The sequence below is a fragment of the Misgurnus anguillicaudatus genome, chromosome 21 (genome assembly GCF_027580225.2).
Source record: "Misgurnus anguillicaudatus chromosome 21, ASM2758022v2, whole genome shotgun sequence".
Classification (NCBI taxonomy): domain Eukaryota; kingdom Metazoa; phylum Chordata; class Actinopteri; order Cypriniformes; family Cobitidae; genus Misgurnus; species Misgurnus anguillicaudatus.
In genome coordinates, this window is record NC_073357.2 from 43136582 (window position 1) to 43208670 (window position 72089).

The following is a 72089-nucleotide window of genomic DNA, read 5'->3' on the forward strand; positions in this document are numbered from 1 at the left end:
GTCCACATATAACTCAAGCTTGAAGTAAAGTTGTGCCTATAATTTATTTTTTATAACACATTTTATCCTCTATCTGACCCTTTAAATGAATCAGGCCATTTTTATTGCTGCTGTGCCTTTAAGACTTTTAAGTAAATGTTTTTTTGCATGTGAAATGTGACAAGCTGTGGGTCTGCTGTCAAGTTTAATATAGTTTTGCATCATAAAGTTGCATCATGACAGGTTCACAAAACAATGTGCAACACAAACATTGAAGGCCAGGCTGAAATGATCCGAGACCCTGTTAAAAATAAACTTTAGCTTCTAACATTTGGATTCTATAGGAGCAGCTAATGATACAGCCAGGAACAGACAGACATGTGTTACTCTTATCACTGTCATTAGTGTACAGAATAAAACTCTTGTATTTGAGATGAGCAAACATATGATCATTGAATAAACTCATTAATGTTGGCAGGCATGTGTGCATATTTAATAGAAAATGGTATTTCTATTGAATATTTTATTGTGTGAAAGCTTAAAAATGAATGTGTTTTTACAGTAAATTAAACTCAAGATTAGAAGTGTAATTGTCACTTAATGAGCCTGTCTAAAACAATTAAAACAGTAAAATATATTTTTTATTATTTACCTTACAATTTATATTTTAACTTGTACATAAGACATTATATAGCCTTGCAAGCGCATTGTCTAAAGCGCACGGCACATGGTCTAAATGGGCGTGTCCGAAGCCACTTTTGCTAATTTAACGACGGGAAAAATGGTTTGTGCACCGAGCGCACAGTCGAAAAGGGTTATTCATATTTTCTAATGAGTAATGGGTGTGTTTTGGGTGTAATGTGCAATAAACCAACGAGAGTCTTATCTCGCATCCCCTTTAAAAGCCAGTTGCACTGTCTAATCCCTATTTAGATGACGGACTTTGTAAACTGAAAAACTAAGCGGAGGAAGAAGACCCCAGTTTAAGAATAATGTAAAAAATTTGTTGTTTTAATTTTTATTGAAATTTAATTTTTTTGGATTAAAACCTTTAAAAGCCCTTTTCTTTTAGTCATAGAAGTACAAATAGCAGGCTTTTAATTGCTGTAAATGTATTGATATCCTACATAATCATTGTAATCTCATAAAATAATTTGCAAATATACAAGAAAAGGTTTGTACTCTAAAAATACAGAAAAAAGATAAAGAATTTACAAACGTGCAGAGAGCCGTTTCAGCACTCAGACAGCGCCATGGGATTTTTTAAAAGCATTACTTAAAATGTTTCTCATCTCACCATATCCACAGGTTCAGAGTCATCATATACAATAAATCCATAAGGGAGCATTTAAAAACATTTAAAAATAGATGCATTTGTTAAAAGCAAAGCATTTATTTACTTACCAGGCTACAGGTGAACCTGCTCTTTACGCCTTCTAACGTCTCATAATTAGTCCTCATTTATGTCCAAGAGACTCAGTAATAATCTTTTACATTCAATCCTTTAATCTTTCATATTTAAAAGCGTTTTGTGCTGCTGCGCATTCATGTATGTGATAAGTAAACCCGCGTTGTCGTCCCGTTTAGGCGCATATTACTAATGCGCTCTTTAAATAACAAAAAACATATTGCGCCATTGACTTTAGACTAGGTTTTTGTTGGTCAATGGCGTAGTCTATTTTAGTTGCCTCAAAATAGCAACGTGCCAACAATGCGCCTGAACACACATCGTTTTCAGACCAGAACGCTCATGGGCGCAAAAGTGGGCGCAAATGCATTTGCTATTTAAACAACGTGGCGCTAAATGTGAAAAAGCTAATTGTGTAGGGTTGAAAGCCCTAGAACTTCCAACTTCATGCCGGTGGACTTTGAGATGCAAAAACTCAAAAACTTTTCACCACATTTCTCAACAATGCTGTGCCACACCTGATACCTCCATTTATAAAATGCCACTATACCATCACTAGTAAAAAACTTAGGAGGTAAAGGACATTGTGTTCCGAGACCTCTTCAAATGAAGTGAACTGCATTGGAGCATTTGCACAGCTGTTTCCTCTCACCGACTTTGACTTATATTCTCCTGGAGATTGACTCCATAAAGTATTAATGAAGTGTGTCAAGCAGGCCTGGGGAGGGTAGTGAGTCTGTGGCTTTCATACAGTGCATGCAGCGAAAAAAATACATCCAGGGCATTCTGCATTACACCTTTATCATTACCCTCTGTGCCTCCGCTTTACCCAACTGGAACAACAAACTTGCAAATATCAGAATCAGAAACTATTTCTCCTATTTCCCATCTATTCAGTCTCCACACCTGCCCCCATGGTGTTGACTCACCCTGAGAGACAGGACCATGTGAACTCTTTAAACAGTAATGAGCTAATAACAGAGGATGAATAGAATGGCTGCAGGCAGAGAAAGAACCACATGGTTTGGCGAGACTAAAATGACAACGGTGCAAATAGCACAGGAAGAGGTCAAGAAACTAGGAGACTCTCTTTATTTCTTTTTCTGTCTGTCTTTATCTCTCTGTCATTCTCTCTCTCTCTCTCTCTCTCTCTCTCTCTCTCTCTCTCTCTCTCTCTCTCTCTCTCTCTCTCTCTCTCTCTCTCTCTCTCTCTTTCCATGGCTTTGCACATGGATTGAGCAGGTATATTATAATGTGTGTTTTATGCCTGCCTCTGCTCTCATAACCACCCATCCATCTATAGAACTTTAAGAGGACTTAAAGAAATCTTGAAGTGCCCTTTCTGAGAGTTGTTTTGCGGAGTCACAATATATATGTAAATTCATAACATTGTTTTTTATATAGGAAGTATTATCTGACCTATACAGAATGCTAACACGCCATATATATTTAAAACACAAAAAATTGTTGTTTTCATAGTTGTAACAAATATGCTCCATTCCAGTTTATATACTTTTTTATAACAAATATTCATTTTCTCATTTCAAATATATAATTTTACTGTATGTGTTCATACATGGCCATACTGTAAATTATATTTGAGTCTGACTAATGATAGTTGCTGGACCCTTTATAAGACTTTGAAGACTTCATCATTTATGGACACTTTATGCCTTTTCTCGGAACAATTTTGGGACGGATTTAAATCCGATCGCTCAAACCACTTCAGGAATTGGTCCGGGATGCATTTCAGACGAAACTGGACAAGTGTAAATACGTCTGGTTGATGAAACCACATATGTCAGTGCATAACTACTCCAAAACGTAAGCACGTCACCTGGACAAAGAGGCAAACAAACAAATATGACTCACTTATTCCTTTATGGAGGGGTGACAGTGGGTAAAAAAGCTTCCTAGAACCAATAAAAGAGTCTAATGATAAACTCGAGTGATAGTAAACAAAGAAATAAAACAGAGAGAGAGAGAGAGAATTTTGTGAATTCTTTTCCCTTTCATAGACCTGTACATTAAATCATCACGTCGTCACTCTCCTGCTGCTCTACTGCGCGCTCCAGTTCATGCCGAGCAAGAAGAAGCGCATCCATGCCCAACATACAGTAAACATACAGTAAGTGCTGCCTTTTGTTGCATAAAAGTCGTCTTAAGTTTTTTATGACAGGGTGATGAATAGTGTATTTGCATTTTGCATGGGAGTAAAAGATTAGAGGCATTTATGTGGCCAAATGTAAATTAAACACTTTTAACAAATCAGATAGTTATCCGATCAGAGAAAACACATAAGGTGACCAGGTGTAAAAAGGCCCTTAAGGGGATCGCACACCGGCAGCGCCGTTCTAAAAAAATCGAACACATTGCTTTCTATGAGTATACGCACACCTGCGGCGCCAGGTGGCGCCTGTCCGCGCCGCCCAGCTGTGACTCAGGAAGTTGTTCAAATCCCTGTTGTGCCACACAGCGCCACTCACATAGTTTATACATCATTAAATAACAACATTAAATAACATCATATTTGTCCCAAATCATTAAGGATTAACATTGGCTGCTAACGTATATTTTGCATTTTGATGTAGACCCTATCTGACAAAGCTTGCGCTAATTAATGCGCACTTCCGGTTTACAATACCTCCGAGTTGTCCTAGATGCGACTTGTTGCAGCGTGGCGGCCGGTGTGCGACCCCCTTAAGTCACCCTCATGTTGTTCTAAACCTGTATGAGTCTCTTTCTTCTGTTACACCAAAGAAAAGATTTTGATAAATTATAGAAAACACAGTTTACTGTACCCATTGACTTTCAAGTCAGTGGGTACCATAAACTGACAAAATGTATCAAAATGTCTTCTTTTGTGTTCAACGTCAGAAAGAAATTCATAAAAAAACGATTAATACTTTCCTTTCTTCTATACTGCATATCTCTATCTTTTGCACTCAAGAAATATTCCTCTGAGTCACATTGACTTGCACTCAGACTTAAGATTGAAATCTGAATCACGACTGATCGAAACAGTTCTGCTGTTTGCCTACCATGTTACATACAGTAGTTATCCTTGCACAAACAAATTGAGGCCGTTTTACAAATTGAGGCCGTTTTACAAATTGAGGCCATTTACCTTCTCTTATTTTAGCATTTGCCTACACCATTATGTTGTTTAGCAATGTCCGCAATCATTTCTGATACTCAGTGAGAAGTGAGATGATGATGAGGAAATTACATTTTCAAATCACTTTCCTTTGTAAACCTAAGGCCATCCACTCCAAGCTAAATACTTTTCTTAGTTTACACCCAGATTTCTCAGAATTTTGTTAACAAAAATACATAGATCTTAAACAGCAATAAGAACTTGACAGCTAACCATCTATGCAAATTACACACAGATCTTGGAAACCAATCAGGTGCCAAATGACCTCGTATGACCTGCTGTCAAATTAAAGGGTAAAGCAGAAAAGAAAAGAAGCACAGTTTGTGAAATGATGACCCATTTGACAGGAGATATTAGGATGACCTGATTTAAAGACCTTTTGGCTCAGATCCCATTTCTTTTCATTTATAAAACAGGTGGTGAATGTTCAATGACATTAATCCTGCATGATATTCCTGTCGGTGGGATCTTTGAAGCCAGGAAACCGACACTGAAACTGAAGATATCTTGATGTTTCTTGTGAAAGTCAAAATGTCAAAAAGGAAAGAAAGGGGAGGGGATCAGTTTACAATATAAGAGACTTTAAATAACATCTTAGATATAGGTTCCAGTGGTACTGTCCATGTGTGTACTGTACTATCCACTGAATCCCCTTTTAAATGGCAGTTGACCCAGAATTGTAGTTTCAAACCAGACCTGATGTCACCTTATAAAGAAATTTAACCCTTTCTCCTCCTCTCAGGAGCCCTGAACAGAGCCCTACACTTAAAGTTAGCTAAAAGTTCTTCACAGTCCTTTACTGTATTATTATTATCTGTTTCCCAGTGCAGTTTCATGTGAATTTGGATGCCAACTAACTTAATATAATAAAAATATATTATGGAAGGGTTTTCTTGTGCTTAGTAACAATATGTGTTTGTCGATACTGTCAATGTGTGTTTTTAATTGTTTAGAAGCCTCTAATTAATTTTATGCTGTTGACATGGTACAATTAATTAAACTGTGATTAATTCTTTGAGTTGGCGGATTTCAAAGACTTCCGAAACATCAGGTTCAAAAGAAATCAAAAGAAAACTTTCTCAGAAGAGAGATATTAGAAAATAAAGATCTGTTATGTTATCTAAAAAGCACTACAAACATAAAATAAAATCCTTTGATCTTCTTTTAATTTTTTATCTTCCTGTGTTTGCTTTATGTATGCCATGTACCAAAAAACAAACAAATAAAGCTGTACTCTGAGATCAGAAGATTAAAATCAAATGTGCAGTGTATTAGGAGGATTCAGCATCCTTATTTGTTTAAACAAGCATTTTCTCTTTAAATCTTTTCTTTAATTTAGTGAACGTCACTATGCCAGAACATCTGAGCAACATGTACTGACAGCAACACAGGAGCTGTTCCCTAAAATAAAACTATTTCCATGTAAATCATACAGAGACTAAACAGGCAAAATGGGACTTCTAATTTATGCCAGAGTCCAAAGCTCTGTTAAACTGGTTCATAGCTATATGTTAAAATGTTATTATATAATATACAATATTATTTAACATATTTTTAATTATTCTTCAGGCAGTTTCATCAATTTAATTATGAATAGTCATAATTAATATAATGCTTCATAATACTTAAAAAAACTTTTCCTTTCTGTTATTGAAAGAATAAGAAATATATAAAATTGTCTGCCCAGTCTCACAAAGTTTCGTGATATAGTCACGTATTTTTTTTTATTCATCGTTTTTTCGTAATCGTTTAACGAATTCCTGTTTTCGTGTGATTATCACGTATTGGTTACTAAACTGCTTTTTCCTTTTTTTAAACCATTGTCCACAAAAAACAGGAATTCGATATACAATCACGAAAAAACTCGAAAATTCGTGATAATAGCACGAAAAAAATAAAAAATAGGTGACTATATAACGAAATTTCGTGAGACTGGGTTGAAAATTGTAGACATGTCGTTATATTAGCACTGCCTACTGCTGTGACTTCATACGAGTGAGAGCATTGTTGGAATGCTATCCATCCTCATACATAAATTTTTTCTCAGTCCGCCACAAAATTAAAATTGACCACCACAAATAGATGTTTGCACATCGCGTTTATCACTAACTCTTTTTCACATGACAGTTTCTGTACAAACATGCTCCGCTGAGCCTCATTTAAGTTGCATTTAAGAATATGCAAACGTGTGCGTCACAAATGAGCCGCCACAAACTGCAAGTCTGGAAAAAAACTGGTATGGCGTTCCTGATTCTCAACCCCTAAAAGGGTTTGGGAACTTACAGCAAAGCACAGATGACAACAGGTTTACTCAAGAGCGCGCAAGCTAGCACTAAGGTAAAGCTAATCTTTTACAATGAGGCTGGTAGTGAGACCAATCAGTAATCTACAGTGTTTTCGCATTATGTTCTGGTATCAGCTCGAGTCGCTTGGAACACAAACCGAGGTGGTACTAAAAAAAGTATTGGGTAATACGTACTGCACCCAGTGGAAAAGCCCCCAAAAGTAAGCTGACCCGACCCAAACCGTGGGGTACTATGTAATGGAAAAGCACCATTTGGCTTGACATTACTGCAAATAGAGGCAAAAGTTGGAGCAGGCAGAAGTTAGACCTTGTCCCTATGTTCCCATGTGTTGCATTACCAGTTTGGTATTCCTGCAATGTGGCATCCCTTGACATTTACAGAAAAATACATTTTGGCTATACCATTGAACCACATCACAAGTAAAAGACAAGTACACCGTAAAAATGAGGAAGGAAAGAAAATGGAGAACAAGATGGGGATGATAAGAGCATGTGCGTGTGTGTGTGTGTGTGTGTGTGTGTGTGTGTGTGTGTGTGTGTGTGTGTGTGTGTGTATGTAGGGGTATAAATGTGCTTGATTGTAAAATACAAGTAAAATTTATTTACTTTTAGGTGGGTTTTTTTTAAGTACAACACAAAGAGAGTGAGACTGGGGCAAGCCAGCACCTTTAGTTTTATTTTAGTTGCTGTGCTGAAAAATACTCATCTTAAAAGGGGGTATTTAGTAAATTGAACAAAGGCATTTTGGCCACACATGAATTAATCTGATGCAAATGAATGGTTCACAAAGACCAATACAAATGGTCTGCATGCAGTTTTTTATTGCAGAAGGGCAACAACAGATTAGGAACTGTTAGAAAACCTTCATGATATGCCAATCAACTTTTGCATAAGATTTGAAAAATCTCAATGTTATTATTTTCAGTGCCATCCTACAAGTAGTGGATCTAACAACAAATCCACATAAGAAAGAACAGAGCAAGCTGCTCTTTCCCAAGAAAGAGTGTTTCAGCATGTGCAGCCGGCTGTTAGAGATGCTACACAACTGTGTGGTTGCCAACATTTTTTCTTCATAGGGGTCTGCTGGAGAATAACATCAGCCCAGGGTTTCTAAGTGGCTAAACAAACTGATCAGGAATGCCAGCTCTATTATCAGAAAGAGCCTGGACTGGCGGGAGGCAGAGGCTGACAGAAAAATGATGGAGCTAACAGACAAAGAGCATTTCTGGACATCCACAAAGAGGTTTAACACCTTTACCTACAATCCTATTCCACCCTGGTGCTCTAAACAGGTTGTCTGGAATCTCAATTTTCTGTAACAAATAAATACTTTGGATAATGTGTAATCCTTATTATATATTTTCTGTGAGGAAAGCAGGGAGCCGGTGGCACCTTATAAAACAGTAACACCATCTTTTTTGCATTGGTTGAGTTTGTGTGTGCGTGTCCTGTTTTTTATGTTAGGGACCAAAACGTACACAAATTATATATAGAAATATCAACAAATTATGATTTTCTGTGGACATTTTTAGTGCTCAGCATACAATTTATACATAATGATGCTTTTTGAAAATTTAAAAGAAGTTTTCTGTTTTATATATACTGTACTGTAGGTCCCCCCCGACCCATCAAGGCATGGACTACACTAGACCTTTCTTTCAGAACTAGCGTTTACTTCTCCCCACATGCATCAATGAGCCTTGGCCCTCCATGAGCCAGTCGCCGGTTCACCACTTTTTCTTCCCTGGACGACTTTTGATAGGTACTGGCCACTTGAGTCTGGGAACACTTCAAAAGAGTTGCAGTTTTTAGATACTCTGACCCTGTTGTCTAGCCATTACAATTTAGCCAAGTTACTAAGATCCTTATGCTTGCTCATTTTTCCTGCTTCTAATACATCAACTTAACTTTTAAGGATGATAATTAACACAGTACAGGTGAGGTGGTTAGGAGGAGGATGGGAAACATGAGTGAGAGTACTCCCCCTAGGTGCGTCCCTTGCCGTAACTCAAACTACAGCAAATTGGTGGGAGGGGGGCAGACAACAGAAGACAAGGAAGAAAATCACTGAAACCAGGGAGGTAATAACGATGGAAGGAGGCTGGCGTAGGAGGAACATGATTGTGGGCTAGAGACCAGTCATGATGCAGCCCCAGGATGGAGTTGTAGGAGGTAAGAGCCATGGTGGAGTTTTGGTGGTTGACAAACCTGGGACACCCAATGGCAACATAAACACTGGAGGAGGAGACCAGGGCAGAGCCAGACAGACAGATGGAGTGATGAGGCACAGCCGGAACAGTGGAGTGGAGCTGGAGGGTCGAGGGGGCCTGGTGGAGCTAATGGGAAGATGGTCCAAAGTTGAGACGAGGGAGCCAGGAGCCAAGGTGGAGCTGAGGTCAAAGGGCCGAGGTGGAGTTAGGGTCCCGGAGGCTGGAGGTGGAACACGCTGAGGCTGAGCTGAGTTGTATACAGATACCAGCAGACTCATGGCTGAAAGACTGGATGATGATGAAGAGAGCTGGGAGGAACCAGCGGAGATAAAGGAAAGCTGGGCGTTGTCCTCCACATTGAACGAAGATCCACAGGATCCTGGCACCCACTCCACGTAAGCGGCGAAGCTCCCTCGAGGAGCCTCCCAGGACAGCTGCACTCGTCCCGCGAGGTTAAGGCCAACACGCTGGAAAGTACAAAGGCAACTGCTTGGGAAGGTGGTAAGAGGAACTTAAGAAGGTCAAACAGGTGTTCCTTGAGGGAGTGATCTCCCTGCTTCAGGCACATCAGCTGTACAGCAAAGAGGTCCATAATGGGGAAAATAGGGAAAAAAAGATAATTACATTTAACAGAGGATTCAGACAAAAAGTCATGTGAAAGGGTGATGATTGGTTGATTACTCTGTCAGTATGATAATGCACGGCCATCATGTCTGCAAATTAATCTGAATGGGCCAAATTAATAGAACTGAACGAAGTAATTATAGAGTTAACAACTCATCTACTCACACAATTACCATTTTTGGTCACAACTGAATAAAATGTTTAAATTACTTGAAATTACCGTGAATGACATGATGATCAGTGACTAAGTCAGTTTTAATGGACCACTGAGCTGGGTTACATTAAAGGCACTGTACCTGACCAATGTTCAAAAGGTGTCATAAGGTTTATAAATTATCACTTTCCATTAAATAGACAAACAACAGTTAGTAATGGTAACTAATAAACATAAAATACATTTTTTAGTTGTTTTAAGAGTGAGATATAGTATTTGAATTGTATTATATAGTATTCATATTGTTAGTTTGTGGATTTAGGCTAATTAAGTTCATGCCTCCAGTGTGGTGAGAAATGGTTGAGCGACAGAGAAATAGTTGCCTGTCAGTCTGCACTGTCTTATGTCTCAGCTTCAGCATCTACCATGAAACATTCAGGTCAGCGACAAGTTAAATGCAGCACCCACAGTGACAGTAAAAATGGCATGAGAGTGATGTTTGGGTGGTGCAGGATGAAGATTCGTAGAGAGACATTTTCATATTGAGAATGTGTTAGCTATGTCCAAACTAATGAAAAATAAGGTCCAGTCTTATGGGAAATAATCTAATTTATGTGATGAGTAGCTGAGAAACACAAATTGATTAGTACCTTTTTCCAATAAGGAGAGAAATGTTGGTTCACACCTAATAATATTCTAGTCAATACTGAATCTCTGGAGTGAAAAGATCATAGGGAAATCATTGAATACTTAAATATATGCTATATCAAATTGAGGACATTATGTAACGCCTGTTTTTGATTGAATTTTTTGGGGAATTATGAAACCTCTGATCTTGTTTTGAAGCGTATTTCTTATATCTGGTTGTTTTATTGCATTAATAAAGCAGAGTGTTGCACTCTAAGCATCTATAAAACAAATACATTAATAAATGATCATCTAAATAAAACGAGTATATACAAAAAGATAAACAAATAAAACTGACAAACAATAATTATGACAGCATAAAACTTTTTCTCAAGATCATTCATGATGTTTTATTTTTAATAAATCAGGTAAGAGGGTAGTATTACAAGAGCGTCCTTGTTTCATGTAACTTTTTAAATCTTGCATTACTGTTTAGCTACTTGGCATGAACATTTTACTCACTAAAAAGAACCCATAACCACATCACTGTGTTTATGCAACAATGTTCGTTAATCCAAATCAATTCAATCTGATTGACGATTACAAAAGGAAGGTTTGTATGTACCTTAAAGTTGCAATCTAATTCCAATCCGAACAAAACGTTTGCAGAAGTGCACAGCCAAGGTTGTCCAATCCTTATAACAAACCCAGTCTAATGGCCAAGCCCTGACCATGCACGTTCCAAATACTAACAGCTAATGGAAAAATCCTTACATTTTTAACCCACAGAAAAAACAAACCAAGGAAAGGTTTAAAAGGAGCCCAATTCTAAACTCTGCTGGAAAGCTGTGGACTTGGCAACACTGCACACAATGTCTAATGTCGAGTTTAAAGTTATGTCTGGATTAATCTACTAGGTCAAAGCTGGGCTGAAGAAAGTTCTTCTTAATGAGTTTTCAAATGTGCAATGGAAACACAATTTTCAAATGGCACAACAATATTTTATTGTTTTATGCAATGTCATGAAAGAACACACAAACCCTGCAGAATGTACAATGCGTGCCCACTTACCCTTAATAATGCGTGTTGCCATTGCATGTTTTTGCATTGAATATTGTATATAAATGAGACGTTAATATAAAATGTGAACATAAGCACAATTCCACTGTGCATTTACACAAGATATTTTTGGATCTGATTAGAAAAGTAATTCATGCTTTTATGTGCATAATTTTCTTATGATGATCGGATCATAGATTCGCCTTTCATTTAAATGGACCGGTGTTTACATTAATCCTTTTTAGTCCGAGTGAGCCATCAATTACATTACAAGCGTTTGGTTGTATAGCAACCATTCCTTACAGTATGTCTGGCTATGAAATGTGCATTAGCATTTCTACTGCAATCATGCTGTGTCTGATCCAAGATGTTACCTGTGCGTTGCCCACGTGTGAGCAGTGACAGACGTTAAAATTCATTACCGTGCATTTTTATAAAGGTTCTCTTTTGGCCTGAAAAAAATAACTCTAGGCAAAATTAAATTGGGAAATACAAAAATGTCAAAAGAGTCTGACTCTTTTGAGAAGTACAAGAATAACCTGAGGGAGGTGTTGAATATGTATCAAACGTTGAGTTGGACTGATGTAGTTTTCTGCCCATCAGATTCCCTAATCCCTAAACAGTTCATTTCCACAGGCTTTGTTTGTTTCATTTAATTAAAATTATAGGGGGACATTAAATTTACTTTACTGTAGCCTCAAGAAACCCTTTAGGTAACAAAAATAATCAACTCTAAATTGTTTCTAAGGGTGCCACTTTTTGTGTTTGACTGATAGACTTAGATTGTAAGCCATTTCTCAGAAGGGAAAATAGCCTGTTTTTGCTGTTGTTATTTTAGTTTAATTGGGTTTTGTCACAGTTGAGCAATCACTCAGATTTGACAAACTTGGCAGACAAATAGAGATCCTAATAGAATGAATGTCTCTCACTTATACTCTTTCACATACTGAATTGATTGCACAGGAGGTGCTCAATGTTAAATAAAGTCTCATTCACTAATAATTGCATATGTTTGTCCTATTTACTGTATATGCACATTAACTAATTCACAACAAGTGTGTACAATATTGCAATATTGTGCACATGAATTTGTTTCTAAGCTCATTCTTATGTTAGCGACTTTAGAGTGTTCTGAATGAGCAGTCGCGTTCCCAAGGTTGACAATTTGCATAATACACACCTAAACCTGCTCCATTTAAGGGCTTTCTGCAAGGCAGCACTTGGCACAAGGCAGCGAAATTTTAAAGTATGTCACCGAATCCATTGTCATATTCATTATTGGTAAAGTTCTGTTTTACTTTGCTTTATTGATTTGGGAGGTTTTGCTGTGGGTGGAGGAAGCCAGTTCACCGTACTGGTCCATCGGCCTAACCGGTATTGGTAAAAAAGAAGTTTGTGAGATGCGATAATGAAGACCTATAATATGACTTTACCAGAGATGAGCATCTGTATCTAAAATAAAACAGACAGGAGGCCTGGATCTGGTGATTGGACTCCTCATTGCATTTGCATTACATTTTTATTTAGGCATTAAATATAGGGATTTAAAAAATTGAGGAAACAAAGCGTCAAGCATTGTCATTAAGTGCATCTTCTTTACATGTGTAGATACATTTATATAATATAGAATATATATATAATATTCTATTTATATACATTAATATGCATACTGTATACATGCATAATGATTATATTATATAACACAATTATATACATTATAATGATAGTAGATTGATTACAGCATGCAGGATTATTGCGTATGTGTGGTTTAAGTTGTTACTTCCAGTTTTTGTATATTTAGAAGACATTGAAGTATGAACGTTTTGTTGAATCAGGATTTCTTATTGAAAATGCACACAAATTTGTGTGAATGCATGCTTACTAAACGAGACCTAATGTCTTGAAGCCTCCATGATTCATCAGTGATACACCTATGGGAAACAGTAAATGCAGCGCTTAAAAATGAGGAACAGTATGAGCTACCTACATCTTAATAAAATACCTATCATTGGCTGCAGACTCATAGTACAGTACATATTGTACGAGTATGAGTTATACTGTATTACACTGCAAATGAGTTAGTTAAAAGCTGAAAGGCAACTTTTGTAAACCTGTCCTTAAAAAAACAACTAAAGTCATTTTTTGTAATTAACTGTTTTCTACATAAATAAATAACATTTGTGAAGGTATAACCTTAATATCTTTAATATTGACTTTGTAAGGCTATGTCAAAAATTAAAATGGCAAAGGATGATAAGCTGTATGGATTTCACAGGCAGGGTCACATTTATTAAAATTAGTTTATACTGTAGCAAACAGTTGCATTTCTGACTTGTTTTGCTTGAAGCTCCAACTTCCATACATGTACTGTACTGTAAACCCATGCTGAAAAGCATTTTAGTAAGTATGGATTCACTTTTACTGTGAGAAGCAAGTCTTTGTGGTTAAGGAATGTTGGCTTTGCTATACAAGTTGAATTTGTCTTTGCACACCGGGACACACCCGCCACATTACGAAATTTACAACAGAGATGTAAAAAAGACACATGGAGGTAACCTCAGCGATGGCAGAAGCCTCAAGTACCCAAAGTATTAAGTGATATTCCAGTGTCAACCTTCTGTGGGGTCGGAAATCTGGAATTTTTCATTTGGAGGTTCAGAGCTAAAAGCAGTCAAACAATGATGAATCCAAATGTATGGAGAGAATGGAGATAAATTAGATTTCTGTTGTAGTGTGAACTAAGACTCAATGTGCATCTCAGAGTTCATGGAAGTGATTATACAGATGAACAAATGTAAAATGGTATCCAGCCATATTACATTTTAAAACTGTGCTATCATTTAATAACCAATTTGTCACATTCTCTTATCTTTATAGTGTTGTTTTACGGTGCTCTTTTAATTATGACCAACTTTATGTTCCAATAAGATGAAATAAAAACTTCAAATCCAGTTAAAATCATTCCACTGTCTTAAATGAAAAATGTTTCACTATGATGTCATTTTATGATGTCATTTTTAAAGTTTAGTATATATGCCTTTATACAGACTGTCACCTTTTCTACTTTTCTGTCTTATTTCATTTAGCTTTTTGGACCTCTTGTGGCACTCTCGTACAGTCTAAAACGGTATTGTAATGTCTTGGTCAATACTAATGATGACAATTACATTAATGACAGACAGCAATTTATATGGCAGAAACTTTCATTTGTAGCAGAATTTTACCTTTGCTCATTCGGACCAATTTTTTTGTGTTACAGCTGCATTGTTTTATCTCACAACAACCATTTGGACAACAACCATTAATCCCTCTTTCGGGCTTCTCTCCACTCTCTGTAATTGAGGAAATAAATATTGACTGATCGCCTCATTGGTATGAGAGAGCACAGCCTTCTATAAATATATCAGACTCAAATCCACATGCTTAATACAAGCACAGAGTTACACTGTAGCAAAGCAAGGTGCAAATCAACCTTTTTTCCAATGTATTGGCAAATGAACGTAGATATTTGTTTTCATTATTGGAATCATGTCAGATTTTTGTTGAAATATTTTCTCTGGTGTTACATTGATTTTGCTATTTAGGAAACGGACTAAAGTCTATAGGAAATAGCTGTGCATATGCATATATCTATTTTCTAGCCTACTGATAAACACTGCTGACACTAGAAATGTTTGATGGCAGCATCTCCAAGTAAAATATAAACATTTATTTGAGATTGATTCAACTGATCAGCAGGAATGATTGGTTCTATCTGTCAGTTGTGGTCCATGTGTCATTATTTGATTAGTTATGCCTGTCCAGAGCTACAGCCTGTGATTGACGCAAGCAGTTACCATCTGAGTGACCCCGGAGCCCCCACTGCTCCATGTTTGTTCACCTGATGCCTGCCCATCTTGGGCTTTAATTGAAATGAGAAATGTGCAGTAGAGCTGAAGACATCCCAGATTGTTTTTTCTTAGCATTTCGTATTCATTAGAAACCCCTCAGTTGGAACCTAGAGCTTCCAGATGCTTGGAGGAAACCATTTGCTTTCAACTGTCACTGTTTCCTTCGACCAGCACTTTCTGTGTCTTATCTGCAAAGTGTATGAGACACTTTGCACATTTAACCAATATACGTTTAACCTACCAAAAACAGTCCTCACAATGTCCTAGATCAATTCATTTTTTATAAAGAGAGCTTCATGGGGCATTGCACCCTTTTTATATGAGGACTTTAGCTTGAGCATCAAAGCTGGTTGTTTTGCCTCTGGCAGCGATATCCAGCTCTGAACTTACATAATGAAAATCACACTGTTCAGTGGAACAGACCTCATTTGCAGCTTTACTGCACTGCACTTACACAGAGGCTAATTTCTCATGCATACTCATTTACTGTATGCCAAACATTGCTTGGATTTGTACTTCTCCATATAAATGCTGTTATGACTGTTTGTTTGCTTACACTGTTAAAAATGCAGCATTTGCTAGTCAATTCAACCTAGATTTTAAGTTTTTATGTGACATAATTGACATAATTTATAAAATTGTTTAACTTGTTTTTTTTTTTTAAGTTAAATTAACATAAAAATATATGTTGGTTTGACAAAAATGCTGCATTTTTTACAGTCGTCTATGTAGCTCAACTGATGGTGCTTGCCAGGCAAAGGTCATGGGGTTGATTTAATGTAATGTAAAGCTTGAATGCACTGCAAGTCAACTTAAATAAAATGGTCTGCAAAATGCATAAATGTAAATGTAATAAATGACACTTTCAAGGCCATAGATTCAATTCCCATGAAATGTATAAAATGCATACCTTGAAACTGTAAATTTGCTTCGATTGTCATATAATTTGTAATGTAAGTAACGAATAAGCAACTAAGATACAAATAAGTAACAAATTACTAAAGATACACATAATAGCTTTTTAATTTAAAAAATTATAGTACATTCCAGTCACAAGCACAACATTTGTTAGGATCACTGTAAAAAAATCCGTAGAAAAACATTTACAAGTCTTTGTCTTTACAGAGTAAAACTAAAAAAACAGCATTAAGCAAAACATTCTGGGAAACAAAATCTGAAGCAAAAAAACAGAAAAAGGTTGATGATTTCTGGTTCCCAGAATATTATTGTATAGTTTTATTCTGTAAAGATAAAGACTTGTTAATATTTAAAATTTATTTAACTTTGATCAAACTCTTGCCAGTAAATAACATAAATTTAAATCTACGGTAAATTACTGGCAACCCAGCTGCAATAACATTGTAATTTCTATGGAATTTTTTTACAGTGTTTTTTCAAATCCTGTTTTCTCAAAACTAGACAAAATAACCACAAAACCCCCATCATATTTAATGCCTGGTTCCCAGTTTTAAACAGTGGTACCAAATGTAAAGGCTGTACATGTTGTTTTATATACGTTTTCAATGGATAATTCTTATGGCATTAGAGTTAACCTGAGAAACTGGACGACTTAAAATGTAACAAGCAGTGATGTGCCATTTCAGGGCATCTTATCTAAATAGATCTTCAACCTTTCGAGATAAAGCACATCAGAAATAACATGCTAGAAATTAAACAATTTCTGTCTCAGCCCTCAAAGGAAATAAAAAATCTCAAATGCCACTTAATAGTCTGACAGCTTGGCCCATATCATGAGCGATACAGACCATGGCACATGTGCAAAAATGACTGAGTTTCATCAGTGCTAAACCTGTGATTTATATAGGAATTATACAAAGGTGACAACGAATAAAAGGTGAATTAAAAATAAAGCTGTTGTTTTAACAGGATCAAGAATGTTTCAGGTGAACAATCACTTCAGCACATTATGCTACAGCAAATCCAATTACATTTTGATCTAGTTAGACTCATTTTGGCATTAAGTCGCACCTGACATTGCATGATACAGAGACACAATCGCTTCATCACGATAATCAAGTGCAAAAAAGAAAAACCATCTGTACACAGCACACACCAATAAAAAAATCTGTTCAGTATGGAAGCCATTATCAGCCTCAAAAAACTCACTTTGTAGACTTTGATGTTGAATGAAACATTTGATGGCACCTACTCTAATATTGTATTTTTTTTTTTTTTAGATTTTTTTAAAATGCTTCCCCTGGTGAAAAACAAATATACTTTATTGTATTTCAAGTATATTTAACTTTGCAATAGTACATTACAAATATACTTACAAAGGAATGTACTTTCTTTAAACATATTTAAAGTATGCTTACAACATATTTGCGCATATTTTTTACAATTAAACTTTTAACATACTTCAAAATAATTATACTTTAGTATATTTTCTAAAAGTATATTTTAGAAAAATATACTTAAAGTTAAAGTTTTGTGCAATTTTTAAAGTATACTAAATTTAAACTTATTTTAAAATGTATTTTAGGTATACTTTATCGGTATGCTTAAAGTTATCATTATAATAATGCACTGACAGTATATTTCTAAAATACATTTTTTAGTATTCTTTAGAAACAGTATATTTTAAGCACATTTTGAAAGTATATGGGGTGTACAAATGTATATTATTTTATGGAGAAATAACGTGGGCTTAAAATTACGAGAGAGGAGTATGTTCTGTTACATTTTATATTGTAGATGTATACATTTGTAATATACTATTAACATAATAAGGTACACTTTAACTTCACTATAGTCAAGCATTGGATAAACCAATGAACTGTGTTTTACCACAAAATAACCATGGTTTTGCTAATAATAATCAATACACCAAAAAAAAAACATGGTTACTAAACTTTTACCACAAAAAAAAAACATAAATTTTCGTAAGGGGAATATGAGTGTTTGTTTTTTTGTAGTTTTTGAGTCAATTGCATACCGCTTTTAGCTGTACACATTAATTAACCTAAACAGTTTTCGTAAATGCATTTCAGAGAAAAGTGAATTCTGAGATTTGAATAATGCATCTGACGTGTGGGATGACGTCACGACGCACGTATTTTGATTTTTCCAGTTGTTCAAGACAGACGGATTCAGTCCCAAGGTATGTTAAAATATCTTAAAATTAATATATTTGATTATAGTTTGACCATTCTGAAGTTTATCAGTAGACTATCATATTTCGAATGCGAAATGTTGTCAATAACGCGGTGTCTAGTGATAAGCTGCTGTGTAGCTTAGCTTAGCTTATAGCTAATGTTAAAGGTTTGAAAGATAGCACTGTTAGCCTGTTATATCGAATTAGCACACCCGATTGTTTTGTTAAATATATGTATTGGTGTGTATGTATATGTTAATGAAAAAAGGTAGCGTCAGAAAATCTGTTTTTTAAATGTAGCGTGAAAGTTAACCATTTATTGACTGTTTAGGGGTTGTAAGGCTTTTACCTAACTTAACTGTATTTAGTATTAATGATGCTGCATTCTTTCCTCAGAAGCTAAAGTTTTTCAAAGACATTTGTAGGGAGGACTTTGCAGCTAATGGTAAGTCATTTTAAACTCTTAAGATATAATAATTCATTCGTAGTAGTAAATCAAGCTTCAGTTTAGATAACGTTATATGCATATTGAGGTGGTTTCCCGGACAGGGATTAGACTAGTCCTAGACTAAAATAAATGTAAGAGCTGTCCAAACTGAAATCAACTTGCACTGACATATCTTAAAATACACCAGTGTCCTTTGCCCTGCCTCAAAATGCACACAGGTAATGTCTTTATTAAGGCATGTTTTTTGAAACTAGTTATATTTCTTAATTAAACTAAGGCCTAGTCATGTTTTAAGCTAATCCCTTTACAGGAAACCACCCAATTGTCTGCTTGTTGCATTTTCTTTCTGACAAGTTTTACATTTAAATTTAATACAATAAAATCTTTCTTTAGGAGCTAAAGTATTTTATGTAAGGAGGATTTTGCAGCCCATATAGGCAAGTCATTATAATGAAAACTCTTTGGGGTGGTTTCCCGGACAGGGATTAGCTTTATCCGGGACTAGACCTTAGTTTAATTAGGATAGTTTTAACAAACATGCCTTACTAAAAACATTACTTATGTGCATTACGATGTAAAACAAAGGGCACTGATGTATTTTAAGATATGTCAGAGCAAATTGTTTTCAGTTTGGACAGATCTTACATATATTTTAGTCTAGGACTAGTCTAATTCCTGTCTGGGAAACCGCCCCTTAATATATATGATGACATTTTAGTCAAGCTCTAGTTTAGGTAAAAATATATCTGCTATACAATCTCTGCCAGTAAACTATAGATTTAATACAGTAAGTCTTAAATAAATGTAATGTTTTAATATTAAACACTTTTAATTGAGCTTATTGTCTCTCTTTTTCAGATTTCCTAAGGCTGAACCAAAACCTGCCAGACTAAAGTTGATTTGGGAGAGAAAGACGTTGTAAACTTAATCATCTTGACATTCTTCAATGAGTAATTGTTAAATTTTTAGGCAAATACTGTACACTTTGAATGCTGTGAATAAAACTATATTTTAAATATATTTAAAATGAATTGTTTTTGACTGTTTTAATCAGCTTTTATTTATTTGGAAAAAATTATTTTGGTTATGTTACCAGCAAGTAATCTATTCCCAAAATAGCACTCTTTAAGTGAACTAATTATTAACGCACTTTAAGTATACTCATTACTAATCTAGCTGCAGGTATGTAAAAGTATACAAAATGTAATATACTTGGCATATTATTTTTTCACCAGGGCAGTTTTTAGAATTTTGGATTGGCCAAAAATATATAGAATGTATGCAAACAGTCTATTTAAGGTATACTGATTGTCAGTGGCGAACCGTGAGTACTTCAGCTGGGCCTTCAAAATATGCAATGAAGTGCAAATGCCTCTCCATGCGCAATTACGCATGGCGCAATAAATGAAAGTCACAAATTTAATGGATAGGTTCTACTTACTACACCGCCTTAATTCTTAAAAACAGGAAAATGGAGACAAGTGAGCATGGGGGAAAAAAACACCAAAATAAATTGAGAGTAGTTTGTTTTTCATAAATTTTAAAAGTCAGAATATAATACTAGGCTATTCGTATTTCGTTAAATCATACAGTGAACGTGTAAAAATTCTGAGCACGCAAAGTTAAATTACAGAATAGGCATCGTTTGCCTTTAAATGCAGTTTTAAAGTTTAAAATTACATTAATCTAACTGATAAACACAAATACAGACTCTGCTGCTCTGTAAATTTGCATTTAATTTTTGGTTTTTGTAAATATATATTTAGCTGTAGGATAGCTTGTTAGTCTTTTTTCATAAGGGGAAATATAGCACCCTGCGTTCTCAGTGCACCTCCTTGTGGCTTATAACTGTTATATTTTGCGGGCTCGCAAAATCCCTAGCCCGAGCCCCGGTGAATGTTTTTGCATTCTCTGAGATTTAGTTAGGTAATTATATTGTATGTAATTCGGCGTCGCCTGAAGTCATTACTATCCTCAAGTAAAACTGTCAGGAAGTGAAAGTATAATTAAACCCATTATTTTTCTCGTGTTCACGTCTGATATGCGCAGCGCAGCTGCACGCGCATCTCTCGGCTGTGCTCTTCACGAGTACCCGCTTAAGTAATTTCGTTTTTACCTCAGCCATATCAAACTAGCCACAACGTCAATCACGTTTTCTGCCATTTACCTCAACCACTCTCACCGCAGAGATTCGGGCCATTAGACGGTCTATGATTAGGACTTCTTCTTCTTTGGTGTTTTACGGCAGCTCGCATCCAGCTTGTTGCATGATTAGGACTTCATGAAGGCTTACAATGCTTTGTTTTTTACCCGCCCACTTGAAATCAAAGCGTGATTGGTCGATTTGCCCGTCACTCTCCACACCAAAACACATAGCTTGGCCTTCCTTGGGATTCTTGAAGTCCTAACCAATGAATGAGCCAGTTCACCGGGCCTTAATAGAGACAGACGATTCTGATTGGATATGAACCTGACAGTAAGCTTAACGTTAGAACATAGATGAGAGAAAATATATTACATGTATTAAATTAAATTAAATATAAATTTAAACATGTAAAAACATATTTTTATTGAATACTTTATTATTTATTAGTATTATTATAAAAAATATTTTTATTAATTTTTTTAGGCCTTCTCTGAAGGCGTAGAAGGCCCTGAAGGTTCCCCACTGCTGATTGTATGTTTGCAAGACACTCATAATACATTTGTAATGTACTCCTAACATAAATAAAACACACTCTAAATCCACTTATCAAGTATGAATTTAGCACAAAAACAGTCATGTACTTAAATTGTACTAAATACACTTAAAGTTGTTCCACTTTAGCACACAAAAGTACACTAAATACACTTAAAGTTGTACTTTGTTACAATTAATATACAACTAAAATATATTAAGTACAAAATTAATTGTTCCAAAATAGCACTCTAAAATAAACTAATTAAACTAAATAAACTAATCAATAGCACACTTTAAGTATACTGGTCATTAGTGTGACTGCAAGTATACTTAAGTATATCAAAATTAAATATATTTAGCATACTATTTTTTCACCAGGTTCCTCACATATTTATTGTATATGATGTCTTTGTATTTTTGTTTATGGTGAGAACCATTTTTAAGTAATATTTTTCAAAACACTCAAGGCGCTGTCCGAGTGTTGCAACGGCTCTTTACATGCTTGTAAATTCTTTATCTCCTGTTTGTTATAAAAACATATTTTTACTTATGCAAACCTCCTTTTTTTTGCATTTTTGTAAATTATTCTTTTAAAAAACTTTTTGAGATTACAGTGATCACACTTGCAATCTTTGGCATGATCACAACTGATCACAACTCTTGTAGACTGTGCGCCAGGCTCATAGACCATTTTTCCTGTAGCAAAAGTGGATTCAGACACACCCTTTTAGACGTTTGTGTGTATGTGCTATCATTTTCTCTTTTACTTTGCTTGAATATGATCGCAGAACAGAGTCTGTAAGAGCCTTGAAGCTTTTCAAATACATTCATTGAGGTATTTTTCACATGTCAATCAATGAAAGGTGTTGTTGAGATGAGATAAACCCTTACTGGGCTAAAATGGAATTTTCTCTGGCTGATGCTAACAATACTGAGGTGCGTTTTCGTCTGATCGATTGGCACCACAGCGAGGAAGAAATAAAATGGTAGGAATTTCATTTGAGCTGCCCTGCATAAGATATATTTTAAAATAGCCTGCCTCGTCAAACAATTGAGAGATGAATAAGGTATCTAATGCTTACAATCTACAAACACAGCATGAGCATAGAAATGTTTTCACAACAGCATAACCAATAACTGGTACATATGGTACATTTATGGTGTAGAATAAGGTTGAGACCATAGCTTTCGTTCAAGTAGATACATTTCTGATCTTTACAGATGATATTTTATGATCATTGCATTACGTCAAAATCATCTGGCTCGATAGTCACACAACATCTAATGAATCAGTTCATTTATAAGCATTTTTCCATGTTACCATCTGTTGGCTACAGATACAGTACAGAAACCCATGCGCTGGTAGGTAACTGCATGTGTTCTCTCGGGACTTTTAACCCTGATGAAGATTATTATGCTACAGTCACAGAGCTCTAAAGCAAAGCACTTTGTTATAAAGCATATCATTCTGTTCCATCAAAGGTTGTGAGGCTTTAGTTCAAACTGTATACAGCATGCATGCATTGCTAAATTAATATTTGTTTAGATTTAATATATTTGAAAGATTATAATAAACCAAATGAAAACTATATTATACATAATTATATATTGTTTTTATTTCACCAGTCTCAAAGACATCACTTCCGTCATGCGTGCCGCCATATTTGTGTTCATTGTGGCAGCAAACACAGCACACCTAATGTGCTAAATTATCAAAATTATTAGTTTAATTGGGGGCTTACCAGAGAAGAAAAAGCTGATTGTACAATCTGGAGTTAGATGTCGGCTGCCAGCCAGTCCCTCCAGTTGTTCGAGATCGTGAAACAGCGCAAAATCAAATATTCTGTATTCAATTCGGAAATTGAAAGGGTCTAAATAAAGAATATAATATATGTTATTATACATAGAGTAGACAACTTGGTAAACATGTTTGGCTTTAATTTACCAATGCGCATGAACAATCCCTCTCTCTAGCACTCTGTACCCCATTACCATAACAACCCAGCACACCACAGTTAACAGTGAATCACATCTTCACAGTACACATAACATCATTATCTCTACTATATTTCTAAAGTTTAATGGTAAGTTATAATGCATTATTTTCATGAGGATACACACATGAAAGTATTCATAAAACCTGTTTGGAACATCTGCTGTCTCATATAAATGCCAAGGATCTGGTGAAGCAATATCATAATGTATTACAATTGTTTTGTAGTCCTTATAATAAGTTATACACTGGGATTGATTTATTGATCTTCCTCTGCTAGCTATGGGTGCTGTGACCCATAGCTGTCAACCCTCCTGTTTTTCTCTCACTCACTGGTTTAGTTGGTTAAGTTAGGCTAAATTGGTTAAGTTAGTTAAGTTAATTAAGTTGAGTTAGTTTAGTTAATTTAGTTTAGTTAGTTAATTTATTTAGTTTGTTAGTTTACTTAGTTTGGTTAGTTAAGTTAGTTAGTTATTTAGTATAGTCAGTTAAGTTAGTTTGTTAGTTTACTTAGGTAAAGTTAGTTTAGTTAGTTTAGTTTAGTTAGTTAGTCCAGTTAGTTTTGTTAGGTTAAGTTAGTTTAGTTAGTTAAGTTAAAATTAAGGTAAAATTATGTTAGTTAATTCAGTTGAGCTAGTTTAAGTTAAGTTAGGTAAAATCAGTCTAGTTAATTCATTTAGAAATTAAAATTAGATAAAGTTTGGTAAAGTTAGTTTAGGTAGTTTAGTTAGTTAGTCCAGTTAGTTTTGTTAGGTTAAGTTAGTTTAGTTAGGTTAAGTTAGTTTGTTAGGTTAAGTTAGCTTGTTAGGTTAAGTTAGCTTGTTAAGTTATTTTAAGTTAGTTTAGTTAGTTAATTTAGTTAGTTAAGTTATATAGCTTTAGATAGTTTAGATTAATTTAATTATGTTAGTTAACTTAGTTGAGTTAGTTAAGTTAGATTAGGTTAGTTTAATTAGTTTAGGTTACATTAGTTTAGTTAGTTTACTTAGTTTAGGTTAAGATAGATCAAGTTAGTTTACTTAGTTTAGTTGGATAAAGTTAGTTTACTTAATTTAGTTCAAGTTCAAGTTCATTTTATTAAACGGCACATTTAAAAACAGTCCAGGACTGAACAAAGTGCTGCACAATTTTAAATAATTATAAAACACAACAGTATCAAAGAGAAAATAAATAAAGGAAGAAAAAAAAGGGTAAATACAATAATGGTTAAAACAATTTTCCAACTTATAATTTAGTGTCAAATGCTAAAAAAAGATGGGTTTTCAATTGAGATTTAAAAGCAACTACAGAGGGGGCAGCTCTAAGATAAGCAGGTACTGTAAGCTGTTCCACAGTCTAGGGCCCATTACTGAGAAAGCTCTGCATTTCAGCATCGTGGGGAGAACCACAAGGAAATTGTGACCCCAGATCGTAGATCTCTATTCAGACTGTAGGTGAGCAACAGTTCGGATAGGTAGTGCGGGGCGAGATTGTGTAAACATGTAAAAACAAGTAAAAGTATTTTAAAATTGATTCTAAAGTAAACTGGTAGCCAGTGTAGGGATATTAAAATTGGGGTCGCGTGGTCATATTTTCATCCATTGGTGAGAAATTTGGCAGCTGCATTTTGGACCAGTTGTAATCGAGCAAGTTGAGACTTTGATATACCAAAGTATGACGAGTTGCAGTAGTCCAGACGGGAGACAATAAAGGCATGAACAGCTGTTTCTAGGGGCTTTGCAGGCAAGAAATGTTTAATTTTGGCAACGGAGCTGAAAAAACTTGAGGCAACAACCGAAGAGACATGCTCCTAAAAAGTAAGCCAACTATCCAAAAGAACACAAAGATTTCTCACACTCTTTGACTCAAAAATAGCCAAGCTATCCAGAGTAGTGTTTAAGTTAGTTAAGTTAGTTTAAGTGAGTTTAAGTTAGTTTAGATTGTTTAGTTAGTAAGTATAGTTAGTTTGTAGTTAGGTTAAGTTAGTTTAGTTAGTTTACTTAGGTTAAGTTAGTTTAGTTAGTTTAGATTAATTAGTTTGTTAAACTTGTAAAGTTAGGCAAAGTTAATTTAGTTAGTTAAGTTAGTCAGTATAGTTTGTTTTGTTTTGTTAGGTTAAGTTAGTTAGTTTAGGTAGTTAATTTAGTTTGTTTCCTTAGTTTAGTTAGTTAAGTTAATTTGTAATATGAATCAACATGTGTGGGACCCACCAATTGGGAAAAAATGAATGTCTGAAAGTATACAACCCCATTCCGTTCTACTCTTAGAAAAACAAACACACATAATACATTTGTATGAGGACACACTTCAGACTTCCATACTGTATAAATAAGCTTATAAAGCTAAAAAATCTACACAGAATATACCTTTTACATACACCATGCAGAATCTGGAAAATGCTGAACATTTTGGGAAAAGAAAAGGAATTTTAACTGTTAACTGGTCTTCAGAAAATCCTCCAGATTCCAAAGAATGCTTTTCAGCATCTTCTGCATATTTGAACCCTTTTCACCTGTCACTGTATGATCTTGGGATTCGTATTTTCTCATTGAGGAAATCAAGAGACTCATGAACAACTATTACAATAGATACACTCTCAGAAAAAAAGTTTAAAAATGTAGAAAAGTTATCACTGGGGCGGTACCTTTTATACCTAAAAGGTGCATATTGGTACCTTAAAGGTACACATTGGTACATTAGAGCTACATATCTGTACAATGATGGTACATATAAGGACCTTTTTAAAAGTTACCGACCCAGTGACAACTTGTGTACCTTGTTTCTGAGGGTACAAACATACAGTAAGAAGTCAGCATGAATAATAAAAAGTCAGATGGGTGTAAACCTCTGAAAATTGTAATTATTATTTTTTCTTCTGGGAAACTTGATTTTTATAGCGTCTGATTTTTATAGCTTAATTACTGAATGAAAAGAAAAATATTTAAATAAAATAATGACAATTTACACACATAAATTAGCTTTTTCTAAAGCACCACTCAACCATGATTTATGTTTACTCACTGATGGTAACAAGCATTGCACATTAAGCAGGACTTATAGAAACCTGTTCCGAAGGCTTTTCTGTTCAGAGAGGGAAAGAGGACTTTACATAAGAGTCTATAATAAATGACTCAGTAATTAAAGATTAAAATATAGACATTTTCAGCAGCAACAACATAAACAAACGACTTTTGTGGCCCAAACTTAACTATATGTAGTAGTATAGGTAGACTTCAGCGATAACACTTTAGTATAGGGACCAATTCTCACTTTTAACTAGTTTCTTATTAGCTTACATATTGACTTGGTTTATTAGGACATATTAATGTCTTGTTCTGCATGACTATATTGTACATCCCTTAACACTGCATGAAAAGTGGGATTTTCGTCCCCGTAAGCGCCTGTAGGCTCCCGAAAATCTCCCTAATTTTCGGCAGCTTTCCTCAATTTACAGGCAGCGAGCGTCGCGTTCGTCTGTGTCACAAATTGTCGTAAACGAACCATGACGCAGGTGAGAGCCCCGCGGGGGTACGATGCCTCTAATTAGCATATGAATAGCAGCGAAACCTCTGCCGGCCAGGTAGAGCGTCTCTAGTCTAATTAGCATGTGAATAGCAGCGAAACTAGAGTAACTGCCCACTTGAATGTACTTACTCAGTATTGGCTGAAGCCACTACTTTTAAACAAGTAAAATCTCCCGTGAATGGTTGGCAGATCACTTCAAACCAATCACAAGGGATTTTTCTTGTTTAAAAGAAGTGGCTTCAGCCAATACCGAGTGAGTAAATTCAAGTCAGGCCGTTACTCTAAAGAGGGGGGTTATTGGGCACCCTGGCTCATTATAAATGTAAACCCCAATAATAATAATAATAATTATATAATTTGTGTGATATAAATTTTTTGTATAATAATGTCATTGTGCTATGTACTTCATTATTCACACCATCAAGAAATATAAGAGAAAACAAAGAGGTTTATTTATAAACACACAGCTGTTTATTCAAAGAAAGAGCTTTAACTAGAAATGCAATTCCCAAGGAATTACCAGTGCATGAAAATGCAAAAAAGTTGATTGACAGAAATGTAAAAGAAATTTAGTCTAGTAGTTTACCTGGCTGTTGACATGTTTTGCTAGCATGATTTAACATGAAGATAACATGATTTATCATGAAGCTAACATGATTTATCATGACATTATCATGATTTAGCATGAAGCAAACATGATTTAACATGAAGCTAACATGATTTAGCATGAAGCTAACATGACGCTAGCATGATTTAGCATGAAGCTAGCATGATTTAGCATGAAGCTAGCATGTTGTTAGCATGATTTAGCATGATGTTAGCATGATTAACATGAAGCTAGCATGCTAGCATGATTAGCATGAATCTAGCATGATTAGCATTGAAGCTAACATGATGTTAACATGATTAGCATTGAAGCTAGCATGATTACCATGAAGCTAGCATGATTAGCATGAAGGTAACATGATGCTAGCATGATGGTAGCATGATGTTAGCATGATTAGCATGATGCTAGCTTGATAAGCATGAAGTTAACATGATGTTAGCATGATTAGCATGATGCTAGCTTGATAAGCATGAAGTTAACATGATGTTAGCATGATTAGCATGATGCTAGCATGATTAGCATGAAGTTAGCATGATGTTAGCATGATTACCATTGAAGCTTGCATGATGCTAGCATGATTAGCATGAAGCTAACATGATGCTAGCATGATTAGCATGACGCTAGCATGATGCTAACATGATTAGCATGAAGTTAGCATGATGCTAGCATGATTAGCATGATGCTAGCATGATTAACATTAAGCTAGCATTATGCTAGCATGATTAGCATGAAGCTAGCATGATTAGCATTGAAGCTAGCATGATGCTAACATGATTAGCATGAAGTTAGCATGAGCTAACATGATGCTAGCATGATTAGCATGATGCTAGCATGATTAGCATGAAGTTAGCATGAAGTTAGCATGAAGTTAGCATGATGTTAGCATGATGTTAGCATGATTAGCATGAAGCTAGCATGATGCTAGCATGACTAGCATGAAGTTAGCATGATGGTGGCATGATTAGCATGAAGCTAGCATGATGCTAATATGATTAACATGAAGCTAGCATGATTTAGCATGAAGCTAACAAGATTTAACATTAAGCTAACATGATTTAGCATTAAGTAGCAAGATTTATTATAAAATTAGCATAAAGCTAGCATGAAACTAGCACGAAGCTAGTATGACTTAGCATGAAGCTAGCATGAAGCTAATATGACCCAAAGACCCAACCCCCATGTCTCTATGATGTTCGGATCCAGAGATATAAGGCTTTGTTTATTATGTTGCTAGGCTGCTCATATTTGGTTGCTAGGGGCGTGGCTTAATACCTCAATAAGGATGGTGAGAGACTGATTGGATGCCTGAGTAAAATGAGCCCACCCCCATGTCTCTATGACACTGTGCTGCAAAGATATCCATTTGGGCATTTTATAATGGCAGTCTATGGGAAATGTTGCTAGGGTGCCCAAAATGGTTGCTAGGGGCGTGGCTTAATAGCTCAATAAGGATCCTAAGGGACTGATTGGATGCCTGAGTAAAATGAGCCCACCCCCATGTCTCTATGACACTGCGCTGCAAAGATATCCCATCTGGGACGTTTTTATTTCCTTATATGGGCATGATTCCTGCCCCATTATAAGTCTATGGGGAAATTTGGGGGCCTCTTACACCCCAGAAGTACAACTTACACGCCATTGTGAGGTATGTTCTTACAGAGCCTGCCAGCCTCTTCAAATGTGGCAAGTCACAAGTTTCTGTGAAATTCTAGGTCTGAGCTACGACTCGTCAAAGTTTGTCTCCATGTTAAGTCAATGGGATTTTTCGGCTGCTTTTTCGCCCCTGGGGCGAAGACCGTACCCCCGACCGCTTATAAAAGTCATAGCACACTATTCCCGAATAGTCCGCACGTTTGAGAGTTGGAATGAAGTTTCTAAGTTAAGCGGTTCGAGCCGTATTAATTGCGGAAATTTGGTTGGAAGAATAATAATAACTAGATATTAAAGTTTGAAGACAAACTTTATGTTGGCTTGAAAAAGCGTAGCTTGAACGTTTAAAACGGTTTGACAGAAGTTTAGTTTAGTAGGCTATCTGGCTGTTAGAATGTTTAAGTATGAAGGTAGCATGATTAGCATGAAGTTAGCCTGATGTTAGCATGATTAGCATGAAGCTAACATGATGCTAGCATGATTAACATGAAGCTAGCATGATGCTAGCATGATTAGCATGAAGCTAGCATGATGATAGCATGATTAGCATGAAGCTAGCATGATGCTAGCATGATTAGCATTAAGCTAACATGATGTTAGCATGATTAGCATGAAGCTAGCATGATGCTAGCATGATTAGCATGAAGCTAACATGATGCTAGCATGATTAGCATGAAGCTAGCATGATGCTAGCATGATTAGCATGAAGCTAGCATGATGCTAGCATGATTAGCATGAAGCTAGCATGATGTTAACATGATTAGCATGAAGCTAACATGATTAGCATGAAGCTAGCATGATGCTAGCATGATTAGCATGAAGCTAGCATGATGTTAGCATGATTAGCATGAAGCTAACATGATGCTAGCATGATTAGCATGAAGCTAGCATGATGCTAGCATGATTAGCATGATGCTAGCATGATTAGCATGAAGCTAACATGATGCTAGCATGATTAGCATAAAGCTAGCATGATGCTAGCATGATTAGCATGAAGCTAGCATGATGCTAGCATGATTAGCATGAAGCTAGCATGATGCTAGCATGATTAGCATGAAGCTAGCATGATGCTAGCATGATTAGCATGAAGCTAGCATGATGCTAGCATGATTAGCATGAAGCTAGCATGATGCTAGCATGATTAGCATGAAGCTAGCATGATGCTAGCATGATTAGCATGAAGCTAGCATGATGCTAGCATGATTAGCATGAAGCTAGCATGATGCTAGCATGATTAGCATGAAGCTAGCATGATGTTAATATGATTAGCATGAAGCTATCATGATGTTAGCATGAAACTAGCATGATTCTAGCATGATTAGCATGAAGCTAGCATGATTCTAGCATGATTAGCATGAAGCTAGCATGATTCTAGCATGATTAGCATGAAGCTAGCATGATGTTAGCATGATTAGCATGAAGGTAGCATGAGGCTAGCATGATTAGCATGAAGCTAGCATGATTTAACGTGAAGCTAGCATGATTAGCATGATGCTAACATGATTAGCATGACGCTAGCACTATTTAGCGTGCAGCTAACAAGATTTAACATGAAGTTAGCATGATTTAGCATGAAGTTAGCAAGATTTATTATGAAATTAGCATAAAGCTAGCATGAAACTAGCATGAAGCTAGTATGACTTAGCATGGAGCTAGCATGAACCTAGCATGACCCAAAGACCCAACCCCCATGTCTCTATGATGTTCAGACCAAGAGATATAAGGCTTTGTTTATTATGTTGCTAGGGTGCTCAAATTTGGTTGCTAGGGGCGTGGCTTAATGCCTCAATAAGAATCCTATTAAGACTGATTGGATGCCTGAGTAAAATGAGCCCACCCCTATGTCTCTATGACACTCTGGTGTAAAGATATCCATCTGGGCTTTTTATAATGGTAGTCTATGGGAGATGTTGCTAGGGTACCCAAAATTGTTGCTAGGGGCGTGGCTAAATAGCTTTGGGGCGATCCTAAGAGACTGATTGGATGACTGAGTAAAATGAGCCCACCCCCATGTCTCTACGACACTCTAAAGTAAAGATATTCCATCTGGGACGCGTTTATTCCCTTATATGGGCATGCTTCCTGCCCCATTATAAGTCAATGGGAAATTTTGGGGGCCTCTTACACCCCAGGGGTACAGCTTACACCCCATTGTGATGTATGTTCTTACAGAGCCTGTCAGCCACCTTAAATGTGGTAAGCCACAAGTTTCTACAAGTTTCTCACTCGCAGCTATGACGCGTCAAAGTTTGTCTCAATGTTAAGTCAATGGAAATTTTGGGGTGTTCGAGACCCCCGTTTAGGAATTCGGAAGGTCCCATCAGTTAGAAAAGATATAGCACACTAAGTCAGACCAGTCTGAAGGTCTGTGGAAAATTTGGTGCATGTAGCTTGAAAGCCCTAGGACGAGTTAGTGTCAGAAATTTTGGGGGGAGAAAAAGAATAATAATAATAATAATAAGTTTAATAGCAATAACAATATATTGGCTTTTTCAAAGCCAACATAATAACTAGATATTAAAGTTTGAAGACAAACTTTATGTTGGCTTGAAAAAGCGTAGCTTGAACGTTTAAAACGGTTTGACAGAAGTTTAGTTTAGTAAGCTATCTGGCTGTTAGTATGTTCAAGTATGAAGGCAGCATGATTTAGCATGATTTAGCATGAAGCTAGCATGATTAGCATGAAGTTAGCATGAAGCTAGCATGATCAGCATGAAGCTAGCATGATGCTAGCCTGATTAGCATGAAGCTAGCATGATTAGCATGAAGCTAGCATGAAGCTAGCATGATTAGCATGAAGCTAGCATGAAGCTAGCATGATTAGCATGAAGCTAGCATGATTAACATGATGCTAGCATGATTAGCATGAAGCTAGCATGATGCTAGTATGATTAGCATGATGCTAGCATGATTAGCATGAAGCTAGCATGATGCTAGCATGATTAGCATGAAGCTAGCATGATTAGCATGATGCTAGCATGATTAGCATGAAGCTAGCATGATGCTAGCATGATTAGCATGAAGCTAGCATGATGCTAGCATGATTAGCATGAAGCTAGCATGATGTTAGCATGATTAGCATGAAGCTAGCATGATGCTAGCATGATTAGCATGAAGCTAGCATGATTAGCATGATGCTAGCATGATTAGCATGAAGCTAGCATGATGTTAGCATGATTAGCATGAAGCTAGCATGATGCTAGCATGATTAGCATGAAGCTAGCATGATGCTAGCATGATTAGCATGAAGCTAGCATGATGTTAGCATGATTAGCATGAAGCTAGATTGATGCTAGCATGATTAGCATGAAGCTAGCATGAAGCTAGCATGATTAGCATGAAGCTAGCATGATGCTAGCATGATTAGCATGAAGCTAGCATGATTAACATGATGATAGCATGATTAGCATGAAGCTAGCATGATGCTAGTATGATTAGCATGATGCTAGCATGATTAGCATGAAGCTAGCATGATGCTAGCATGATTAGCATGAAGCTAGCATGATGCTAGCATGATTAGCATGAAGCTAGCATGATGCTAGCATGATTAGCATGATGCTAGCATGATGCTAGCATGATTAGCATGATGCTAGCATGATGCTAGCATGATTAGCATGAAGCTAGCATGATGCTAGCATGATTAGCATGAAGCTAGCATGATTAGCATGATGCTAGCATGATTAGCATGAAGCTAGCATGATGCTAGCATGATTAGCATGAAGCTAGCATGATGTTAGCATGATTAACATGAAGCTAACATGATGTTAGCATGATTAGCATGAAGCTAGCATGATGCTAGCATGATTAGCATGAAGCTAGCATGATGTTAGCATGATTAGCATGAAGCTAGCATGATGCTAGCATGATTAGCATGAAGCTAGCATGATGCTAGCATGATTAGCATGAAGCTAGCATGATGATAGCATGATTAGCATGAAGCTAGCATGATGTTAGCATGATTAGCATGAAGCTAGATTGATGCTAGCATGATTAGCATGAAGCTAGCATGATGCTAGCATGATTAGCATGAAGCTAGCATGAAGTTAGCATGATGCTAGCATGATTAGCATGAAGCTAGCATGTTGCTAGCATGATTAGCATGATGCTACCATGATTAGCATAAAGCTAGCATGTTGCTAGCATGATTAGCATGAACCCAGCATGATGTTAACATGATTAGCATGAAGCTAGCATGATTTAACGTAAAGTTAGCATGATTAGCATGATGCTAACATGATTAGCATGAAGCTAGCACTATTTAGCGTGCAGCTAACAAGATTTAACATGAAGTTAGCATGATTTAGCATGAAGTTAGCAAGATTTATTATGAAATTAGCATAAAGCTAGCATGAAACTAGCATGAAGCTAGTATGACTTAGCATGGAGCTAGCATGAAGCTAACATGACCCAAAGACCCAACCCCCATGTCTCTATGATGTTCAGACCAAGAGATATAAGGCTTTGTTTATTATGTTGCTAGGGTGCTCATATTTGGTTGCTAGGGGCGTGGCTTAACACCTCAATAAGAATCCTATTAAGACTGATTGGATGCCTGAGTAAAATGAGCCCACCCCTATGTCTCTATGACACTCTGGTGTAAAGATATCCATCTGGGCTTTTTATAATGGTAGTCTATGGGAGATGTTGCTAGGGTACCCAAAATTGTTGCTAGGGGCGTGGCTTAATAGCTCTGGGGCGATCCTAAGAGAGTAATTGGATGACTGAGTAAAATGAGCCCACCCCCATGTCTCTACGACACTCTAAAGTAAAGATATTCCATCTGGGACGCTTTTATTCCCTTATATGGGCATGTTTCCTGCCCCATTATAAGTCAATGGGAAATTTTGGGGGCCTCTTACACCCCAGGGGTACAGCTTATACCCCATTGTGAGGTATGTTCTTACAGAGCCTGTCAGCCTCCTTAAATGTGGTAAGCCACAAGTTTCTACAAGTTTCTCACTCGCAGCTATGACCCGTCAAAGTTTGTCTCAATGTTAAGTCAATGGAAATTTTGGGGTCTTTGAGCGCCCCGTTTAGGAATTCGGAAGGTCCCATCAGTTAGAAAAGATATAGCACACTAAGTCAGACCAGTCTGAAGGTCTGTGGAAAATTTGGTGCATGTAGCTTGAAAGCCCTAGGACGAGTTAGTGTCAGAAATTTTGGGGTGCTAAGAAGAATAATAATAACTAGATAGAAAAGTTTGTTGACAAACTTTATGTTGGCTTGACAAAGCCTGGCCTGAACGTTAAAAACGGTTTGACAGAAGTTTAGTTTAGTAGGCTATCTGGCTGTTAGTATGTTTAAGTATGAAGCTAGCCTGATTTAACATAAAGCTAGCATGATTAGCCTGAATATAGCATGAAGCTAACATGATTAGCATGAAGCTAGCATCAAGTTAGCATGATTAGCATGAAGCTAGCATGATGCTAACATGAATTAGCATGAAGCTAGCATGATGCTAACATGAATTAGCATGAAGCTAGCATGATGCTAACATGAATTAGCATGAAGCTAGCATGATGCTAACATGAATTAGCATGAAGCTAGCATGATGCTAACATGAATTAGCATGAAGCTAGCATGATGTTAACATGAATTAGCATGAAGCTAGCATGAAGCTAGCATGATGCTAACATGAATTAGCATGATGCTAACATGAATTAGCATGAAGCTAGCATGATGCTAACATGAATTAGCATGAAGCTAGCATGATGCTAACATGAATTAGCATGAAGCTAGCATGATGCTAACATGAATTAGCATGAAGCTAACATGAATTAGCATGAAGCTAGCATGATGCTAACATGAATTAGCATGAAGTTAGCATGAAGCTAGCATGATGCTAACATGAATTAGCATGAAGCTAGCATGATGCTAACATGAATTAGCATGAAGTTAGCATGAAGCTAGCATGATGCTAACATGAATTAGCATGAAGCTAGCATGATGCTAACATGAATTAGCATGAAGCTAGCATGATGCTAACATGAATTAGCATGAAGCTAGCATGATGCTAACATGAATTAGCATGAAGCTAGCATGATGCTAACATGAATTAGCATGAAGCTAGCATGATGCTAATATGAATTAGCATTAAGCTAGCATGATGCTAACATGAATTAGCATGAAGCTAGCATGATGCTAACATGAATTAGCATGAAGCTAGCATGATGCTAACATGAATTAGCATGAAGCTAGCATGATGCTAACATGAATTAGCATGAAGCTAGCATGATGCTAACATGAATTAGAATGAAGTTAGCATGAAGCTAGCATGATGCTAACATGAATTAGCATGAAGCTAGCATGATGCTAACATGAATTAGCATGAAGCTAGCATGATGCTAACATGAATTAGCATGAAGTTAGCATGATGCTAACATGAATTAGCATGAAGTTAGCATGATGCTAACATGAATTAGCATGAAACTAGCATGATGCTAACATGAATTAGCATGAAGCTAGCATGATGCTAACATGAATTAGCATGAAGCTAGCATGATGCTAACATGAATTAGCATGAAGCTAGCATGATGCTAACATGAATTAGCATGAAGTTAGCATGATGCTAACATGAATTAGCATGAAGTTAGCATGAAACTAGCATGATGCTAACATGAATTAGCATGAAGCTAGCATGATGCTAACATGAATTAACATGAAGCTAGATGATGCTAACATGAATTAACATGAAGCTAGCATGATGCTAACATGAATTAGTATGAAGCTAGCATGATGCTAACATGAATTAGCATGAAGCTAGCATGATGCTAACATGAATTAGCATGAAGCTAACATGATGCTAACATGAATTAGCATGAAGCTAGCATGATGTTAACATTAATTAGCATGAAGCTAGCATGATGCTAATATGAATTAGCATGAAGTTAGCATGATGCTAACATGAATAAGCATGAAGTTAGCAAGATTTATTATGAAATTAGCATAAAGCTAGCATGAAACTAGCATGAAGCTAGTATGACTTAGCATGAAGCTAGCATGAAGCTATAATGACCAAAAGACCCAACCCCCATGTCTCTATGATGTTCGGATCCAGAGATATAAGGCTTTGTTTATTATGTTGCTAGGGTGCTCATATTTGGTTGCTAGGGGCGTGGCTTAATACCTCAATAAGAATCCTTAGAGACTGATTGGATGCCTGAGTAAAATGAGCCCACCCCCATGTCTCTGTGACACTGTGCTGCAAAGATATCCATCTGGGCATTTTATAATGGCAGTCTATGGGAGATGTTGCTAGGGTGCCCACAAATGGTTGCTAGGGGCGTGGCTTAATAGCTATGGGACGATCCAGAGAGACTGATTGGATGCCTGAGTAAAATGAGCCCACCCCCATGTCTCTATGATACTGTAAAGCGAAGATATTCCATCTGGAACGTTTTTATTCCCTTATATGGGCGTGTTTCCTGCCCCGTTATAAGTCAATGGGGAATTTTGGGGGCCTCTTACACCCCAGGGGTGAAACTTACACTCCAATGTGAGGTATGTTCTTACAGAGCCTGCCAGCCTCTTCAAATGTGGTAACCCACAAGTTTCTACAAATTACTCGCTCGTAGCTATGACCCGTCAAAGTTTGTCGCAATGTTAAGTAAATAGGACTTTTCGGAAGTTTTATGTCCCGTTTTGGGAATTCTGTAAGTCGGATCCCGTCAAAAAGATATAGCACACTTCTTTAGACCAGTCAGAATGTCCGTGGAAAATTTCGTGGTTGTAGCTTGAAAGCTGTTGGACGAGTTAGCCGCAGAAATTTTAGTCTCAGAAGAAGAAGAAGAAGAAGAATAATAATAATAAGTTTAAATACAATATCAGTATGTTGGCTTTGACAAGCCAACATAATAATAACTAGATAGAAAAGTTTGTTGACAAACTTTATGTTGGCTTGACAAAGCCTGGCCTGAACGTTAAAAACGGTTTGACAGAAGTTTAGTTTAGTAGGCTATCTGGCTGTTAGTATGTTTAAGTATGAAGCTAGCCTGATTTAACATAAAGCTAGCATGATTAGCCTGAAGCTAGCATGATTAGCCTGAAGTTAGCATGATTAGCATGAAGCTAGCATGATGCTAACATGAAATAGCATGAAGCTAGCATGATGCTAACATGAATTAGCATGAAGCTAGCATGAAGCTAACATGATTAGCATGAAGCTGGCATCAAGTTAGCATGATTAGCATGAAGCTAGCATGATGCTAACATGAATTAGCATGAAGCTAGCATGATGTTAACATGAATTAGCATGAAGCTAGCATGATGCTAACATGAATTAGCATGAAGCTAGCATGATGCTAACATGAATTAGGATGAAGCTAGCATGATGCTAACATGAATTAACATGAAGCTAGCATGATGCTAACATGAATTAGCATGAAGCTAGCATGATGCTAACATGAATTAGCATGAAGCTAGCATGATGCTAACATGAATTAGCATGAAGTTAGCATGAAGCTAGCATGATGCTAACATGAATTAGCATGAAGCTAGCATTAAGCTAACATGAATTAGCATGAAGCTAGCATGATGCTAACATGAATTAGCATGAAGCTAGCATGATGCTAACATGAATTAACATGAAGCTAGCATGATGCTAACATGAATTAGCATGAAGCTAGCATGATGCTAACATGAATTAGCATGAAGCTAACATGATGCTAACATTAATTAGCATGAAGTTAGCATGAAGCTAGCATGATGCTAACATGAATTAGCATGAAGCTAGCATGATGCTAACATGAATTAGCATGAAGCTAGCATGATGCTAACATGAATTAGCATGAAGCTAGCATGATGCTAACATGAATTAGCATGAAGCTAGCATGATGCTAACATGAATTAGCATGAAGCTAGCATGATGCTAACATGAATTAGCATGAAGCTAGCATGATGCTAACATGAATTAGCATGAAGCTAGCATGATGCTAACATGAATTAGCATGAAGCTAGCATGATGCTAACATGAATAAGCATGAAGTTAGCAAGATTTATTATGAAATTAGCATAAAGCTAGCATGAAACTAGCATGAAGCTAGTATGACTTAGCTTGAAGCTAGCATGAAGCTAACATGACCAAAAGACCCAACCCCCATGTCTCTATGATGTTCGGATCCAGAGATATAAGGCTTTGTTTATTATGTTGCTAGGGTGCTCATATTTGGTTGCTAGGGGCGTGGCTTAATAGCTCAATAAGAATCCTTAGAGACTGATTGGATGCCTGAGTAAAATGAGCCCACCCCCATGTCTCTGTGACACTGTGCTGCAAAGATATCCATCTGGGCATTTTATAATGGCAGTCTATGGGAGATGTTGCTAGGGTGCCCAAAAATGGTTGCTAGGGGCGTGGCTTAATTGCTATGGGATGATCCAGAGAGACTGATTGGATGCCTGAGTAAAATGAGCCCACCCCCATGTCTCTATGACACTGTAAAGCGAAGATATTCCATCTGGAACGTTTTTATTCCCTTATATGGGCGTGTTTCCTGCCCCGTTATAAGTCAATGGGGAATTTTGGGGGCCTCCTACACCCCAGGGGTGAAACTTACACCCCAATGTGAGGTATGTTCTCACAGTGCCTGTCAGCCTCCTGAAATATGGTAAGCCACAAGTTTCTACAAATTTCTCACTCGGAGCTATGACCTGTCAAAGTTTGTCGCAATGTTAAGTAAATGGGACTTTTCGGAAGTTTTATGTCCCGTTTTAGGAATTCTGTAAGTCGGATCCCGTCAAAAAGATATAGCACACTTCTTTAGACCAGTCAGAATGTCCGTGGAAAATTTTGTGGATGTAGCTTGAAAGCTGTCGGACGAGTTAGCCGCAGAAATTTTAGTCTCAGAAGAAGAAAAAGAATAATAATAACTAGATATTAAAGTTTGAGGACAAACTTTATGTTGGCTTGAAAAAGCGTAGCATGAACGTTTGAAACGGTTTGACAGAAGTTTAGTTTAGTAGGCTATCTGGCTGTTAAAGTATGAAGGTAGCATGATTTAGCATGATGTTAGCATGATTAGCATGAAGCTAGCATGATGTTAGCATGATTAGCATGAAGTTAGCATGATGCTAGCATGATTACCATGAAGCTAGCATGATGCTAGCATGATAAGCATGAAGCTAGCATGATGTTAGCATGATGCTAACATGATTAGCATGAAGCTAGCATAATGTTAGCATGATTAGCATGAAGCTAGCATGATAAGCATGAAGCTAGCATGATTAGCATGAAGCTAGCATGATGCTAGCATGATTAGCATGAAGCTAGCATGATGCTAGCATGATTAGCATGAAGTTAGCATGATTAGCATGAAGCTAGCATGATTAACATGAAGCTAGCATGATGCTAGCATGATTGACATGAAGCTAGCATGATGCTAACATGATCAGCATGAAGCTAGCATGATTAGCATGAAGCTAACATGATGCTAGCATGATTAACATGAAGTTTGCATGATGCTAGCATGATTAACATGAAGCTAGCATGATGCTAGCATGATTAGCATGAAGCTAGCATGATGTTAGCATGATTAACATGAAGCTAGCATGATGCTAACATGATTAGCATGATGCTAGCATGATGCTAGCATGATTAGCATGAAGCTAGCATGATGCTAGCATGATTAGCATGATGCTAGCATGATTAGCATGAAGCTAGCATGATGTTCACATGAAGCTAGCATGATGCTAGCATGATTAGCATGATGCTAGCATGATGTTAGCATGATTAGCATGAAGCTAGCATGATGCTAGCATGATTAGCATGAAGCTAGCATGATGCTAGCATGATTAGCATGAAGCTAGCATGATGTTAACATGATTAGCATGAAGCTAGCATGATGTTAGCATGATGAACATGAAGCTAGCATGATGCTAGCATGATGAGCATGAAGCTAGCATGATGCTAGCATGATTAGCATGAAGCTAGCATGTTGCTAGCATGATTAGCATGAAGCTAGCATGATGTTAGCATGATTAGCATGAAGCTAGCATAATGCTAGCATGATTAGCATGAAGCTACCATGATGCTAGCATGATTAGCATGAAGTTAGCATGATGTTAACATGATTAGCATGAAGCTAGCATGAAACTAGCATGATTCTAGCATGACTACCATGAAGCTAGCATGATGTTAGCATGATTAGCATGAAGCTAGCATGAAACTAGCATGATTCTAGCATGATTAGCATGAAGCTAGCATGATTCTAACATGATTAGCATGAAGCTAGCATGATTCTAGCATGATTAGCATGAAGCTAGCATGATGCTAGCATGATTAGCATGACGGTAGCATGAGGCTAGCATGATTAGCATGAAGTAAGCATGAAGTTAGCATGATTTAGCATGAAGTTAGCAAGATTTATTATGAAATTAGCATAAAGCTAGCATGAAACTAGCATGAAGCTAGTATGACTTAGCATGGAGCTAGCATGAAGCTAACATGACCCAAAGACCCAACCCCCATGTCTCTATGATGTTCAGACCAAGAGATATAAGGCTTTGTTTATTATGTTGCTAGGGTGCTCATATTTGGTTGTTAGGGGCGTGGCTTAATGCCTCAATAAGAATCCTATTAAGACTGATTGGATGCCTGAGTAAAATGAGCCCACCCCTATGTCTCTATGACACTCTGGTGTAAAGATATCCATGTGGGCTTTTTATAATGGTAGTCTATGGGAGATGTTGCTAGGGTACCCAAAATTGTTGCTAGGGGCGTGGCTAACTAGCTTTGGGGCAATCCTAATAGACTGATAGGATGACTGAGTAAAATGAGCCCACCCCCATGTCTCTACGACACTCTTAAGTAAAGATATTCCATCTGGGACGCTTTTATTCCCTTATATGGGCATGTTTCCTGCCCCATTATAAGTCAATGGGAAATTTTGGGGGCCTCTTACACCCCAGGGGTACAGCTTATACCCCATTGTGAGGTATGTTCTTACAGAGCCTGTCAGCCTCCTTAAATGTGGTAAGCCACAAGTTTCTAAAAGTTTCTCACTCGCAGCTATGACCCGTCAAAGTTTGTCTCAATGTTAAGTCAATGGAAATTTTGGGGTGTTCGAGCCCCCCGTTTAGGAATTCGGAAGGTCCCATCAGTTAGAAAAGATATAGCACACTAAGTCAGACCAGTTTGAAGGTCTGTGGAAAATTTGGTGCATGTAGCTTGAAAGCCCTAGGACGAGTTAGTGTCAGAAATTTTGGGGGGAGAAAAAGAATAATAACTAGATAGAAAAGTTTGAAGACAAACTTTATGTTGGCTTGACAAAGCCTGGCCTGAACATTTAAAACAGTTTAAGAGAAACTTAAAACAAAATTAGTTTAGTAGTCTAACTTTCCTTAAACATGATTTAACAAAAAGTTAGCATGTTAACATGATTTAGCACTAAGTTAGCATGATGTTAACATGAATTAGCATGAAGCTAGCATGATGCTAACATGAATTAGCATGAAGCTAGCATGATGCTAACAAGAATTAGCATGAAGCTAGCATGATGCTAACATGAATTAGCACTAAGTTAGCATGATGTTAACATGAATTAGCATGAAGCTAGCATGATGCTAACATGAATTAGCATAATGCTAACATGAATTAGCATGAAGCTAGCATGATGCTAACATGAATTAGCATGATGCTAACATGAATTAGCATGATGCTAACATGAATTAGCATGATGCTAACATGAATTAGCATGATGCTAACATGAATTAGCATGATGCTAACATGATGCTAACATGAATTAGCATGAAGTTAGCATGATGCTAACATGAATTAGCATGAAACTAGCATGATGCTAACATGAATTAGCATGAAGCTAACATGATGCTAACATGAGTTAGCATGAAGTTATCATGATGCTAACATGAATTAGCATGAAGCTAGCATGATGTTAACATGAATTAGCATGAAGCTAGCATGATGCTAACATGAATTACCATGATGCTAACATGAATTAACATGAAGCTAGCATGATGCTAACATGAATTAGCATGAAGCTAGCATGATGCTAACATTAATTAACATGAAGCTAGCATGATGCTAACATGAATTAGCATGAAGCTAGCATGATGCTAACATTAATTAGCATGAAGCTAGCATGATGTTAACATTAATTAGCATGAAGCTAGCATGATGCTAACATGAATTAACATGAAGCTAGCATGATGCTAACATGAATTAGCATGAAGCTAGCATGATGCTAACATGAATTAGCATGAAGCTAGCATGATGCTAACATGAATTAGCATGAAGCTAGCATGATGCTAACATGAATTAGCATGAAGCTAGCATGATGCTAACATGAATAAGCATGAAGTTAGCAAGATTTATTATGAAATTAGCATAAAGCTAGCATGAAACTAGCATGAAGCTAGTATGACTTAGCATGAAGCTAGCATGAAGCTAACATGACCAAAAGACCCAACCCCCATGTCTCTATGATGTTCGGATCCAGAGATATAAGGCTTTGTTTATTATGTTGCTAGGGTGCTCATATTTGGTTGCTAGGGGCGTGGCTTAATACCTCAATAAGAATCCTTAGAGACTGATTGGATGCCTGAGTAAAATGAGCCCACCCCCATGTCCCTGTGACACTGTGCTGCAAAGATATCCATCTGCGAATTTTGTAATGGCAGTCTATGGGAGATGTTGCTAGGGTGCCCAAAATTGTTGCTAGGGGCGTGGCTTAATAGCTTTGGAGAAATCCCGAAAGACTGATTGGATGCCTGAGTAAAATGATCCCACCCCCATGTCTCTATGGCATTGTAAAGCAAAGATATCCCGTCTGAAACGTTTTTATTCCCATATATGGGCATGTTTCCTGCCCCGTTATAAGTCAATGGGGAATTTGGGTGCCTCTTACGCCCCAGGGGTGAAACTTACACCCCAATGTGAGGTATGTTCCCACAGTGCCTGCCAGCCTCTTCAAATGTGGTGACACACACGTTTCTACAAATTTCTCGCTCGCAGATATGACCCGTCAAAGTTTGTCCCATGTTAAGTCAATGGGACTTTTGGAATTTTAAATTCCCGTTTTAGGAATTCTGTAAGTCGGATCCCTTCAAAAAGATATAGCACACTTCTTCAGACCAGTTAGAATGTCCGTGGAAAATTTGGTGGATGTAGCTTGAAAGCTGTCGGATGAGTTAGCTGCAGAAATTTCGCTCAGAAAAAGAATAATAATAACTAGATAGAAAAGTTTGTTGACAAACTTTATGTTGGCTTGACAAAGCCTGGCCTGAACGTTTAAAACGGTTTGTCAGAAGTTTAGTTTAGTAGGCTATCTGGCTGTTAGTATGTTTAAGTATGAAGCTAGCCTGATTTAGCATGAAGCTAGCATGATTAGCCTGAAGCTAGCATGAAGCTAACATGATTAGCATGAAGCTAGCATCAAGTTAGCATGATTAGCATGAAGCTAGCATGCTGTTAACATGAATTAGCATGAAGCTAGCATGATGCTAACATGAATTAGCATGAAGCTAGCATGATGCTAACATGAATTAGAATGAAGTTAGCATGAAGCTAGCATGATGCTAATATGAATTAGCATGAAGCTAGCATGATGCTAACATGAATTAGCATGAAGCTAGCATGATGCTAACATGAATTAGCATGAAGTTAGCATGATGCTAACATGAATTAGCATGAAGTTAGCATGATGCTAACATGAATTAGCATGAAACTAGCATGATGCTAACATGAATTAGCATGAAGCTAGCATGATGCTAACATGAATTAGCATGAAGCTAGCATGATGCTAACATGAATTAGCATGAAGCTAGCATGATGCTAACATGAATTAGCATGAAGTTAGCATGATGCTAACATGAATTAGCATGAAGTTAGCATGAAGCTAGCATGATGCTAACATGAATTAGCATGAAGCTAGCATGATGCTAACATGAATTAGCATGAAGCTAGATGATGCTAACATGAATTAACATGAAGCTAGCATGATGCTAACATGAATTAGTATGAAGCTAGCATAATGCTAACATGAATTAGCATGAAGCTAGCATGATGCTAACATGAATTAGCATGAAGCTAACATGATGCTAACATGAATTAGCATGAAGCTAGCATGATGTTAACATTAATTAGCATGAAGCTAGCATGATGCTAATATGAATTAGCATGAAGTTAGCATGATGCTAACATGAATAAGCATGAAGTTACCAAGATTTATTATGAAATTAGCATAAAGCTAGCATGAAACTAGCATGAAGCTAGTATGACTTAGCATGAAGCTAGCATGAAGCTATAATGACCAAAAGACCCAACCCCCATGTCTCTATGATGTTCGGATCCAGAGATATAAGGCTTTGTTTATTATGTTGCTAGGGTGCTCATATTTGGTTGCTAGGGGCGTGGCTTAATACCTCAATAAGAATCCTTAGAGACTGATTGGATGCCTGAGTAAAATGAGCCCACCCCCATGTCTCTGTGACACTGTGCTGCAAAGATATCCATCTGGGCATTTTATAATGGCAGTCTATGGGAGATGTTGCTAGGGTGCCCACAAATGGTTGCTAGGGGCGTGGCTTAATAGCTATGGGACGATCCAGAGAGACTGATTGGATGCCTGAGTAAAATGAGCCCACCCCCATGTCTCTATGATACTGTAAAGCGAAGATATTCCATCTGGAACGTTTTTATTCCCTTATATGGGCGTGTTTCCTGCCCCGTTATAAGTCAATGGGGAATTTTGGGGGCCTCTTACACCCCAGGGGTGAAACTTACACTCCAATGTGAGGTATGTTCTTACAGAGCCTGCCAGCCTCTTCAAATGTGGTAACCCACAAGTTTCTACAAATTACTCGCTCGTAGCTATGACCCGTCAAAGTTTGTCGCAATGTTAAGTAAATAGGACTTTTCGGAAGTTTTATGTCCCGTTTTGGGAATTCTGTAAGTCGGATCCCGTCAAAAAGATATAGCACACTTCTTTAGACCAGTCAGAATGTCCGTAGAAAATTTCGTGGTTGTAGCTTGAAAGCTGTTGGACGAGTTAGCCGCAGAAATTTTAGTCTCAGAAGAAGAAGAAGAAGAAGAATAATAATAATAAGTTTAAATACAATATCAGTATGTTGGCTTTGACAAGCCAACATAACTAGATAGAAAAGTTTGTTGACAAACTTTATGTTGGCTTGACAAAGCCTGGCCTGAACGTTAAAAACGGTTTGACAGAAGTTTAGTTTAGTAGGCTATCTGGCTGTTGGTATGTTTAAGTATGAAGCTAGCCTGATTTAACATAAAGCTAGCATGATTAGCCTGAAGCTAGCATGAAGCTAACATGATTAGCATGAAGCTAGCATCAAGTTAGCATGATGCTAACATGAAATAACATGAAGCTAGCATGTTGCTAACATGAATTAGCATGAAGCTAGCATGAAGCTAACATGATTAGCATGAAGCTAACATCAAGTTAGCATGATTAGCATGAAGCTAGCATGATGCTAACATGAATTAGCATGAAGTTAGCATGATGCTAACATGAATTAGCATGATGCTAACATGAATTAGCATGAAGCTAGCATGATGCTAACATTAATTAGCATGAAGCTAGCATGATGCTAACATGAATTAACATGAAGCTAGCATGATGCTAACATGAATTAGCATGAAGCTAGCATGATGCTAACATGAATTAACATGAAGCTAGCATGATGCTAACATGAATTAGCATGAAGCTAGCATGAAGCTAGCATGATGCTAACATGAATTAGCATGAAGCTAGCATGATGCTAACATGAATTAGCATGAAGCTAGCATGATGCTAACATGAATTAGCATGAAGCTAGCATGATGCTAACATGAATTAGCATGAAGCTAGCATGATGCTAACATGAAGTAGCATGAAGCTAACATGAATTAGCATGAAGCTAGCATGAAGCTAACATGAATTAACATGAAGTTAGCATGATGCTAACATGAATTAGCATGAAGCTAGCATGATGCTAACATGAATTAACATGAAGCTAGCATGATGCTAACATGAATTAACATGAAGCTAGCATGATGCTAACATGAATTAGCATGAAGCTAGCATGATGCTAACATGAATTAGCATGAAGCTAGCATGATGCTAATATGAATTAGCATTAAGCTAGCATGATGATAACATGAATTAGCATGAAGCTAGCATGATGCTAACATGAATTAGCATGAAGCTAGCATGATGCTAACATGAATAAGCATGAAGTTAGCAAGATTTATTATGAAATTAGCATAAAGCTAGCATGAAACTAGCATGAAGCTAGTATGACTTAGCTTGAAGCTAGCATGAAGCTAACATGACCAAAAGACCCAACCCCCATGTCTCTATGATGTTCGGATCCAGAGATATAAGGCTTTGTTTATTATGTTGCTAGGGTGCTCATATTTGGTTGCTAGGGGCGTGGCTTAATAGCTCAATAAGAATCCTTAGAGACTGATTGGATGCCTGAGTAAAATGAGCCCACCCCCATGTCTCTATGACACTGTGCTGCAAAGATATCCATCTGGGCATTTTATAATGGCAGTCTATGGGAGATGTTGCTAGGGTGCCCAAAAATGGTTGCTAGGGGCGTGGCTTAATTGCTATGGGATGATCCAGAGAGACTGATTGGATGCCTGAGTAAAATGAGCCCACCCCCATGTCTCTATGACACTGTAAAGCGAAGATATTCCATCTGGAACGTTTTTATTCCCTTATATGGGCGTGTTTCCTGCCCCGTTATAAGTCAATGGGGAATTTTGGGGGCCTCCTACACCCCAGGGGTGAAACTTACACCCCAATGTGAGGTATGTTCTCACAGTGCCTGTCAGCCTCCTTAAATATGGTAAGCCACAAGTTTCTACAAATTTCTCACTCGGAGCTATGACCTGTCAAAGTTTGTCGCAATGTTAAGTAAATGGGACTTTTCGGAAGTTTTATGTCCCGTTTTAGGAATTCTGTAAGTCGGATCCCGTCAAAAAGATATAGCACACTTCTTTAGACCAGTCAGAATGTCCGTGGAAAATTTCGTGGATGTAGCTTGAAAGCTGTCGGACGAGTTAGCCGCAGAAATTTTAGTCTCAGAAGAAGAAGAAGAAGAAGAATAACTAGATAGAAAAGTTTGTTGACAAACTTTATGTTGGCTTGACAAAGCCTGGCCTGAACGTTAAAAACGGTTTGACAGAAGTTTAGTTTAGTAGGCTATCTGGCTGTTGGTATGTTTAAGTATGAAGCTAGCCTGATTTAACATAAAGCTAGCATGATTAGCCTGAAGCTAGCATGAAGCTAACATGATTAGCATGAAGCTAGCATCAAGTTAGCATGATGCTAACATGAAATAACATGAAGCTAGCATGTTGCTAACATGAATTAGCATGAAGCTAGCATGAAGCTAACATGATTAGCATGAAGCTAACATCAAGTTAGCATGATTAGCATGAAGCTAGCATGATGCTAACATGAATTAGCATGAAGTTAGCATGATGCTAACATGAATTAGCATGATGCTAACATGAATTAGCATGAAGCTAGCATGATGCTAACATTAATTAGCATGAAGCTAGCATGATGCTAACATGAATTAACATGAAGCTAGCATGATGCTAACATGAATTAGCATGAAGCTAGCATGATGCTAACATGAATTAACATGAAGCTAGCATGATGCTAACATGAATTAGCATGAAGCTAGCATGAAGCTAGCATGATGCTAACATGAATTAGCATGAAGCTAGCATGATGCTAACATGAATTAGCATGAAGCTAGCATGATGCTAACATGAATTAGCATGAAGCTAGCATGATGCTAACATGAATTAGCATGAAGCTAGCATGATGCTAACATGAAGTAGCATGAAGCTAACATGAATTAGCATGAAGCTAGCATGAAGCTAACATGAATTAACATGAAGTTAGCATGATGCTAACATGAATTAGCATGAAGCTAGCATGATGCTAACATGAATTAACATGAAGCTAGCATGATGCTAACATGAATTAACATGAAGCTAGCATGATGCTAACATGAATTAGCATGAAGCTAGCATGATGCTAACATGAATTAGCATGAAGCTAGCATGATGCTAATATGAATTAGCATTAAGCTAGCATGATGATAACATGAATTAGCATGAAGCTAGCATGATGCTAACATGAATTAGCATGAAGCTAGCATGATGCTAACATGAATAAGCATGAAGTTAGCAAGATTTATTATGAAATTAGCATAAAGCTAGCATGAAACTAGCATGAAGCTAGTATGACTTAGCTTGAAGCTAGCATGAAGCTAACATGACCAAAAGACCCAACCCCCATGTCTCTATGAAGTTCGGATCCCGAGATATAAGGCGTTGTTGATTATGTTGCTAGGGTGCTCATATTTGGTTGCTAGGGGCGTGGCTTAATAGCTCAATAAGAATCCTTAGAGACTGATTGGATGCCTGAGTAAAATGAGCCCACCCCCATGTCTCTATAACACTGTGCTGCAAAGATATCCATCTGGGCATTTTATAATGGCAGTCTATGGGAGATGTTGCTAGGGTGCCCAAAAATGGTTGCTAGGGGCGTGGCTTAATTGCTATGGGATGATCCAGAGAGACTGATTGGATGCCTGAGTAAAATGAGCCCACCCCCATGTCTCTATGACACTGTAAAGCGAAGATATTCCATCTGGAACGTTTTTATTCCCTTATATGGGCGTGTTTCCTGCCCCGTTATAAGTCAATGGGGAATTTTGGGGGCCTCCTACACCCCAGGGGTGAAACTTACACCCCAATGTGAGGTATGTTCTCACAGTGCCTGTCAGCCTCCTTAAATATGGTAAGCCACAAGTTTCTACAAATTTCTCACTCGGAGCTATGACCTGTCAAAGTTTGTCGCAATGTTAAGTAAATGGGACTTTTCGGAAGTTTTATGTCCCGTTTTAGGAATTCTGTAAGTCGGATCCCGTCAAAAAGATATAGCACACTTCTTTAGACCAGCCAGAATGTCCGTGGAAAATTTCGTGGATGTAGCTTGAAAGCTGTCGGACGAGTTAGCCGCAGAAATTTTAGTCTCAGAAGAAGAAGAAGAAGAAGAAGAATAATAATAATAAGTTTAAATACAATATCAGTATGTTGGCTTTGTCAAAGCCAACATAATAAGTTTAAATACAATATCAGTATGTTGGCTTTGTCAAAGCCAACATAACTAGATATTAAAGTTTGAAGACAAACTTTATGTTGGCTTGAAAAAGCGTAGCTTGAACGTTTAAAACGGTTTGACAGAAGTTTAGTTTAGTAGGCTATCTGGCTGTTAGAATGTTTAAGTATGAAGGTAGCATGATTAGCATGAAGTTAGCCTGATGTTAGCATGATTAACATGAAGCTAACATGATGCTAGCATGATTAGCATGAAGCTAGCATGATGATAGCATGATTAGCATGAAGCTAACATGATGCTAGCATGATTAGCATGAAGCTAGCATGATGCTAGCATGATGCTAGCATGATTAGCATGAAGTTAGTATGATGCTAGCATGATTAGCATGAAGCTAGCATGATGCTAGCATGATTAGCATGAAGCTAGCATGATGCTAGCATGATTAGCATGAAGCTAGCATGATGTTAACATGATTAGCATGAAGCTAGCATGATGTTAAAATGATTAGCATGAAGCTAGCATGATGTTAGCATAATTAGCATGATGCTAGCATGATTAGCATGAAGCTACCATGATGCTAGCATGATTAGCATGAAGTTAGCATGTTGCTAGCATGATTAGCATGAAGCTAGCATGATGTTAGCATGAAGCTAGCATGATGCTAGCATGATTAGCATTAAGCTAGCATGATGCTAACATGATTAGCATGAAACTAGCATGATGCTAGCATGATTAGCATTAAGCTAGCATGATGCTAGCATGATTAGCATGAAGCTAGCATGATGCTAGCATGATTAGCATGAAGCTAGCATGATGTTAGCATTATTAGCATGAAGCTAGCATGATGTTAGCATGATTAGCATGATGCTAGCATGATTAGCATGAAGCTAGCATGATGCTTGCATGATTAGCATGAAGCTAGCATGATGCTAGCATGAAGCTAGCATGATGATAGCATGATTAGCATGAAGCTAGCATGATGTTAGCATGAAGCTAGCATGATGCTAACATGATTAGCATTAAGCTAGCATGATGCTAACATGATTAGCATGAAACTAGCATGATGCTAGCATGATTAGCATGAAGCTAGCATGATGCTAGCATGATTAGCATGAAGCTAGCATGATGCTAGCATGATTAGCATGAAGCTAGCATGATGTTAGCATTATTAGCATGAAGCTAGCATGATGTTAGCATGATTAGCATGATGCTAGCATGATTAGCATGAAGCTAGCATGATGCTTGCATGATTAGCATGAAGCTAGCATGATGCTAGCATGAAGCTAGCATGATGATAGCATGATTAGCATGAAGCTAGCATGATGATAGCATGATTAGCATGACGCTAGCATGATGTTAGCATGATTAGCATGAAGCTAGCATGATGTTGGCATGATTAGCATGAAGCTAGCATGATGTTAGCATGATTAGCATGAAGCTAGCATGATGCTAGCATGATTAGCATGAAGCTAGCATGATGCTAACATGATTAGCATGAAGCTAGCATGATTCTAGCATGAAGCTAGCATGATTCTAGCATGAAGCTAGCATGATTCTAGCATGATTAGCATGAAGCTAGCATGATTCTAGCATGATTAGCAAGAAGCTACCATGATGTTAACATGATTAGCATGAAGCTAGCATGATGCTAGCATGATTAGCATGAAGCTAGCATGAGGCTAGCATGATTAACATGAAGTAAACATGAGGTTAGCATGATTAGCATAAAGCTAGCATGATTTAACGTGAAGCTAGCATGATTAGCATGACGCTAACATGATTAGCATGAAGCTAGCACTATTTAGCATGAAGCTAATAAGAATTAACATGAAGCTAGCATGATTTAGCATAAAGTTAGCAAGATATATTATGAAATTAGCATAAAGCTAGCATGAAACTAGCATGAAGCTAGTATGACTTAGCATGAAGCTAGCATGAAGCTAACATGACCCAAAGACCCAACCCCCATGTCTCTATGATGTTCAGATCCAGAGATATAAGGCTTTGTTTATTATGTTGCTAGGGTGCTCATATTTGGTTGCTAGGGGCGTGGCTTCTACCTCAATAAGAATCCTATTAAGACTGATTGGATGCCTGAGTAAAATGAGCCCACCCCTATGTCTCTATGACACTCTGGTGTAAAGATATCCATCTGGGCTTTTTATAATGGTAGTCTATGGGAGATGTTGCTAGGGTACCCAAAATTGTTGCTAGGGGCGTGGCTTAATAGCTCTGGGGCGAGCCTAAGAGACTAATTGGATGACTGAGCAAAATAAACCCACCCCCATGTCTCTACGACACTCAAAAGTGAAGATATTCCATCTGGGACGCTTTTATTCCCTTATATGGGCATGTTTCCTGTCCCATTATAAGTCAATGGGAAATTTTGGGGGCCTCTTACACCCCAGGGGTACAGCTTACACCCCATTTTGATGTATATTCTTACAGAGCCTGTCAGCCTCCTTAAATGTGGTAAGCCACAAGTTTCTACAAGTTTCTCACTCGCAGCTATGACCCGTCAAAGTTTGTCTCCATGTTAAGTAAATGGGAGTTTTGGGGTGTTTGAGCCCCCCGTTTAGGAATTCGGAAGGTCCCATCAGTTAGAAAAGATATAGCACACTAAGTCAGACCAGTCTTAAGGTCCGTGGAAAATTTGGTGCATGTAGCTTGAAAGCTCTAGGACGAGTTAGTGTCAGAAATTTTGGGGTGCTAAGAAGAATAATAATAATAATAAGTTTAAATGCAATAACAGTATGTTGGCTTTTTCAAAGCCAACATAACTAGATAGAAAAGTTTGTTGACAAACTTTATGTTGGCTTGACAAAGCCTGGCCTGAACGTTAAAAACGGTTTGACAGAAGTTTAGTTTAGTAGGCTATCTGGCTGTTAGTATGTTTAAGTATGAAGCTAGCCTGATTTAACATAAAGCTAGCATGATTAGCCTGAAGCTAGCATGATTAGCCTGAAGTTAGCATGATTAGCATGAAGCTAGCATGATGCTAACATGAAATAGCATGAAGCTAGCATGATGCTAACATGAATTAGCATGAAGCTAGCATGAAGCTAACATGATTAGCATGAAGCTGGCATCAAGTTAGCATGATTAGCATGAAGCTAGCATGATGCTAACATGAATTAGCATGAAGCTAGCATGATGTTAACATGAATTAGCATGAAGCTAGCATGATGCTAACATGAATTAGCATGAAGCTAGCATGATGCTAACATGAATTAGGATGAAGCTAGCATGATGCTAACATGAATTAACATGAAGCTAGCATGATGCTAACATGAATTAGCATGAAGCTAACATGATGCTAACATGAATTAGCATGAAGCTAGCATGATGCTAACATGAATTAGCATGAAGTTAGCATGAAGCTAGCATGATGCTAACATGAATTAGCATGAAGCTAGCATTAAGCTAACATGAATTAGCATGAAGCTAGCATGATGCTAACATGAATTAGCATGAAGCTAGCATGATGCTAACATGAATTAACATGAAGCTAGCATGATGCTAACATGAATTAGCATGAAGCTAGCATGATGCTAACATGAATTAGCATGAAGCTAACATGATGCTAACATTAATTAGCATGAAGTTAGCATGAAGCTAGCATGATGCTAACATGAATTAGCATGAAGCTAGCATGATGCTAACATGAATTAGCATGAAGCTAGCATGATGCTAACATGAATTAGCATGAAGCTAGCATGATGCTAACATGAATTAGCATGAAGTTAGCATGATGCTAACATGAATTAGCATGAAGCTAGCATGATGCTAACATGAATTAGCATGAAGCTAGCATGAAGCTAACATGAATTAGCATGAAGCTAGCATGATGCTAACATGAATTAGCATGAAGCTAGCATGATGCTAACATGAATAAGCATGAAGTTAGCAAGATTTATTATGAAATTAGCATAAAGCTAGCATGAAACTAGCATGAAGCTAGTATGACTTAGCTTGAAGCTAGCATGAAGCTAACATGACCAAAAGACCCAACCCCCATGTCTCTATGATGTTCGGATCCAGAGATATAAGGCTTTGTTTATTATGTTGCTAGGGTGCTCATATTTGGTTGCTAGGGGCGTGGCTTAATAGCTCAATAAGAATCCATAAAGACTGATTGGATGCCTGAGTAAAATGAGCCCACCCCCATGTCTCTGTGACACTGTGCTGCAAAGATATCATCTGGGCATTTTATAATGGCAGTCTATGGGAGATGTTGCTAGGGTGCCCAAAAATGGTTGCTAGGGGCGTGGCTTAATTGCTATGGGATGATCCAGAGAGACTGATTGGATGCCTGAGTAAAATGAGCCCACCCCCATGTCTCTATGACACTGTAAAGCGAAGATATTCCATCTGGAACGTTTTTATTCCCTTATATGGGCGTGTTTCCTGCCCCGTTATAAGTCAATGGGGAATTTTGGGGGCCTCCTACACCCCAGGGGTGAAACTTACACCCCAATGTGAGGTATGTTCTCACAGTGCCTGTCAGCCTCCTGAAATATGGTAAGCCACAAGTTTCTACAAATTTCTCACTCGGAGCTATGACCTGTCAAAGTTTGTCGCAATGTTAAGTAAATGGGACTTTTCGGAAGTTTTATGTCCCGTTTTAGGAATTCTGTAAGTCGGATCCCGTCAAAAAGATATAGCACACTTCTTTAGACCAGTCAGAATGTCCGTGGAAAATTTTGTGGATGTAGCTTGAAAGCTGTCGGACGAGTTAGCCGCAGAAATTTTAGTCTCAGAAGAAGAAAAAGAATAATAATAATAATAAGTTTAAATACAATATCAGTATGTTGGCTTTGTCAAGCCAACATAACTAGATAGAAAAGTTTGAAGACAAACTTTATGTTGGCTTGAAAAAGCCTGGCCTAAACGTTTAAAACAGTTTAAGAGAAACTTAAAACAAGTTTAGTTTAGTAGTCTAACTTTCCGTAAACATGACTTAACAAAAAGTTAGCATGTTAACATGATTTAGCATGAAGCTGGCATGAATTAACATTAAGCTAGCATGATGCTAACATGAATTAGCATGAAGCTAGCAAGATGCTAACATGAATTAGCATGAAGCTAGCAAGATGCTAACATGAATTAGCATGAAGCTAGCCAGATGCTAACATGAATTAGCATGAAACTAGCATGATGCTAACATGAATTAGCATGAAGCTAGCATGATGCTAACATAAATTAACATGAAGCTAGCAAGATGCTAACATGAATTAGCATGAAGCTAGCAAGATGCTAACATGAATTAGCATGAAACTAGCATGATGCTAACATGAATTAGCATGAAGCTAGCATGATGCTAACATAAATTAGCATGAAGCTAGCATGATGCTAACATGAATTAGCATGAAGTTAGCATGATGCTAACATGAATTAGCATGATGCTAACATGAATTAGCATGATGCTAACATGAATTATCATGAAGCTAGCATGATGCTAACATGAATTGGCATGAAGCTAGCATGAAGCTAACATAAATTAGCATGAAGCTAGCACAATGCTAACATTAATTAGCATGAAGTTAGCACGAAGCTAACATGAATTAGCATGAAGCTAGCATAAAGCTAACATGAATTAGCATGAAGCTAGCATAAAGCTAACATGAATTAGCATGAAGCTAGCATAAAGCTAACATGAATTAGCATGAAGCTAGCATAAAGCTAACATGAATTAGCATGAAGCTAACATGATGCTAACATGAATTAGCATGAAGCTAGCACGAAGCTAACATGAATTAGCATGAAGCTAGCACGAAGCTAACATGAATTAGCATGAAGCTAGCACAATGTTAACATGAATTAGCATAAAGCTAGCACGAAGCTAACATGAATTAGCATGCAACTAGCACGATGCTAATATGAATTAGCATTAAGCTAACATGATGCTAACATGATTTATCATGAAGTTAGCAAGATTTAATATGAAATTAGCATAAAGCTAGCATGAAACTAGCATGAAGCTAGTATGATTTAGCATGAAGCTAGCATAAGGCTAACATGACCAAAAGACCCAACCACCATGTCTCTATGATGTTCGGATCCAGAGATATAAGGCTTTGTTTATTATGTTGCTAGGGTGCTAATATTTGGTTGCTAGGGGCATGGCTTAATACCTCAAAAAGAATCCTTAGAGATTGATTGGATGCCTGAGAAAAATGAGCCCACCCCCATGTCTCCGTGACACTCTAATGCAAAGATATCCATCTGGGCATTTTATAATGGCAGTCTATGGAAGATGTTGCTAGGGTGCCCAAAAACGGTTGCTATGGGCGTGGCTTAATAGCTATGGGACGATCCTGAGAGACTGATTGGATGCCTGAGTAAAATGAGCCCACCCCCATGTCTCTATGACACTGTAAAGCGAATATATTCCATCTGGGACGCTTTTATTCCCTTATATGGGCATGTTTCCTGCCCCATTATAAGTCAATGGGAAATTTTGGGGTCCTCTTACACCCCAGGGGTACAACTTACACCCCATTGTGATGTATGTTCTCACACAGCCTGTCAGCCTCCTTAAATGTGGTAAGCCACAAGTTTCTACAAATTTCTCGCTCCCAGCTATGACATGTCAAAGTTTGTCGCAATGTTAAGTAAATGGGACTTTTCGGAAGTTTTATGTCCCGTTTTAGGAATTCTGTAAGTCGGATCCCGTCAAAAAGATATAGCACACTTCTTTAGACCAGTCAGAATTTCCGTGGAAAATTTCGTGGATGTAGCTTGAAAGCTCTCGGACGAGTTACGCGCAGAAATTTTAGTCTCAGAAGAAGAATAATAATAACTAGATAGAAAAGTTTGGAGACAAACTTTATGTTGGCTTGACAAAGCCTGGCCTGAACGTTTAAAACAGATTGACAGAAAATTGAAAAAAGTTTAGTTTAGTAGTCTACCTGGCTGTTAACATGTTTTAGTCTGAAGCAATCCTGATTTAACAAAGTTAACATGATTAAACATGACGCTAGCATGATTTAACATGAAATTATCCTGATTTAGCATGAAGCTAGCATGATTTAACTTGAATCTAGCATGATTTAACATGATGCTAGCATGAAGCTAACATGATTAAAAGACCCAACCCCCATGTCTCTATGATGTTCTGATGCAGAGATATAAGGCTCTATTTATTACGTTGCTAGGGTACTGTATTTGGTTGCTAGGGAGAAAATTGGCATCCAGTAGTGATTACACGTCAAATCAAAAGTAAAACGGTCCAACCCCTGTGTCTCTACGATGTTTTTTTTTTTTCTCTACGATGTTCTGATGCGGAGATATTAGGCTTGTTTATTCTGTTTCTAGGGTACTGTATTTGGTTGCTAGGGAGAAAATTGGCATCCACTAGTGATTATACTCCAAGCCACAAGTAAAACAGTCCAACCCCTGTGTCTTTTCTTATTGCATATTTAACTTAATAAGTCAGAAACGTCTCCGCTGTTTCCTGCTGACAGGCCCGGTGGGCACGTGCAGCAGGTGACGCAAATTATGGGTCCTCTGAAGGTTAGACCATCTCATTTCAGTTCTCTTCGCAACTTCTGAGGCTGCCACCTTGAATGACTGAGTACTCACCTTTTAAGGTTGCATGCTTATAAGGTTGCAGCCCTTGAATTGGGACACAGCTTATGACACTGTGCTGTAAAGATATCCATCTAGCCATTTTAAAATGGCAGTCTATGGGATCGTTGCTAGGGTACTGTCTTTGGTTGCTAGGGAGTAGCTTGGCAGACTAGTGCCCAATAATGATACTCCATAGGCTGCTTGCCAGTTTGAGTGACATAAATCAGCCCCCATGTCTCTATGACATTCGTATTTAAAAATATAACTGTTTGGATTCTGGTTGCTAGGGTGCTCAACAATGGTTGCTAGGGCATGGAGAGGAAGTAGTGAAAGTGACACTTCTATTAAAAAAATAATTATTTTAAATGAAAATCAATTAAACTTGACGCTCACATGCACACACACGCACGCACGCACGCACGCACGCACACACACACACACACACACACACACACACACACACACACACACACACACACACACACACACACACACACACACACACACACACACACACACACACACACACATTCTGGTTTTCATGTTTTGTGGGGACATTCCATAGACGTAATGCATTTTATACTGCACAAACTGTATATTCTATTCCCCTTACCTACCCCATTCCCTAACCCCAACCATCACAGAAAATTTTCTGCTACTTCACATTTTCAATAAACAACATTCTGTTTGACTTATAAGCTTGTTTCCTCATGGGGACATCAAAATGTCCCCACAAGGTCACAAAAACACTGGTATTCCTATCTTTATGGGGACAATTGGTCCCCACAACGTGATAATTACCAGGCACACACACACACACACACACACACACACACACACACACACACACACACACACACACACACACACACACACACAAAACTGTATTATATAAAAATATATTGATTGTCACTGTGCCTTTCTTTGTAAATATATTTATGCTAATAAAACGTTTATTAATTATTATTATTATATTATTTGTAGTAGTACTGTTGCCTAGTGATCATTATTTTGATTAATACTTTTTCAGTATTCCATTGTTTAATAGATGACAATGATTCTTTAAAACCAATAAGACAAAAGATCCCTAAACCTTTTGCTGATGAGCTCTAGATTCAATGGTTGTGGCTATGAATACAGCTACGGCCAAAATCTCTTGAAGTTTCGCCGGTTGAGCGCTGTTTCCTATATTCAAAATAAAGGCGGAGGTCGTTTCCGACGGCTGCAGCCTCCAAAGGTCGGATTTGCAGGCTGCCTACGTCATCAAGCCTGTCTTATTTCATAATATTAACAATTATAAAATTGACTATTATTTTTAGTAAATCGTGTATTGTTGTAATATGCTTATGACTTGCGAATGTAATCCTCAGTTAACTGAAATAAACCAAGCTTGATGAAGTATATCATATATGCAGCCTGCATATGCGACCTCCGGAGGCTGCAGCCTTCGGATTGAGAAACGGCCGAATATGTTTTTTTTTCATATACCCAAACCTTACAACATTTTACGGGATTTAGGTCGTGACTGTATGCTGTCTAGCAGAATCGCTGTTTTTCCAACTTAATCCTAACTAAATCTAACGCTTAAACTCAACATCTCGCGAGATTTGGCCGCAGCCGTAATACGCCACTCCCTCCAAACTTGTTTTATCCGGTTTTCGGTTGAGAGAGGTAAGTGCCTCAGGACTTTCTCTCCGTTATTTTTTGGGGTGTTTTTCGACATAAATTCATCAAAGTTGTAAAAACAACGTTGAATTAAGTTCACATGATTCTTTTAGACAAAATTCAATTGTTTATTTAGATATTTGTATGTTTTTGCTATAGTTTAAACGATAAACTATAGTGCAAGTAACGTTCATTCCACACGAAATACAGCGTGGCACGCGTGGTTTAAATGTGAGCTGGTTTTTGTCACAATTAGAGATGTACCACGAGTTACAGTATATATGTACTTGTTTTAACGTTCATTATAAAGTTTAGCGTTTATTAGCATGAGGGTTAGCATTTGTTTACACGGTTGTATTGAGGGCTCCAGCCAGCATCCACTGGTTCCAACATGCAGGGGTGACGAGATGGATCAGCTGTGTCTGTTTGTGAGACACTTAAAGTTTTGCTTAAGGGTGTTGGGGAACCCTGGGTCTTATAAACAAAATATACGTGTGTTTACAATGTACTTCTGATACTGGATACCATTAACTTAAAGTTACGTGCTGCTATAGCAATTCTAATAATGTGCTAAGTTGTGTTTCCTTGCTTTTCCTTGTCACTACTTTGCCTTCACATAGTTTGTGCAGTCTAGACACATGTGTAACAAGTCATTTTTTTAATTGCATTTAATTTTTAGTTAGTAATGTGTCTCTCTTTTTTGCTGTTCTACAGACAGGTCATTGCTTCAGCTGTGTGAGTATTTTTTTTAATCATAAATTATCTGTATATAGACTGTAATATTTGATATAGATATTAAGTGATTATTTCTTGTTTTACATTTTTTTCCCCTAAATATCAGCCAACATCCAGTTTGTGGTGCTGCACAACAAACCCCACTTTTTTAGTGGATATATTCAAGCGAACCCAAAGGCTCTTTTAAGAGCCATCCACATTGCACAGGTAAGTCAATTTTATGTCATTTTGAATCAAGTAATTCCACAATAACACCTGTTCATTTACAATTATTTAGTAAATAACTGACTGCTTTACAATTCTATTCCAATAACAGGGTCATTTTACCCAAGGATTGTATTGTTTATTTGTCATTTTATTGTAATGCATATTAGTGCTGAGCTCATGAGCTCCTGGTGATGCGCGCATTCATACAGTACCTTCCATATTGATTCTGACACACTTTTGAAGGTAGTGTTACAGATCATACGGTAATTCCTCAAATAAAGACCGGGGCCTTTATTTACCTAAACTGCCGAAGGTAACAGGCTTTTATTTGAAGCAGGCTTTTATTGGAGACAGGCCTTTATTTCAAATTCCATCTGTTTGATAAATAATTGTTTTAGATTAGCCTTTAAATTCAAAGTGATGGCGTTCTAGTGGATAGAGATCATTCATTTTTAACCGTACATTTTTTTCAAGGTTGTTGAAATGTCTGTCACTAGCATTAAATGAGACCCATCCAATGTAGCTACTGCCATCTATTGGTAGCTGTGCATTATGATGAACTTGAACGCATTTAGGAGATAACACCGCGCTTACTTTATCCAAACCATGCCCCAGCGCAATCGTCCCCCCTCCCTACTCCATTCACGCACTCACACTATACTTTTAACAATCTGAGCCCAGGCGAGCTTTTGTCATTAGAATGCATTTGTTTTGAGCAAAGCAGGAGGTAAAGCACTCTCTTAACACTGGAACCCATCGTAATGTTAAGTCTGTGTTTTTTATTCAGAGTCGTATGAAGCCCTCTCACATGCCTATGATATCGTTTAGTTGATATGTCGCGTGTGCACGTAGGTATTCACTTAGCCCTGCTGCGCGCATTAAAAGGTTTTAACGAAGGCAGATGAAAGTGAATGCTCGCGCAGTTGACGTCTCTCCTTTTGAAACGCGCTCTGTCGCGATTGTGCTCACACTGCGCCTAAAAAGCTTTGAAGTATACATTGAAGCTATGTTTATACTTGCGCTTTGGTCCACAACGCAAGCCTCCGCGGATCGTGCCCGTACCACCAAACGGACGAGGCGTTTACAGAGCATTCACACAGGGCACAAGTAAGCTCTCACTCATTTCCCCCGGCACTCCTCTTTCCCCGGCCTTTATTTGTCTGCGATGATCACGCCCCAGGCCACTATCAGAGGCCCGGCGTTTTTTTTGAATAACGGCTTTTATTTGAGGAATTACGGTATATTTAGTGTGAGGTCATACGGAAGGGACGCAGGCATGTGACCCGTGGAGAACGTTAAAGGAGTAGTCCACTTTATAGATGGGGCCCATTGACTTACCATAGTATTTTTTTCCTACTATAAAAAGTCAATGGACCCCATCTTTAAAATGGCCTACACCAGGGCTATTCAATTGGCGGCCCGCGGGCCAAACCCGGCCCCCCAGGTAATTTGATCCGGCCCTTTATGTAGTCTGTAAAAAAGACATCTCTAGAATAAATTTAATAAGTTAGAGAACGGGCCGTACAGTTACGAGTTGATGCGCGTGCGTCTGTTTCATACAGCATGAGCTGCAGAGCGCGAGTCACGTGACTGGTGCGAGCAGCTGCGTCACGTGTTTATATTGGCGCTTTGGTCTCCCCCGCTCGCGCCCGCGTCTCAAGATGCAATAGCTGACAGTGGTGAGTTAAGAGACCGGTCTCTATGGCTGTTTTAACTTTATTTGTTGTATTTCCAGCTTAAAAACGCTGCCTTTTCCGACAATTGTTGTCTGATATGTCAGCTCAATGACTTGCTTATCCACAATGCCATTTACGTTAGATGTCTTAATAAAGGAAACTCGTTGAAACGATTTTGTGAACTAGACAAAAAGTTTCTCCAAAATTCAAAGCAGACTAAATGCTCATGCGAGTCATCGTTCTCACACAAGAATGCAATTAAAACGAGTTAATCGCCCATCGCTCACAGCCCAGCACCTGCACCACTGTATGTGCATCGCGCTGACAAACATACAACTGATTTTACTGCTCTTGCGAAATCTAAAAACATATTCTGTCTTATTAGAAGCTAGCCTTATGTTTGCCAGTTATTAAGATGGCGGTTGTAGTGTAAATATGGCTACTGTAATAATTAGCTTTGACAAAAAACAGCATAAAACAATTATGTTCCATATTATAAACTGTTTTGTTATGTGTACTTAAGTGAGTAAATAAGTTAAATTCTCAATGAGTGTGATATGGATCTTATTTACCTATTTAAATGTAAAATAAAGCTTACATGGGCATTTTACAATGCACTTATGTTGTTATGCAAAATTTAAAATATTTATTAATAACATATGAACATGTCTGGATGTAGAAAATCCTACTTAGACATCTAACAATGCACTTATGTTGTTGAATGCAGTCTGAAAATACATGTTTGTAGAAAAAGCCTATTGTACAATGCACTGATTTTGTTTTTATGTAGTTTCAGAATATAACATTAGTATGTTTAAATGTAGGAAAATGTATATCTCCGTTACATCACTGTTATTTGTCCGGCCCCTCATTTTTGATGCTTTTCATGAACTGGCCCCCACGAAAAACTAATTGAATAGCCCTGGCCTACACCTTTAAGTGGGGAGTGGAGAACGATAAGCTGGATTTTTTTCCGCGATTGTCTCCGTCTTGCACGCACACTCGTCTGCACTGCACATCCTTTCCTAAGTGTGTGCTTTCTTTCTCTATAAGCAGATATCTTAACTTTAACATCATCACTCACCCATTCAGCAGTTTAAGTAGAGTTGCACATAAAGACTGCATGTCGTGTCTTAAGGAATTTATAATAAACCTATTGCATGGCATTTTATTCACTCTCTTACTGTACGTACACACCACCGCAGACCTAAGCTTCCAAAGAAGCTCACACCGCCTGGTCAAGGATGCTTGTCAAAAAGTACGGGGAAGCTTGTTGACGCTTTGGCCGCTCTGAAGTCTGTGTCACCATGAAATGTTAACTAAACAAAAAACAATACATTGACATTATAAACCTTTTATAATGAAAGCATTTTTATGATCGTTTTGGTCACATTTGGTCTGGAAAAAGAACTATTATTTACTATTATTATTACTATTATTATTTTATTGCATCTGTGCAATTGGTTAAATCTGTGTTACTGTGAAACATGAATCAAGGATTACCTGCGATGTTACTATATGGATTAATACATTGTGATATCGATGCTTAAACGATACACTGTGCAGTCCTACTGGCAAGACACAGACCCATTTGAGTATCAGTAAAATATTATTAATCATCAGCACGCACTTCACAAACTCACAGGGGACACCAACTATAACTGCTATTTTATCCCAAGCCTCATTCTTTTGTAACTGGTCCCTATGTGAAAATAATTTTATATCATAAATGATAGGAAACCCAGCAACAGCGATTATCAATTTCTACACAAAACGAAAGTTAACATCGTATGTTTCTCCAGAATCAGCCAGCGAAGTACGTCTAGGCTATATTCCGATTGGTTTCTAGCGTTTTGCCGCTAAACTGCGTCATAGCTCATTACCATAAAGTTGTAATCAGGCTTGTGCATAATTTAGAATTGAATTAAGAAAGACTCCTGAATTCCAATTAAATTCTTGAATTTGAATTGATGTCAAAAACAGGATCTAGAATTACAATTCGAATTTGAATTAAAGGAAGCAGAATTGCAATTCATTAGAAATTTATATATATTTAAAAATGAAGCTTTACAGTATATGTCAGAAATGATTGCATTATATATTCTATAAATTATATTAGTTTGAACTACTTGTACAGATTACATTAACAGGAAATGTTTTTCCCTAGCAATTAATGTTAAAAACTCTAGTCACATAACATATAATTAAGTTTGATTTTTTTGTAATTGTAATTTTGTGGAACATGATGGAACATTATTTCATTTCCCAGAATGCTTTACTTTAACCAAGTATTTAAAATGGTTGCCAAACAATTTTCTAAAGTAACTTTCCTAACACTGAATCTATTTGAGATTCTTTCTGTTGTGTGACTGGAATTTTTTGCGATACACAGCCCTAATAGATATGACTAACTTGCAAATGCTGTGTATGACTTAGGGGATAGCAGAAATGCAATAGTTTGATGACGCTGTATTTTTTTGTATAACTTCAATCATACCTTGTCTGAACTTTAAACCAAAATTGGTCTTTTTGTTCTTCTTTTTAGGACTTTTTCTATTGGACGTCTATTCATTATTGTAAGTAACACTGTCAGATATTACAGATTTACAGTATCTTACAAAAGTATCTTACACCCCTCACATTGCAACAACCATTTTAGTATATCTTCTCAAGGGACAGTACTATAGAAATTTGGATATATTTTTGAGTAGTCAAGTGCAACTTGTATAGTAGTATAGATTAACTGTTCTATGAACATACAGCCATTATTGTCAATATAGCTGCACCAAAAGCGAGTACACTCTAAGTAATTATAAATGTATATCATTCAACAATACAAAGCCTATTCATTATGTTCATGTTTTTATTTGCTAGACCTGACCCTACACATTTGGTTAGCTTATATTAAAGCAGTTAAAAAAAAACACACATGAGTGCTGGTAACATTGCTTTACAGAAGGAAGTGGAAGGTCAGATTATCAGTGTTCAAATTATATGTCACACACTACAGTAAGTCAGTTCATGGCCGTCATTCCACAAGGAAGCCTCTTTTGAAGCTGGCTTACAAGAAACCCCACAAACATTTTTGCTGAAGATAACCTAACCAAGAGCATGAATTACAGGAACCATATCCTGTGGTCTTAAACAAACTTAAACATAAATGTGGTGTCTAGCATGTGTGATGTTGGGCCATGCAAACTGAGTTGTTGTGGTGTGTGGCATTTGGTCTGGGCAGTGGCGGTCTGACCTTCTGCAACTTGTGGTGCAATGTTGGCAGCACTTATGGTTTGTTGTTTTTAAGCCAGCTTCTGCACCTGATGTACAGCATGAGGACTACAACATTTGTTATCACATAGGGTGTGCTCGCTTTTGTTGTCAGCTATTTTGACACTAGTGCCTGTAGGTTTAGTTATTTTCAGAGGATAGTAAATCTATTCTGCTATACAAGTAGCACATTGATTCTAAAATGTATCCAAATTTTATTTTTGTAGTATTTTTTAGGGGTGGGAATCGTTTGGACCCCCATGAATTGATTCAGAATAAATTCTTAGGTCCCGGTTTGATTCAGAATTGATTCTTGATGTACTAATTAGCATATTTGTGATGTCATCTCAAAGCCAGACTAGTGTTGCGCTTTTGCTACTAGTCTCTGAACTGTCATATACTGTACTTTAATACAACTAAGTGATCAATAATGTCATTCTTATATACATATATGTTCTGTTTCTGTTGTAAGACATTAAAGCCAGTATAAAATAGTAATTAAACATGACATATTAATTCTATATGTTAACTGGCATTAACTCCCACAAACTGAATAATGTTAAGCGTCTAATCATCGTCATTATACACAGATTTTGGCAGTATTAATGTATTTATCTAATGCAGCGCACCTAGCGTCTAGATAACAAGCTATGTGGATATTCATACAGAAAATAAATTCATGTTCTTATATCGAAACAGTCAGCGGATGGTTTAAGGAAACGCTATTAGCAAAGTCAGATGAGTCAGTAAATTAAATGTGCTGTTTCTCCCTGCAACTCACTGAACAGAGAAAAGGCAGAGCAAGACCATCACAAAGTGTATCTTGTTTTCTTGCAGTTTAGAAACAGGGCTGTCCTAGATGCATTTGTTTATTTCTTTCTCTGCTGCTTGTGTAAGTTCCACTGTAGGTGCTTGTGCAGTGCGCACTCTTTTAAGCTGTCCGTGTGCAGCACCGCTTCCCCCGTTGAGTGCCACATTTTGGTTCTGATAACGTCATGTTATTATTTTGTAAGCGAACATTTAAGAATCGATTCTTGACATTTGTGAATCGATTTAGAATCTGCCATGTCCGCATTGCGATGCATTGAAGAATTGATTTTTTTTGTCCCACCCCTAGTTTTTGCCCCTTGAGGAGATATACTAAGGCGGTTGCAGAAATGTGAGGGGTGTACTCAATTTTGTGAGATACTGTAACTAGAGCTGTCACGAAAAAGTTTATATTTTACATTATAATATACAAGTAGTGATTTTTATTATACATAACACATTTAGAAAAAAATAGAAAAACGGATAAATATAGTAATGTCCTGCTCCATGTACAATAATTAATGTTCTCGTTTATATTTACTGTGTATATTGTAATGTTATTTAATATTATGTATGCTGGTTTATCTTATTAACTTGTTTTTTTTCTCTGTTTGTTGTATGTTCTTGTCTTGTCCTTTCAATACCTTTAAATTAAATTTCAAACCTTTACTTTGCTTAAATCTTTACCGCTGTTCCATTCTGTACATTCACTTCATCAACTAATAAAATAACTGGCCATGCCCCCCCCCCCAAAAATGCTGCTACTCTGCTTGCTGCTTGCTTGCCTGCAACCCCAACGCACCCCAATGCAATCTACCAATGCAAACCTGACAAATGCATCTTGCTGCTTGCCTACGCATCTTAAAAAAAATGGCCAGACGTACAAAAACGCTGAAAACGTACAAAAACGCTGAAAACGTACAAAACGCTTCTTGTGATTCTGAAAAAACGCTTCTTGTGATTCTGAAAAAAACGCTTCTTGTGATTCTGAAAACCCCCTTCATGTGAGCCTGAAAATCTTCCTGTGACCCCAACTACAAAAACCAAGTGAACATTGACACCAGTTAGTGAACTACAACTACTACAAGAGAAAAGGAGCTCCAAAACATCTCTTCCAGTACACCTTGCTGCCTGTTGTCTTCAAGAAGGACCACTGATTCAAGCTCAGCTTTTGTTCAACGTTACATTAGTTAAATTTTTGTGGTGTTGTTTATCATACAGGTATATTTTATGTAAATAGATTTTATATAAGATATATACACAATTAAATAGTCTTTCTGTAGTCTTGTTATCCACATTTTGATACAAATAAACTTACTGTACAGTACACGTTAAAGTACATTTGGGTAACAGTTTATTGGTTATAAATATTACATCCGTGTTACTTATTAGTCTGAGTTAATAAACCTGTGACAGTATTACATTAGTCTGAGTTTTACCATCTGTTTTACATTAGTCTGAGTTCAAAAATCTGTTTTACATTGGTCTGGGTTTTACACCTGTGTTGGGTATTACATTAGTGTGAGTTATTAAACCTGTGCCAGTATTACATTAGTCTGAGTTTTACCATCTGTTTTACATTAGTCTGAGTTATTTAATCTGTTTTAAGTATTACATTAGTCTGTGTTGTTAAATCTGTGTTAAGTCTTACATTAGTCTGGGATATTTAATCTGTTAGTATTACATTAGTCTGTGTTGTTACATCTGTGTTAAGTCTTACATTAGTCTGGGATATTTAATCTGTTAGTATTACATTAGTCTGTGTTGTTACATCTGTTTTGCATTAGCCAGGGTTATTACATCTTTGTTAAGTATTACTTTAGTTCTGTTTATACATTCCTGTTTATCACATATATAACTTCAGTGGATAAGTAAACAGTAAAATTTTCCTTAAATCTTATTTCATCTGTGTTGGGAGTGATAACATATATTAATACATTACATTTGTGTGACATTAGTATAGTGATTTAAAGCATTCGTATTTACAGTTATACAAGCAACCTTTTCATATACTTTTCTGTCAACTTGCTTGAGTGATTGATTGCATAATAGACATTACCTGTGGCTGGAAGTTCATAATCAGTCAAATATTTCAAAATTGATCTGTGTTTAAGCATTATATCTGCTTAAAGTTGCCTTGTATATCACACTACCTTACTGTGTAATTGATTATATTGGCACTTTATATTAGTAAAAAAGATACTTTTGAGATACTAAAAGTTTTTATTGGTTTATTTGTTTGCATAAATAAACAAAAACAGACATTGTTTGTTTATAAACAAATTTAGTTTAAAACTGTGTTAACATCATGCCACGGAAAGGAAAGAGAAGTGACGCCCAAAAGCAGCGCAGAAAGTTAGAAGCTTCATTAGACACCAGCACCATCACCAGCTCTGCAACAGGTACAGATAACTTGAGCCCATACGTGCTGTCTGTTGTGGCATCCCACTCTCAAAGTGATCCGAGGTACAACATTTATTCTAGAGGCAGCCAGTGTACTTGCAATTCATTAATGTTTCTCGCAATGCATAATGAGCTTAATGAGTTACAAAGTTTGGATTTAGACTGCATATTGCAAAGAGGTGATGCTGCATACACTACTGTAAAACAATCCCTAGAGAGCAATGGGCGGTTTGTTAATAGTTTGTTACACTTTGACGAGCTCCCAGACACAATTGAGACAAACACACAGTGCTACAACGTCCGTAAACATCGCCTGAGGTTTGGATTACTAAGAGATGCACCTGCACTGTGTGGGTATGAAAACTTAGAGAATACTCTGCAATGTCTCAGAAGTGAAATAAGTCACGCCCTGTTTTTGTGCGGACTCTATTGTTTGGCTGTGTTCAGAGATTGTTCCGGGAGGTTTGGATATTTTGATTCACACTGCAGAACACCAGATGGTATGCCTACTGAAGAGGGCACAGGTACTGCTGTAATGTTGACATTTTCATGTTTAGAAGACATGATAGAGAGACTGTTGCTGTTGTTTCAAGGGTGTTTCCGTTTGGGAGATCAGCAGCAATTTGATCTGCTTCCAGTATCATTTATAAGCACAACAGTATGTACAGATGTCTCCATTGAATGTCTTAATAACACTGAACCATGTGTTCCATCTCAAATATCTGAAAATACATTTCTGTCCAGCATTGATCAGTGTGCACCTGATGCATTTTCACAACAGTGTGTTAAGGTCAGAGATCCAGTTCAGTTGCCAGTCAACATGACAGATGAAGATAAAACAGATATTCAAACTACTGTAACTAAGCACATAGACAAAGACAAAAATGTTCAATCTAATAAATTTTCCTACGATGTTTCAAAAGATTCCTCAATTCAGATCAGATTGTCACCTGCAAATGACCAATGTTTACAAATATCTGACTTAAATCAACAATCAATAAAGCTAAATAAGACCAGAAGGCGTAAGGCATATTTGAAATGGCAAAAACAAATGGATCCAAAAAAAGATGTTTTTGAACGGGAACGGACAAAAAAAATCTATGATTACAAAACAAGTAAAAAGTACAAGGAAAGACATAGGCAAACAATGAAAAACAAATATTGGAATAATGCAGTTTACAGAGAAGATCACAAACAGGCCTTGAAAAACAACTATAAAGAATATGAAGAATACAGAAATAAGAAAAAAGTTTATGCTATTATGAATTACAATAATAATAAGGAATACAGAAATAAGAAAAAAAGGTATGCTATGATGAAATACAGGAATGATGAAGAATACAGAAATAAGATAAAGGGTTATGGAATCATGAATTATATGAATAATGAGGAATACAAAGAAAAAAAAAAGAAAAAAATAATCAGCAATTATGGTATTAATCCACATTTCAGGGAGAAACAAAAGAAATATGTCATAACAAATTACAGGAACAATGAGCATTTCAGAGAGAAACAAAAGAAATATGTCAAAACAAACTACAGGACAAATGAGCATTTCAGAGAGAAACAAAAGAAATATGTCATAACAAATTACAGGAAAAGTGAGAATTATAAAGAAAAGCATTTAAGGTATGTCACTGATAGATATTCAAAAGACCCAATTTTCAGGCAAAGGCAAAAAGACCATTATACAAACCGTTGCAAAACTGATTCAACCTTTTATGAGCAAAGAAAGGAAACATTTAAACAACTTTATCAACATGATCCAGTATTCAGGACCCGTCAAAAAGAATACCATTTATTTAAAACTAAAGACAGAATATCCGCCCTCAAAATACTTCATAAGATACACTGTGCCCAAGTCATAAAGTACAAATACAAAAAAATTGATTGTGTGCGACAGGTGACAGAAGTGTTCCGAAACAGTCAGTCTGTTGAAATCCAGAATCCAGTGGTTTTAAAGGCTTTGCATACTTTTCGATATGTAATAAAAGAGGGACCTACATATATCTGCACATGCTGTGAAAGAACACTCTTCCCAAATCAAGTGTGCAGTTGTGATCGTGATAGCTATCAAAATAATCCAATACTTGTTTCACAATGTTTGAGAGGTAACTATTTTCACATCTGCTCTGATTGCCCTGATCCATGTGTGAGGAAAACAGAATGGATCTGTCATAGCTGCCATACAAAACTTTTGAAAGGTGTAATGCCAGACATTGCTGTAGGCAATAAGCTGCAGTTTACTCCTATTCCTACAGAACTGTGCAATTTGAATATTCTAGAAAGACATGTTATTGCAAAGTATATTCCTTTTGCTAAAATTTTAACACTTCCTAAAGGCCAACAGAAAGCTATAAAAGGTGGTGTCATTTCTGTTGCATCTGAAGTGGAAACAACAGTAAATTGTTTACCTAGACCAAGAGGTGAATCACAGCTTCTTACAGTGAAACTAAAAAGACGTCTTTGTTACCAAGGTCATTATCAATATCAGACTCTGAATATGCATAATGTTTTATCTGCTTTAGGAAAATTAAGAGAAATGCATTCAGAATATCAAGACATTAGAATAAATACATCACTCTTAGCAGATGAAATGATGAGTGAGTTTGAACAGTCTACAAATAACAGCAGTGCACATGATGAGGCAATGGACATTGACAACAACAGTCAAAGTGAGAACACTGAAGAACAGAACAATGAAAACGAATCTAATGATAACTCTGAATCTAGTGCAGAACAACACTCAGGTCTTGTCTTGGACACATGCCTTCAACCCCCAGATCTTGCCCAGCAGTTGTTGTCTTATGATGATGGGATATTTTGCATTGCACCAGCAGAGAGAAACAGTCCTGTTAGCATTTTTAAAATTCCTAAGCTTGAGTCTATGGCATTTCCAGTGCAGTTTCCTGATGGTAAGAATACATTTGATGAGCCTGACAGAGTGAAAGGTCTCTCCCCTAGCAGATACTTCAACACAAGACTATTCTCTGTAGATAATCGTTGTGCAATGGACACAAACTACATATTTTTTGCCCAGTTTGTTACAGAAATGCACATGGCCACATCTAGTATGTCCATCCAGTTGAGAAAAGCAAAACCCATGACACGTGATGGTCGCAGAATAAACTGTTCACTGTTACAGGATAAACAAGAGTTAGAAAAACTTGTGCATCAGAAAGAGGCAACACGTTTCATGCAACCTCTTCGAGGAACACCAGCATACTGGGAAAAAACTCTGCGTGATTTGTTTGCTATGCTAAGACAGTTGGGAACACCCACATTTTTCTGTACATTTAGTGCTGCTGAAATGAGATGGCCAGAAGTCATAACAGCTATTAAAGCACAACAAGGTGAAACTATAAACTTCTCAGAATTAGACTGGTCACAAAAATGCGAAATTCTTAGAAGCAACCCTGTCACAGTTATGCGAATGTTTGAAAAACGAGTTGAAAGCTTGATGAGAGATCTAATCATGTCACCTGCTCAACCTATTGGTGAGGTTATAGATTTTTTTTACAGAGTAGAGTTCCAGCAGCGAGGCTCTCCACATATTCACTGCTTATTTTGGATAAAAGATGCTCCAGAGTTTGAAAAAGATCAAGACCAAGATGTGTGTAATTTCATTAACAAATATATCACATGCAAACTACCAGACCCAAGCAAAGACCAAGAACTGCATAAAATTGTAAGTGAAGTACAGATGCACAGTCGTAATCACTCCAAATCCTGTAGAAAAAACAACAAGCACTGCAGATTTGGATTTCCTAAACCACCCATGAACAGGACCATGATAACTCATCCCAGGCCTCCTCCTACAGATGAGTCTGGTGAAGAAAATGAAGCAACAGATGAGAGAGAAATGGCTAGTACATTACAAGCTAAAGCACAGCTTCAGAAAGTGTGGGATCTACTGAATGACTCAACTCAGAGTTTTGAAACAACCACACAGTTGCTTGATAAATTAAACTTGACTTATGACGAGTATGAGAATTATGTTGAATCTCTGTCTACATCAAATGTAATTGTCATGGAGAGGCAGCCACAAGACTGCTGGGTTAATGGCTATAATCCAATGCTGTTAAGAGCTTGGAACGCAAACATGGACATACAGTATATTTTGAACCCCTACAGCTGCATCATGTACATTCTCTCATATATTTCAAAAGCTGAACATGAGATGAGTGACTATCTAAAAAAAGTAATAAAAGACTCAAGTCATGATAACCTGTCTGACCGTGAGAC

The 72089-nt window shown here is 37.2% G+C and overlaps 2 long non-coding RNA genes across 2 annotated transcripts; both read left to right on the forward strand.

The window, feature by feature from the left end:
• The first annotated feature begins 18506 nt into the window (after positions 1–18506).
• Positions 18507–20068, forward strand: LOC141352941 (uncharacterized). The gene is made up of 3 exons (XR_012359988.1): positions 18507–18534; positions 18925–18973; positions 19835–20068. It is a non-coding gene; the product is annotated as an uncharacterized lncRNA (long non-coding RNA).
• A 39317-nt stretch (positions 20069–59385) lies between these two features.
• On the forward strand, positions 59386–67616 carry LOC141352958 (uncharacterized). Its single transcript, XR_012360014.1, has 4 exons — positions 59386–59487; positions 59594–59694; positions 63916–63946; positions 66320–67616. It is a non-coding gene; the product is annotated as an uncharacterized lncRNA (long non-coding RNA).
• Positions 67617–72089: the final 4473 nt, after the last annotated feature.